The 71,553-nt window shown below is 46.2% G+C and overlaps 1 protein-coding gene across 1 annotated transcript; it reads left to right on the plus strand.

The window, feature by feature from the left end:
• The first annotated feature begins 1,167 nt into the window (after positions 1–1,167).
• On the plus strand, positions 1,168–30,119 carry ADAM28 (ADAM metallopeptidase domain 28). Its single transcript, XM_051811826.1, has 25 exons — positions 1,168–1,264; positions 6,664–7,011; positions 9,508–9,596; positions 10,334–10,410; positions 11,922–12,000; positions 13,756–13,832; positions 14,313–14,508; positions 14,886–14,948; positions 15,339–15,410; positions 16,252–16,421; positions 17,545–17,629; positions 17,875–18,005; positions 19,862–20,039; positions 20,881–20,970; positions 21,494–21,689; positions 23,343–23,445; positions 23,957–24,116; positions 24,684–24,764; positions 25,260–25,338; positions 26,383–26,473; positions 26,818–26,917; positions 27,187–27,252; positions 27,468–27,545; positions 27,991–28,047; positions 28,153–30,119. Exons 2-25 carry the CDS (start codon positions 6,963–6,965, stop codon positions 28,183–28,185), a joined length of 2,400 nt encoding a protein of 799 aa, XP_051667786.1. The 5' UTR covers positions 1,168–1,264; positions 6,664–6,962; the 3' UTR covers positions 28,186–30,119.
• The last annotated feature ends 41,434 nt before the right edge of the window (positions 30,120–71,553 follow it).

A 71,553-nucleotide genomic window follows, 5' to 3' on the forward strand; every position in this document is an offset into this window, starting at 1 on the left:
GCCTCATGTCCACCAGGATGGGTCCCCAGTAAACAGCCATTTGTAATTTATAATTAAAAGTGGTTCTTCCTTCTCAGAAGAAAGACCTATTAAAATCTGTCAGAGGGTTTCTGGCACTGTCCTCACCATTTGTGGTGTGTCCACAAGGAGTGAGGAGTTGTGTTCAAGTGCTGCAATCCCCTGCAGCTCAGGCAGCCACAGATGCTCCAGCTCATCAGGGGGTTGGGTTTATTCTGCTTTTTTTACTTTCTTATAGTTTCTCACATCAAACCAATGTGGAAAACCACCCAGCCAACATCTTGCCCTGAGTGCAAACACTGCCCATGATCCCTCTCAAGGTCCCACCTCCTTCATCACAGTAGTTTTGATGATGATGTTCATCACAGCAGATGAACTGTAGTTCATCACAGGCTCAGCTTAACCCAAACCCAGGAGGTTGCAGGTTTGCACACTGGATGGACATTGCAGCAAACCACCTAATTTGGACACCCCAGGTTTCCTCATCTCTCAGATGGGGAAATATGAACTTTATTGTTAAAGTGGTTTAAGTCCTACTCATATAAAGCTTTACACTGAAGGGAGGTGCTGTTAGGCTGAGGTCTGTGAAGGTCTGAGTCTTATTTATGCTGTTAGGCTGAAGTCTATGAAGGTCTGAGTCTTATTAATAAGGTGTAAGAGAGGCTTAACTGCATTTGTATCTGCTCAACATCCCTCTGATCTGAAAATCATGGAATGGTTTGGGTTGGAAGGGACCTTAAAGCCCATCCAGTCTCACCCCCTGCCGTGGGCAGGGACACCTTCCACCAGGCCAGGTTGCTCCAAGCTCCTTCCAACCTGGCCTTGGACACTTCCAGGGATCCCGGGGCAGCCACAGCTTCTCTGGGCAAGCTGTTCCAAAGATCCTAAAGGATAATGCCAAGGAATACTGGGGGCACTCCCAGCCAGGGTGTTGCTGATGCTGTGACATCCCGACGGACACTCCCGCACCCGGACCTGTAGGCCTGGCTTTACTCAGGCTTAACTCTGCTGGTCCAGAGCAGAGCTTGGCTGGTGGACAGCCCTTGGCCACGTTGGGGGCTCTTTGTCACCAAGTCCCTCAACCTTCCTAGGCCAGGAACAGCCCCCTGGCAGCAGAGGCAGCTTGGGGGGGGGACAGTTGCCCCTTCGTTCGCTCAGGGCAGGGGGGACTCAATAACTGTTCTCTGTTTGCTCCAATGGGCAGGGATTGGATCCATCAGGCTGGAGACTGAGGCAGATTGTCCAGGTAAAACAGCTCTGCTTCCCTTTCCTGTTTGCCAGGAATGAGAGCTGTGAGGGAAGGGAGCGGGGCCGGAGGGCCCGGCGGTGGCACCGGCACAGCAGGGAGGGCACAGCCTTCCCTGGGCAACGTGGGGGTGAAGGAGGGGCAGGGTGGGCACAATCCCAGCATGGTTTTGTTGGAAGGGACCTTAAACACCATATAATCCCACCCCCTGCCGTGGGCAGGGACACCTTCCACTAGCCCAGGTTGCTCCGAGTCCCGTCCAAGCTGGCCCGGGGCACAGAGACGAGGGGCATGGAGGCCCGAGGTTGGATCCACCCTCTGTCACAGCTCCGACACAACCATGCTCAAAGTTCTGGCCCCAGGGGCAGCAGGTGAAAGGGGGGATTGTGCCCCTCTGCCCCTCAGGTGAGACCCCCCGGCAGAGCCGCTCCAGCCCTGGGGAACAGCACAGGGAGGACGTGGAGCTCCTGGAGAGGGTCCAGAGGCACCAAGGGGATCAGAGGGATGGAGCAGCTCTGCTGGGAGGGAAGGCTGGAGAACTGGGATTGTTCAGCCTGGAGAACTGGGATTGTTAATCCTGGAGAACTGGGATTGTTCAGCCTGGAGAGGAGAAGCTTTGGGGTGACCTGATTGCAGCAGGACCTGAAGAGGCCTGCAAGGAAGATGGAGACAGACTGTTTCCAAGGGCCTGGAGTGCCAGGACAAGGGGGAATGGCTTCCCACTGCCTGAGGGCAGGGATGGATGGGACGTTGGGAAGGAATTCTTGGTTGGAGTTCTGGCACAGGTTGCCCAGAGAAGCTGTGGCTGCCCCTGGATCCCTGGAAGAGTCCAAGGCCAGGTTGGAGCAACCTGGGCTAGTGGGAGGTTTCCCTGCCCGTGGCAGGGGTGGAATGAGGTGACCTTTAGGGCCCTTCCAGCCCAGGCCATTCCATGATTGTGATGTACCCACACCCTTGAGTGGTGCCTCCCCCCTCCTTAAGCCCAGCTGTAAGAACTGAGCCCCTGTGCCCTCGTGCCTGGCAAGCAGAGCCCAGGTGGATGCCAGCCAGCAGAGGGTTGTGCTCAGGACCAGGTCGGAACACGCAGAATTCCCCTTCCCTCGGGAAAAAAGGAGCCAGGCCTCACGTAGTCCCGGGATAAACAATACCACAGGCAACACTTTAGAGGAAAAAAAAAGGCCCTGAGACCACAGTGCTGAATTCACAATGATCTGCTTTGTCCCCTTTTGGATGGAGAACATTAAACAGCTCTACGTGTGCACACAATTACACAACACATGGCACAGCCCGAAATGGGGCTGCAGGTGTTTTCTGAGGAGAATTAACCTTCAAAAAAGTCACTTTAATCAACTTAAGAACTCACAAGACGTTCATGGGTCTTGAGAAATCCATGGAAAGGTCCTGTACTTTCAATTAACTCCCTCCAGCCTGCCTAGATTGCTGCTGCATGTGCTCCATCACACTGGGGCATGTGGATGGGTTCATTAAGGACAATTAAGCAAAACGCAGCTAACTAAGAGGGAGAGAGGAGGGAGATGAAGTAATCAATTTTTGGTCCTCCATTTCAAAGAAAAAGGAAGGAAAGAAGGAAGCCACAGGCTTGTAACACCATATTTGTCCATGATCTCTGAGGCAAAAAGTGCTGCAGGGATGCAGAATGTTTGTAATGAGGTTTCATTAGTCAGACTCGGCTGACAGTCTGTAACCTGATTAAAGCCACACCAAAAATAACTCAGCTGCTGCTCACTGAGTGAGTTTCAATCACCTTTTGGGGGGAAAACATTATCCTTCATATTTACTTTCCATTAAACCCTGGCAGTACAAAGGTAGCCAAGTGCTGCAGATAAGCAGAGGAGCAGGTAACTCACAGCTAGAAGGGAAGGAACTTTTCCAAACATCCAGGTCTAAAGCAGCCATTGGATCATATCCTTCAACAGAAGGATAAAATGTAAAATATTGAAGGCTGCCAATTGAGGAAAAGAAGGATAATTCACTTTGGGAATGTGTGAGACAACAGAGGCAAGCACAAGGAAAAGCTTTATGTAAAGAGGAGGTTTTCAAAAGGCATTGAGATTATCCAAGAGCTGATCCAAAGGCCCTGGAAGGCAATGGAAAGTCTCCTGTTGACTCCAGTGGGTTTTGGAAGTGGAGGGGAAGGGATGGGGCTGGCAGGGAGAGGCAGGTTGTGGGAAGGCTGGAATGCAGCTGGGAATTAGGTGGAGGAAGCAAAGGGGAGCAAAGGAACACGGAGGCAAAGCTGTGTGGGTTGGTTTGGATTCCCAAGAAAAACAACCTGCAGGCTGGCTGGGGCTGGAGCCTGGGAAAGGCAAATGCAGGGGAGCAGAAGGCAGGTGACTGTGGAGTGAAGCAACAACCCCGTGGCTGGGCTGTGACACACCAGTCTGTCCCCAAACTTGCCCCCAGAGGAAGAGGATGTGGCCACGGGGCTGGGGCAGAGCTGCTGAGCTGTTTGCTGAGCCTGGCCTGGGCTCAGGAGGGGCAGCAGGAGGGAACAAACAGAGACACAGGGCAGAATAAAATCACCTCTCTGAACTGCCCAGTCCTGCAGGGCTCACAGGGGTGTCCTTTGGGTCATGGCTGAACATGGACCTACTGAAGTGCAGGGGAAAGGACACCCACCCTGGGAAACACTCCTGAAAATCCCTGTCAGGTGCTTTAGTGCCTTTGCAAACCTGGTTCAAAGTGAGCTTCAGGACAAGGCAGAAGCAGAGAAGGGATTTGAACCCTGATTTTTCCTGAGCTCTGTCCAGTGCTTCACATACAACCATGACTTGACTTCTGACACTCAGTTTAATCTCCCACAGGCAGGATTTGTGCAGACCCTCAGTGCAAGGAGGAATTTCACCCTTTTCTGCTTCCTTCTTTCGATTAAGCAGAGAGCACTCAGCTTAAAAACACCAATATTACGGTTATTAATTGTTGAGACAAACTTGTTGTCCAGTTTTACCCCCCATGAACGTGAAAACTGCTCCCTTGGACTCGGCGCAATCGTTTGGGGGTTTCAGAAAGTTCAAAGCAGCTTTGCTGCCATCTGAGGCCTCCCAGACTCTCTGACCACCTCCAGGGGAAGAAGCTGCAATCAGATTATTACAGAATCACTGAAGCAAGGGCAGGAACATCAAATGCTTCTCGAGTCACAAAAGGAAATTACATCCAATTCCCTTTCAAGTCTGCCCAAGACCACATCACATCACATTCCCTCCTTCCTGCCAGCTCTTTGTCGGGATGTTGTGTCTATTCACAGAGTGACTCTCCCTCCTCTCCTGCTCAAAAGGACAAGTTTCCTCAGAGCATTAGCTGAGGAGATTGGGGGGGGTCAGCTCATAATTTTCAAGTGCGTCATGCGGAGAGAACGAGCCGAGATAAATGCTTGGAGAGCGGCCACTCGTTTGGAAAACCAAGCTGCTCGTAGTTATTTTTCTTAATTAAGGCAAAGATGCGGTCCAAGAATGAGCCCAGCTCGTTTCCATTCATAGAACATTTCAAACACTGAATTGTCCACCTTTTGGACTGAGCTTTCTCCTGACACAGCTGAAAAGACACCGCCCCAAATTCAATGCCAGCGGCTCCTCTGGGATTCTGAGCAGCTCCAGGGAGCACCTTGGCAGGGGGATGTCCAAACCTTCCCCAGCTCTTTGCCTGGAGGCCTCTTTCATAACCTGGGCTGATGACACGGGCTGGGGGGAGGGATGGGACTGTCTCCAAGCCACCCTGTCCCAAAGAAGCTGCTCCCAACAAGGATTCCTGTCCCAGGAGTCTCGGGTTGCTCCCCAGGAGGAGACAGAAGGTCCTTCCAGAAGTCAGAGCAGGGATCACCAGAACTGGGGTTGTTCCAACAGCAGGTGGGAATCAGGGATGGGAGGGACAGGATGAGGGGGAAAGGCTGCAAACAGAGAGAGGAGGGTTAGATGGGACACAGGGAGGGGATTCTTCCCTGTGAGGGTGGGGAGGAGTTGGGATGGAATTCCCAGAGAAGCTGGGGCTGCCCCTGGATCCCTGGAAGTGTCCAAGGCCAGGTTGGAGAAACCTGGGCTGGTGGAAGGTGTCCCTGCCCACAGCAGGGGGTTGGGAATGGGATGAGCTTTAAGGTCCCTCCCAACCCAAACCATTCCAGGATTCCAAGCCTGTTTTTGCCCCAGGTTGTGACAGTGCTCCCTGAGCTCCTGGTTCCCTCCTGCAGCACAGAAGAGCTTTGAGGGCACTCTCAGGTGTCCTTTTCCTCTCCCTGCCACTAAATCCTCCTCCAGGGGCTCTCAGACACTTGCAGAGACTCTCCTGCCTCTGCTCACCAGCATTTTACACCCATTTGAAACCCACTGTAAATGTCTAAACAATATCCAGACACAGATTTAGAATCCAGTTTTACCCTTCCCATGCCAGTTCTACACCTAAGTTGGTTCCTGCAATCAGCACCAAACAGAAATTGTCATTAATTAGCACATTCTACCCTTAATAAAAGCTCAGAGCCCACCTGTTTGCAGCTCCCAGTCTGCCCCAGAATGTCTGGAGCTGCAGCAAAACCCAAGGGGAAAGTCTGAATTAAGAATGTCCCAAAAATCAGAGCTTTTCAACACATACCCGAGAGAGAAATAACTATTTAATAGCACTTATATTGGGAGTGTGAACTTATGTTAGTTATGGCAGGAAAATTCTCCTGTAGATATAGTTCTCCTGTAGATTTATATGGATATATTTACACATTTATAAATGAACGTAATAAATGAATATATATAAAATATACTGAATATATGAATATATATGAATATTTATATGTATATATAAATACATAAGATGAATAGATATAATATACTGGATATATGAATATATATATAAATATAAATTTGTATACAGCACAGTTTTAGTTCCATGTGCTCTGTAACACTTATTTGAACCTATAAAAATTTCAGCTTCTATAAAGCAGCTCTATATTGACACCTGTGGCCTTGAGCAGCTTTATTACCACTTTATTACAGCTGACTAAACCAACGTTCTCCTTTCTTAGCAGAGATTTTTTTTTTTAATATTATTTGCCAGCCCTCACCTGATTTCTCACTGCTCTGCCTCCTTTATTCAGCCCTTATCACATGAACCTCAAGCAAACATTACTAAGAGGGATAAAAGGGGCAGCAAAGGCTCTGCTCAGTGTTTGGACTGGGGAGATGAGTCACACATACAATAAATTGGGAATTACCAAGAGCTGAAACCAGGCCCTGTGTTCCTTTTTCACCCCAAACCTCCCCAAAACTGTCCCATTCCTCAAGCCACCGGTGGCACCCAGTGGTTTTATTTGAGTTCAGTTATAAACACATCAAATCAGGACCACCCCACCAAGCCCATAATTCACTGCCTGCTCCAATTCTGTATTTATTTGTGGATAGATTTGATTTCCTCTGAGGAAACCACGCTCTGAGGGACCTGAACCGGGAGCCATCGATCCATATCCCGACCCGTGGGCCACCAACCAACCAGCAGGAACTTCCACTCGCCGCAACCCTCCGTGACTGGGCTGTTGTGCAACACCCTCAGCAAACACTTCCTCATGTAGGAACAAGAATAAAGCCCAGGCAGTCGCTCCCTCTCATTCTCAGCCCAGCCTGGGAACACGACATTCCCGGGCCACGGCCACCTCGACATTCCCGGGCCACGGCCACCCCACCGGAGCAGCCCAGCTGGGAGCATGGAAATACTCCTCCTTCCTGCCCTTTTCCTGCTTTTCCTCCACCAAGGTACAGCGTTTTTTGGTTTAATCCTTTCTCTGGGCAGGACTCCGGATGGATTTTTAATTATTAACAGGGAGATAATAGGGAAGAACGGGAATCAAAGCCGTTGGAAAACGGCGGGGCTGGAGTTGGGGACGTTTGGGGTTTTCCTCTTTGTGTTCAAATTGATTATGTCAAATTCTTTAGTTAGACATTTATTTACCTGTTTGCAAACTGGCCAGAAATTGCCTAAAAGCCCAGAACTGGTCAGTTCTGTGAGCCACTTGCTAACTTGGTTAGTTGTGTGAGCCCTGAAAATAAAAGGACAATTTATCCACTTGCATCTCCAATTTTGGCCCTAAAAGATTTCTATTTGAACCCAAATAACAACATGACCCGAACTAAAACCTTTTACCCCCTTATTATTGTGTGGCACTTCAGGTTCTGACTATTCCTGTGCCTTCACCTGAGCAGACCCCACTTTTTTTCCTTTCAATTGTTCCTTTCAATTCATGTCAACAGGAAACAGATTTTTTTGCCAAGGCTTGGCAGGCACAGGCACGGACAGGTTTTAAATCCATAATTAACCATGTAATTTATACTCAGGCAGGTATCTAAATTTGGATTATTTGCACAGAATATCTGGAAATGTGCACGGTGTTTAAGGTGTTATATTTCTTTTTCTTCATTACCAGTGGATTCCTCACTAATGATTTTTAGTTTAGGCACTTGGAAAAGTATATAATTATTTCTCCATTATTATACAGTACCAGGCCCAAGGAATTTCTTACCTCCTGACTCCAGACAGTGCCTGAGGGCAGACAAAGACAATACACTGATTAAAAAACTCCCTCTAAGAAACCATTTGTTCCAGGCCAAAATTAACCAGTTTTCCTCGAAAAGCTGTTTGCAGCAGACTGCAGGAAAGGGATAAGTTTAGTCCTGAGTTTTCATTTAAATCCCACTTAAACTTGAACTGGCTGGGCTGGAGTTGGACAAAGGGTGTGAAACAGGGAGATAAAACTGGAGAATTCTGTAGCAAGAGGCTTAAAATATCACTGATCCTACTTTATGGTTGTGGAAAGACTTAAGTCTGAAAACCATGATTTTTAAAAAGAAATAAATGTAATTATCTGCTTAAAATAAAATACAAAAGATCCCTGGGAATTGCAGGAGTAAAGTTACACTTGGTATTTGCTCTGAGCACGTGCCCAGGGCTCTGTGTAAGAGCTCAGCTCGTGTAAGGTCACTTCTCCACCAGTTTTATCAAGACACAACCCAGTTTATTCTGCAATTACTTTTGGAAAGGGTTTAATCCAACAGATCAGGTGCAAAGATGGAATCTGTTTGTCTGACTGGGACAATTTGCACGGGGATGGGCTCTGTTGTTCCAGACAAATTACAGGCACTGGGTGCCCCACTCCTGGGAAAACCTGGGCCTGGGGCAGGGAATTAAATCCTCCCTTTGGGGTTTGTGGGGTTAGGTTTGTTTGGGGTTGGTTTTGTATTCAAATACAGGTTCCTGTGCTCTGAGCCCTCGAGAATTCACGTGAAATGTCCTTTAGTAGGAGATTAAAGAGTTCAGGGGCATCTAAAACCTGCTGTTGCCTTGTTGGAAACCAACACAACCGACCCTGTTTTCCCAAAAACCTGGACAGCAGCTGCTCTCATGAACTTCTGGGATGCCAGAATTAAATTCTCTGTGCTGCCCAGCCCTGCAAGTGGTGCCCCAAATTAACTTTGGTCGAGATTTATTTGGGTTCAGAGCAGAAAACAAAAAGAAACCCTTTTCCTCAAAGCTCTGGATTCCCTCCCAGAGTTCTTACAGCCACTGCAGACCCACAACATGCCTTAAAGACCATGGAAAAGGGTTATGGGAGTTAAAGAATTACCTGGATTCCTTCCCACCTTCAAAATTTTCCTACTTTTGTGCTATCTCCCATTATTTTACCTGGCTTTGCTCAAACACCTCCTTTAATCCTTCTGCTGTCACGACTTTGTACCTCCCTCCAGTTAAAGAGGTGAAAGTGTCTCTATTATCAAGTTCTGTCACAATTATTTATGGGGCAAAGCTTTCCAAGACAGAAATCCAGCCTCATTCCAAACCTCTGCATTGTTCTAAGTTTATTTGCTGATCTCCAGGCAGTCTGGACTTGCCCATCATGTGATAAAGTTTTGGAGATCCCCCTTTTCCCAGAGCTTTATAAATTAATCCCTGTCACCTGCAAAGTGCAGAGGCAAAAGGCTGGTCTGGCAGGTTGGGACTTGAAGTGCTCAGAGAAGCCCACAGGGAAATATTTGGACACCTGGAAGCAGCCAGGTGGGGCAGTTCATCCCAAATCCAGGTGGGAAAATTCATCCCAAAATCCAGGTTGGACCCTCTGGTGTCGGGTCACGACGGACCCCTGAGCATGAGGCACGAGGGGTGCAAGAGCCCCAAAAAATCAGCCTTGAGAGGCAGGAAATGAGGTGTTTGAGAAGCTAATGCTGTGTTTTCCTAAATATCCATCTGTTTGTCCCCAGGGAGCACGAGCAGGGAGTTACCTGGAGTGGAGAGCTATGAAATAGTTTATCCACGGAAGCTGCGCTCGGTGCAGAAAAGGAACACCCAGGTATCAAAAGGGAGATGTTTTATGTTCCTGGGAGATGGGGAAGGGATCCTGGAGTCACAATACCCACAGTTTTTAAGGGCAAGGGACTTTGGAGCCAGAGAGTTGATCTTCCAAAAGGAAATGAAAGAGAAAACCTGGAAAAGTGATGCCAGGAGCTGTGAGGGTGGGGTATGTGCAGTGACCAGCAGTGGGTCTTTTAGGACCTGAATCTCTGCAAAGGTGTTGCCTTTGACACTATTCAGATTTTTAATAACCTCCAGACAATTTATTTTGAAGCTTAAGAGCACTTAAAAGTCCTCAGCACTTCCAGAGGGTGTTATGGAAGTGTTTAAACCTCAGCATCCACCCCAGCAGTGACCAGCAGTGGGTGTTTTAGGACCTGAATCTCTGCAAAGATGTTGGCTTTGACACCACTCAAATCTTTAATAACCTCCAGACAATTTATTTTGAAGCTTAAGAGCACTTAAAAGCCTTCAGCACTTCCAGAGGGTGTTATGAAAATGTTTAAACCTCAGCATCCACCCCAGCACTTCCCCAAACATGCTTAGGATGGTAAAAATGAATTTGCAAAGTTAAATTTCTTCCTCTGAGTAAAAAAATACGAGACAGAAGTGACCTCCTGCTTATTGTGCTGCTGCCAGAGCACTTGTTTTTGGTGGGAAGAGGAGGAAAAGAGCACTGCTGGCAGGTCAATGAGTTGTAGCAGTGCACAGTTTAACACTTCAATCTGTTTGCAGACCAAATATGTTGACAAGGTGGAGTATGGAATCAAAGCCAACGGCCAGGAAGTCGTCCTGCAGCTACAAAAAAATAAGTAGGTTGGGTTCAGCTCTTTCCTCGGGTGTTTTTCCTGCCTCTGAATGGCTGTGGGGTGCTCAGGATACAAAAAAACCAGGATTTAGGCCCCTGTAAAACAGGGGTGTTGGGGTAAAAACAACTTTTCCAGAAGAAAAGGGGAGAGAAGAATCATGGCTCTGTTTTGGGAACATGAAATAAGGACTTGGCCACGAGGCATTGCTGTGGTGGAGTGACTTGCCTGTACCTCTGTTCTCCCAGTTGTTTCCTAAAGGGCCAAATCCCTGGAAGTTTAATGTTTTTATGGTATTCCACGAGTTTTCTGTGACCAGGAATATTCAGGGGGTTATAAACTCGCAGCATGTAGTGACAGGACAAGGGGGAGTGGTTTTAAACTGGGGCAGAGCAGGTTTAAATTTGATATTGGGAAGGAATTCCTGCCTGGGAGGGTGGGGAGGAGCTGGGATGGAATTCCCAGAGAAGCTGTGGCTGCCCCATCCCTGGAAGTGCCCAAGGCCAGGTTGGAGCAACCTGGGCTAGTGGGAGGTGTCCCTGCCCATGGCAGGGGTGGAATTAATTGGTCATTAAGGTCCCTTCCAACCCCAACCACTCTGGGATTCTGGGATAGATTTGTTGATGTTGGAGGTATTTTCCATCCTGTGCTTCCATATTTAAATATCTCTATATTAGAGAGATAGAGAGATATTTACCTCAACACTACTGCTGTTGGACCTGGAAAAATCTAATATATCCTGGCATTGATAAGGTGCTTCCTGGCAGTGGAAAATAGGGAAAATTCTCCTCCTTGGCTGCAGGAACAGGCATGGGAAGAGGCCATGCAGAGGGTACAGAAGGGCAGGGGGCTTTGTCACACAAGGAGAAGCCCAAAATTGCACAGAATAGCCCAGAATAAAGCTCAGCTGGGATTTTCTGGCTCCACCAGAATCCTGAACACGCAATCAGACAAGTCTGCATTAATAAGTACTTTTCAAAAGGCTGTGTAAATACAACAGCACCATAATCAATTCACCTTAAATATAGACTGTAATTAACTGCTTGCCCCTGTTTTAATCTAATCTAAATATTTGGAGTGGGGAGAGGGAAAATATACTGTAATCAATCCCTTTATTTGAAGAGAAGTGGGACTGTGGCAGTTTGGGGCAGTTGCCCAAACAGAAGTGAGGCAGATTTGCTTTGCTGCTGATTTTAGTCAGATGCATAAAAAAAAAAAGGATCAATATGTAATTATACATTTGCATTCGGATCTGCTGGGAGGTTAGTTCAGAGCAATGAAGTAAGTGGATTTTAATTGCCTTCTTCTCCTTGAGAAGTGTCCCTTTGTTTGAGGAAGGCCCAGGACCAGGCAGAATTCCCCCCCCCCCCGCAGCTCTGCTCGCCGAGTTTTTTCGGTACTAATAATAACCTGAGTAATTGTTTGAATTCCCCACGTGCTTGGTGTGTTGTGTAATCACCTCTTTCCTAAGTGGCTACAATTTCTTTGGAATAAGAGCTGCCCTTGGCTCTTTGCAGGGATCTTTTAGGTCGAGATTACACCGAAACTGTTTATTCAGATGACGGTCGACAAATAACAAGAACTCCTCGGATCAAGGTAAGAAAGGAAGGCTTTTTTCCCATATATTTACAGTCCTGAGGTCCATATGAGATTCCTGAGGCTGTGAAATAATAGGAGATATACGACAGAAAGGAAAGATTTTAAATCAAGCTCCCAAGCCTGTAATTTAGGATGTGTCTGAAGGCACAGGGAAGAGGCACAGATTTATCCTGTTCTTGGATTCAGGGAAGAGGGAGGAGATCATTAATACCCTGGTGGTGTTTTTCTGGGTGATTTGGGCCATTCACTGAAGAGTTGGGGTCCTTTCCAACTGGGAATATTCTGGGAAGAAGGGACTTGTGGCTTGGGCAGAGCTGAGCCCGGTTTGTTCCCATGGGGAATCAGCCCCACAGGAAGACACCACCTCTCCCCTGAGTGCTGCTGAACAGCCTGTGAGTCAAACCTCTCCCTCCTGGCAGGACAGGGAGTGGAGCCAAGGCCATCCCACTGCTCCCAACCTGCCTGTTTGCCCTCCTGACCCCCCTCCTGCTCACACCCCGCTCCCGGTGAGATCAGAGGTTGGGATAAACCCCATTTCCTCCGGGCTCTCCTTCCCACCCACGCTCAGCAGATGCACTCAGGTCACTCCAGGTGCTTTCTCTGATCTGTGACAAATCAGTTCTTCCACCCAGACACAAAGGGAGTCACCACAGAAAGGATTTTTTAATTAACTCTTCGCTCCTCGGGAATTAACTCTGCACTCCTCAGGAATTAACTCTTCACTCCTCAGGAATTAACTCTGCCCTCCTCGGGCTGATCTTCCACCTACAGCTCCTTTTCCCAGCTCATTCCATGTGTTTTAACACCCAGGATTTGGAATCCAAAGCCTCATTTTCTTTTTCAGCAGGAACAGGAGGATCTCGAGTGAAATAAATGAAAGAATTCTGGGTTGGGGTTTTTTTGGGGGGGAAAAAAAAACCCCATTTCTCATTGCTCCAATGATTTTTCCTAAATAGATCCTGGGAAAAGCAAACATCACCTAAATGTGGATAAAGACAAACTCAATCAGGCCTATCTGTGCTGAACAGGGAATTCCTATTTTTCTCTTAAATCCTCCAGTGATGGGGATAAATCCTCCCCTTTCCCCACTGATTTTCTCTTTATTCCTGTCAGAAAGCTGGCACCTTGTGGTGGAAGGAAGACAAATAAACGGTAAAAGTGAACCCAAAGATCCAGGAGCAAACAAAAGGCACGAGGCAGGAAGGTTTGGGGCCGTGTTCTTAAAGAATCCATTCAGGAAAATGTTATAGGTAACATTTTCCACAGTCCCTCGGTGGCTTTGAAGTCTCTTTGAACACAGAAATGTAAACCTGAGATCCTTAAGCCAATCAAGTCACAAAACTCTTTCCCCTAATCATATATTTAACATTTTAATCTCATTGAAGTTAATTGCTGGGTTATTAAACAGTGTTGCCCTGAAGTTTGGCTGCAATAAAACCATTTGGTGTGGACTTTAATTCAGCAGTTTGTGTTTAATTTGGAGCAGTCTGTGCCCATATCCTTATTTTTATGTGCTCTTGTGCACTGACCAGATCCCACCACGACTGGTTGGTCACAATTTGGGTCCCTCCGTGTTGAAGGATAAAAAGAATGGTTAGGGAATAAGTTTTTAATTCACTTTGAGACCCTCCTAATGGGAGATTTCAGCCAGGGCAGTCTATTGTAGTTTGTCTTTTGAAATCACTGGATCCAAGCCAGTTGGGTCAGTGGGACAAGGCCCAGTGTGACACTGGATTTTCCTTTTCCCCACAGGATCACTGTTTTTATGAAGGCCACGTTCAGGGTGATGCTGAGTCCACAGTGAGCATCAGCACCTGCCAAGGGCTCAGGTAAGGGCAGCTTTGCTTCCCAAAGGCACAAGAGGAACGTTCTGGGATAAATTTTCCATATAAAACAAATCAGGACAGAAATAAGTCATGTGATCTTTTATTCCTGCTGACAAGGAAACCACTTTACTAAAGAAGCAGGGGGGGGGAAGTTTCTCAGTTCCTTACAATGTTTCAGCTTTTCTTCTCACCTTTAAATTCCTCACTGAAGCAAAATTCACTTCTCAACCCCCTCTGTTAGCACAAACCCCAACAACTGAAATCAAATTAATTCCTACACCAGCTTCTTTTCACTGCCAGTCTCCTCCTCAGAGACTTCACCAACCACCCAAATCTTCCAACTGACTGAGCATCTTTAATTCCTGATTAAATCTGCATTGGCTGAAGGCTGCCAGAATATTCCATGCTTGGGATAAACGCTCTGGAGATGCTGTTGCTCTCTTGATTCCAAAAAAAAAATCACAGTCCAGCTCCTTTTTTCAGTGGCTACTTTGAGACCCGTGGCCAGAGGTACCTCATCGAGCCCCTGGGGGGCTGGGAGGGAGCAGAACACGCCGTTTATAAATACGAGGCACTGAAACAAGAGCCCATCAAAACCTGTGGCCTCGTCAACAACACCTGGGAACAGGATTCTGATGACCCCTTCAACGACATCTTCAAGTCCAGCAACAGCCCCGAGGTAAGGACAGGGTTAAACACACGGTGAAGGGGTTAAAAACTCGAATTTGAGGAGCCCAAACCCCACTTTGGCTGCTCGTTGCACCAGATTTTAAAAGAATCAGCACAAAAATCTTCCAGATCTGAGATTTCAGAGTCACCCCAAAAAACCCTCCTGCCTTTACCAGCAGGTGCACCTTTACACACCTAAACACTTATTTAATATCCAGCAGACCCTTCACAATCTTAATAATTTTAATATCTAACCTATCTTTTAAAAACGTGCCAGTCCCACTCTAAATGACTTGGCCAAAGAAACACCTCCAAGAATTAATAGATGGGTTTGAAGTTGCAAAGACTGAGGCTAAAGCAGGTCATTTAAATCTATTATTTCTTTAGATGAAAGAGTACCTGAAAGCCAAAAAATACCTGGAGCTCTACATAGTTGCAGACAACACTCTGGTGAGTATTGGAATTGTTCTTTTCCCAGGATAGGTATTGCTTGTATTCCTGGGCTCCTGCTTTTCCAGCTACTGAGCTTGGGTGGGAAAAGGGGTTCCTAAAATGGGTTTATTTTCAAAATGAAGATGAAGAGAATTCAGAAAACCCCTTAAAGTGCCTAAAAATCTTGAGCTGGAAGGGACCCACACAAGGATTGTGGAGTCCAAGCTCTTCTCTACATCCTGCACTTTAAAACACATCTTGAAACACATTGTTTGTTAAAATACTACATTAAAAAGAGAATTTCTCATCAAGCAGCCCGGGCATGGGGTGGTTTGCAGCACAACTGATTTTCTGATCAATCCCTTTTCCCCCCTCTCCTTTTCCTGACATTCTGTATTTCCATTTTAGTACCAGAACCACGACAAAGATGTCAAAGCCATCAGGCAGAGGGTGTTTGGAATCGTCAACTACGTCAACACGGTAGGAGCAAACCAATGACATGGAAATCCAAATTTTTTCTGTGGCAAACAACACAAATGTTCATTATTTTATATAGTAATGAATGAAAACTCAAGTGCATCGTAATTTAAGGAGGAAATTTAACACTTAACAGGAAATTATCCTGTTCTTTGCCTTTGGATATGAGATTTTTGTAAAGAAGGATTTATACTGAACTTTCTTATCGCTTGTTAAAATGAATGAGTGAAAAAAAAGAATCATGGAATCATGGAATCACAGAATCATGGAATCACAGAATCAGCTGGGTTGGAAGGGACCTCTGAGATCATCAAGTCCAACCCTTGATCCAACCCCACCGTGGTTCCTAGACCGTGGCACTAAGAATAAACTGATCCTTGATTTCTTTTGCAAGCCAGCCTTCTTCCAAAATCACTGGAATTTTCAAGTTCAGAGTAATTTTTAAAGTTGATTTGAATGTGATTTCCTGGTGGGTTGGTGGGGGTTTTGTGGGTGGAAAAGGTTCAGGGGGACGACGCTGCGAGCGAGGGAAGGGGAGAGGGTTTGGTTCTGAGTGAGGGTGAGGGTTTGGTTCTGAGTGAGGGAAGGGGAGAGGGTTTGGTTCCAAGTGAGGGTGAGGGTTTGGTTCTGAGTGAGGGTGAGGGTTTGGTTCTGAGTGAGGGTGAGGGTTTGGTTCTGAGTGAGGGAAGAGGTGAGGGTTTGGTTCTGAGTGAGGGAAGAGGTGAGGGTTTGGTTCTGAGTGAGGGAAGGGGCGAGGGTTTGGTTTGGGGTCTGCGTTGTTTTGAGCTGAGTATCCGTGCAGGTTTCCAAGACCCGAGTTTCTTTAAGCTGAGTCTCTGTGCAGGTTTACAAGGCCCTCCATATCCACGTGGCCCTGGTGGGGCTGGAGGTGTGGACGGACGGGGACAAGCAGCCCGTGAGCAGGAACGCCGGGATCACCCTGGACACCTTCTCCAAGTGGCGCCGCTCCGACCTGCTCAAGAGGAAGGGACACGACAACGCCCAGCTCATCACGTGGGTGCCTCTATCCCAAACCCCTTCACTCCCGAAAAATTAGCCTATAACCAGCCGTGGTTTTAGTTCATAAAAATTAAAACTAAAAAATGAAAAGATGAAAAATTTAAAAATAAAAAATTAAACGTGTTTTTATTGCTAAAAATTAAAAGATAAAAAAATGAAAAATAAAAATTAAAATGCGAGTTTTAATTGTTAAAAATAAAAATAAAAATTCAAAATTCAAAATATTATAAATAATAATGTATTATATAATATAGTATATATTGTATTATATATATTATATGTTATAATATAGTATATATTGTATTATATTCATTATACATTATTATATTTATTATATATTATAATATATATTATATATTATTTATTTTTTATTATTTTATTACTATTTTATTTTATTGTTTTATTATTCTATTTTATTATTATTTATTTTTTATTTCTAGATGTCTTTCTTAATTTTATTTTTTATTTTATCTTTTGTATTTTAAATTATATATATATTATATATATTGTAATATATAATATAATAGCGTACATATATATAATATAATATACATATTATATATTATATATAATAATGTTTAATATATTATATTATAATATATAATACAGTGTACATAATATACATATTATATATTATAAATAATAATGTATTATATATTATAATATAGTATATATTGTATTATATATATTATATTGTTATATATATTATATATTATTTATTTTTATTATTTTATTACTATTTTATTATTTATTATTTATTTTTTATTTCTAGATTTCTTTCTGAATTTTATTTTTACATTTTTTTTTTGTATTTTAAATTATATATATAATATATATATCATAATATATAATATAATAGTGTACATATATATAATATAATATACATATTATATATTATATATAATACAGAGTACATAATATACATATTATATATTATAAATAATAATGTATTTTATATTGTATTATCTATATTATATATTATAATATAGTATATATTGTATTATATATATTACCTATTGTTATATTTATATATTACATATTTCAGATTTTATTTATTTTATCTTTTCCTCCTTTTCTGTCCCATCCCTGCCCCCCTCTGGTTCCTTCTCCTTCGCAGGGGCCTCAAGTTCGAGGGGACCACGATTGGCTTGGCCTTCCTCAAGTCCATCTGCAGTAACTCCTATTCCGCAGGGGTCATTCAGGTCTGAGCTTGACTTTATTGCTTTCAAAGCCTTTCTTTGAACAAGGCCCATCCTTTTTCCCAAACCCTTCCACCAGCCTGTCCTTTTTCCCAAACCCTTCCACCAGCCTGTCCTTGTTCCCAAAAACTTCCACCAGCCTGTCCTTGTTCCCAAACCCTCCCACCAGCCTGTCCTTGTTCCCAAACCCTCCCACTGGCCCTTCCTTGTCCCCAAACCCTCCCACCAGCCCATCCTTGTCCCCGCAGGACCACAGCGGGAATGTCATCGCCGTGGGAGCCACCCTGGCCCACGAGCTGGGGCACAACCTGGGCATGAGCCACGACACCAGGGCCTGCTCGTGCGGGGACAGCGTCTGCATCATGACAGACACCGTCAGGTGAAGGGCCGGGGCACAAAGGGGCTTTGAAAGGGTGCCAGCTGCCAAAAATCAAAATATTTTTGGCCTCTGAGACGATGCCATTCAAAATATTTAAAAAAAAAAAAAGGAGAAAAATGAAGATATTTCAGGCCATTGTAAGATATTCCCAGATTATATTTATATTTATATTTATATTTATATTTATATTTATATTTATTTATATTTATATTTATATTTATATTTATATTTATATTTATATTTATATTTATATTTATATTTATATTTATATTTATTATTTATATTTATATATATTTATATTATATTTACTCTAGATATACCTATATAGATATATCTATATATATTCCATCTATATTGTATTTATTCCATATATATCTCTATAGATATATCTCTCTATATAATCTATATATTCTATTTATACCTCTATTCTATTTATATCTATATTCTATTTATATCTATATTCTATTTATTCTAGATATATCTATATAGACATCTCTATATATTCTATCTATATTCTATTTGTATCTCTATTCTATTTATTCCATATATATCCCTATAGATATATCTCTATATACTCTATTTATATCTATATCTATATAGATTCTATTTTTATCTATATTCTATTTATATTTATATTTATTCTATCTATATCTATTCTATTTATATCTCTATTCTTTCATATTTATATTTATTCTAGATATATCTATTCTATTTATTCTAGATAGATCTCTATAGATATATCTCTATATATTCTATTTATATCTATATGCTATTTATATTTATATCTATATGCTATTTATATTTATATTTATTCTATCTATATCTATTCTATCTATATTCTTTCATATTTATATTTATTCTGGATATATCTATTCTATTTATTCTAGATACATCTATATAGATATATCTCTACATATTCTTTTTATATATTTATTCTATTTAGATTTATTCTATTCACCAAAAAAAACCAACCAAGCGAAAAAACCCCAAACTTTAGTGACTTTTGGGTAACATTAGTGTTCCCTGCATGGTGGAAGCCTTTATATTAAAACATGATTTCATCCTTACAATGCTGACAATGCTGTGGGGTCTCAGTCAGAGCTCTATTTATTTATTCTTTCTTAATTTTATTTATAGGCTTTTATTTTTATTTGAATATTTGATTTTCACCTACTAAATTTTATTTCTAGATTTTTTATTATTTATTTTTTATTATTTTATTACTATTTTATCTTATTATTTTATTATTTTATTTTATTATTATTTATTTTTTATTATTTTTTACTAATTTTTATTATTTTATTATTTTATTATTTTATTTTATTATTATTTATTTTTATTATTTTATTACTATTTTATTTTATTTTATTATTTTATTATTTTATTTTATTATTATTTTTATTATTTTATTGCTATTTTATTTTATTTTATTATTTTATTTTATTATTTTTTATTTTTTATTATTTTATTATTATTTGATTTTATTTTATTATTTTATTATTTTATTTCATTATTATTTATTTTTTTATTTCTACATTTCTTTCTTAATTTTATTTTCACATTTTATTTTTCGTATCTTAAATTTCCTTTGTGCTTTTCCCCCCTATTAATTTTATTTACATATTTTTTCGTTTTATGATTCTTTTTTATTATTTTTCCTCTGCTCTCTCTATTTATCAGTAGAGATATTTGGAGAGATGGTTGCAGCTGATTTTTGGGGATGGTCACTTGGCTGATTTCTCTCACAAGGGAGAACTCCCAAGTGAGTTTCTCTCGCTGTATTTCTCTCACAAAGGGGATTTCTCCTCCTTCCCTATGCCCATCCTAACATAAACCCTCTGGATTTCCCCCGACAGTTCCTTCATTCCCAAGGAATTCAGCTCCTGCAGCCTCCAGAGCTTCGAGACGTTCATGCTGAACGACATGCCCGAGTGCCTGACCGACATTCCCGACGTGAGCAGCATCATCTCCCCCCCGGCCTGCGGGAACGGCTTCGTGGAGAGAGGAGAGGAATGCGACTGCGGCACTCCCGAGGTACCCGGGAATGAAAGAGCCCTTGGAAAAGGCAAAGGGGTTCGGTCAGGCTGGGTTCTGTCCCTCCCCGGGGCAGGGAGCTCAAATCAGGCTGAAGGATTTCTGTGGGATCTGTGGTCACCAACCCCAGTGTCCCGGGGGTGGGATGGAGGAGGGAAATCCTGGTTTGGGGGGCTCTGGGAACACGGGAACTGAGAGTCCCACAGAGCCACGTCACCAGCCCAGAGAGTTCCCTGCCCAACTTCCACCAGCACCAGTGCTGGGAGGAGAGGCTGAGGGAGCTGGGGCTGTTCAGCCTGGAGAAGAGGAGGCTCAGGGGAGACCTCCTCACTCTCTGCAACTCCCTGCCAGGAGGGGGGAGCCGGGGGGGGTTGGTCTCTTTTCCCAGGCAACCATCAGCAAGACAAGAGGGCTGGGTCTGCAGCTGTGCCAGGGGAGGGTTAGGTTGGAGATTAGGAAGAATTTCTTTGCAGAGAGGGTGCTCAGTCATTGGAATGGGCTGCCCAGGGAAGGGGTGGATTCTCCATCCCTGGAGGTTTTTAAGAAGAGACTGGATGTGGCATCAGTGCCATGGGCTGGGAACCACGGCGGGGTTGGATCAAGGGTTGGACCTGATGATCTGGGAGGTCCCTTCCAACCCAGCTGATTCTGGGATTCTCTGATTCTCTGATTCTCTGATCAGCAGCCCCGCTCTGTGCCCTCCCCACGCTCCCTCCCAGGGCTGGGATGGCTCCTTGGGAAGTGCTTTCCAAGGAGCCAAGTGCAGGTCCCAGCCCCCCGTGCCAGCCCGGGGCAGGGGGTGGTGGCAGGTCCCAGAGCTCTGGTTGTTGTTCTGTCCCAGGAGTGCACCAACGACTGCTGCGACCCCGAGAGCTGCAAGCTGACCTCGGGCTCTGCCTGTGCCCACGGGGAGTGCTGTGAGAACTGCCAGGTGAGACCCCTCCCCAGCCAGCCTTCCCTGGAGAGAGCAGGGACAGCTTTCCATGGGATCAATCCCCTTCACTTGGACTTACTGACACAGCACGTCATGGGGTCATGGGATATCCTGAGCTGGAAGGGGCTCACAAGGATCAGAGTCCAACTCCTGACCCTGCACAGACACTCCAACAATCCCACCCTGTCCCTGAGAGCATTGTCCAAACACTCCTGAGCTCTGGCAGCTTTGGGGGGCTGTGCCCACTGCCCTGGGGAGCCTGGGCAGTGCCCAACCAGCCTTTGGGAGAAGAACCTTCTCCTGGGATCCAACCTGAGCCTGCCCTGGCACAGCTCCAGCCATTCCCTGGGTGCTGTCCCTGCTCCAGTGCCCACCCACCCTGGGGGTGATGCTGCTCCTCACACAACCTGCCCAGCCAGGATGGGATTGTTCTGCCCTAATTCCGGCTCTGGCCGAGTGTGATTTCCAGCCCTGTGGAGGGGCCCTTTGCTAAGGCTGGCTTTGCTCTCCCCTCCCTCAGTTTAAGAAGTCAGGAGCAGTTTGCAGGGCAGTGAAGGACGACTGTGACCTGGCTGAGATGTGCTCTGGGAGCTCTGCCAGCTGCCCCACCGATCGATTCCGGGTCAACGGGCACCCCTGCAACTTGGGAGAGGGGTATTGTTACATGGGCAAGTGCCCCACCAGGGACAGCCAGTGCAAGGCTGCCTTTGGACCACGTGAGTAACACCAGAACTGCCGTCTGGGTGTCCTGGGCAAAGGAAGAGAGAGAGAGGGGGAAAGGGAGAAAGAGAAAGAGGAAAAGAGGGAAAGAGAAAGGGAGACAGAGGGAGAAAGGGAGAAGGAAAGAGGGAAAGAGAGGAAGAGAGAGAGAAAGGGAGAAGGAAAGAGGGAAAGAGAAAAGGAGACAGAGAGAGAAAGGGAGAAGGAAAGAGGGAAAGAGAAAGGGAGACAGAGAGAGAAAGGGAGAAGGAAAGAGGGAAAGAGAGGAAGAGAGGAAAAGAGAGAGAAAGAGAGAAAGAGAAAGGGAGAAAGAGAGAAAGAGAGAGAGAAAGAAAAAGAGAAAGAGAGAAAGGGAGAATCAAAGAGGGAAAGAGAGGAAGAGAGCAAAAGAGAGAGAAAGAGAAAGAGAGGAAGAATGAAGGAAAGGGAGAGAGAGATGGAAAGAGAAGGAAAGAAAGAGAAGGAAAAAAGAAAGAGAGAAGGAGAGAAAGAAATAGAGAAAAAGAAAGAAAGAGAAAAAGAGAAAGAGAGGGGGAAGCTGTGCCTACAAATCCTCAAGGACCTGTTGTAAATCAGGAATAGCACATCCATAAAAATAAACTCTAGTTTCTAGCCTGTAATTGTTATATTTCACATAACTGCTATTTTTCTATTTGATATAAATATTATTTCTATATTTCACATCATCACTGTTTCTCCGTCTCGCACTGCAAGCGATGGTGACTCATGAGCCAAAGCTCAGAGCACACAGTGCAGTGTTTCCAGAGAAATGGGAAGTGGGGAAGGGATTCCTCTTTCACACAGTGATTTTGAGAGAACTGGAATGGAGCTGGGGAAGTATTTTTGGCTATACAGGAAGAGGAAATGTCTGTCTGTCAAATTAACAGCCAAATTTGGTGTCTTTAGGCTGCTGACAGCGGGAATTCGTAGAACCACAGAATGGTTTGGGTTGGAAAGGATCTTAAAGATCATCTCATTCCCTCCCCTGCCATGGGCAGACACCTTCCACTAGCTGAGGCTGGAACAGCCTGGCCTTGGACACTTCCAGGGATCCAGGGGCAGCCACAGCTCCTCTGGGAATTCCATCCCAGTCCCTCCCCACCCTCACAGGGAAGAGTTTCTTCCCAATAACTAATCCCAACTGCTCTCTCTCAGTTTAAAACCATTCCCCCTTTTCCTGTCCCTCCATTCCTTGTCCCCAGTCCCTCTCCAGCTCTCCTAGAGCCCCTTTAGGCACTGGAAGGGTCTCTCAGGAAGAGAGGAAGAGAGGGAAAGAGAGAGAAAGAGAGAAAGAGGGAAAGAGGGAAAGAGGGAAAGAGAAAGGGAGAAAGAGAGAGAGGGAGAGAAAGAGGGAAAGAGAAAGGGAGAAAGAGAGAGAGGCAGAGAAAGGGAGATGGAAAGAGGGAAAGAGAGGAAGAGAGGAAAAGAGAGAGAAAAAGAAAGAGAGAGAGAAAGAGAAGGAAAGAGAGAAAGAAAGAGAGACCCTTCTCTTTCTCTGGAGCCTTCCCTTCTCCAGGCTGAAGTGACAGACTCGTTCAGCAAACTAAGCGGGCAAGGCCATTTCCTGAGCAGGTGGAGGAGGTGGAGCATCCTCAGTTCTGCCAGGCAGAGCTCCCAGACTCATTCCAGGGCCTTTTCCTGTCTCGCAGAGGCGACGGACGGTCCCTCCTCCTGTTACCGCCTGAACGAGCGGGGCGCGTACTACGGGTACTGCAGGAAGGAGCAGGGCACCCACCTCCCCTGCAAGGCAAAGTAAGCACCGAGCTCCACAGCTTGGGATTCGGGAAGAAAAACAATTCCTACCTCAATTAAGAGGCAGAATCCAGGCCCACCTTGTTTTAGGTGTCCCCCCCCTGTTCAGTCTGGGTGTTGTGGGAAAGCCAGTTCTGAGAGAATTGGTTGGAGATCACGATCAAATGTGGGCAGAGGTGTGGGCAGACCTGCTGGAGAGGATGTTTGTGTGTGTGTGTGCACAAAACTGCAGGGAAGGGATTTTGGGATAGGGAAGGGAAGGGATTTTCTGATCTGACCCTCAGAATATTGAGGAATATCAGCTAAACACTCAGTTCTGCACATCACCCCCCGATAAGCTGCAGAGGAATCAAAAACCCATCACCTGCTCAAAGCACCAACCACCACAAACCCAAGTTCCCTCCTGCAGCTGTTTCCTTGGAATTCAAGCTGGAGGAGGGACCAGCTCAGGGGGTGGAGGGGGGTTTGCTGTGCCATGGCCTTGTTTTAACAGCTCTTGTTCTCCTTGCAGAGACAAACTGTGTGGGAAGCTGTTCTGCTCCGGAGGGAGGGAGATGCCCCGGGAGGGGAGCCTGGTGACTGTTAATTCCTGCAAAGCAAGTTTTCCTAAAAATGGAGATGATGAGGACCTGGGCATGATTCTGGATGGAACCAAGTGCGGGAATGGGATGGTTAGTAGGGAATCATTTTTCTCCACGTTTTTTCCTCCTCTTTCAGTCTTAGCTCATTCTCAAGGATAATTTTAAACAGGCAAGGCTGAGCTGACACCAGACTTCTGCTGGTTTTCCCTACATCTACCCCAAACCAGCAGCAAAGCAAACAGGAACTTCCATGATTCCAAATTCCTGTGCCTTGGCTGCTGTCCCTTTATTTTTTTCCTGCCACAAACATACGTGGCAACAGAAATACCCTTTTGTACAAAGGTTTTATATAGAAGATCATAAATATTATTACTACATTTAGTGATTCCCACCATGGATGTGCCAGGAATCTCTAAGTGCTATTCCCAATTTTCTTCTTGGAAGGGGAGGGATGTCTGTACATCTTTGTCACTCCCCTTTGCTGTAAAACACCCAAAAAATGAAAAATGATCCCCAAATATCAACCCCTAAGGTGGGTTTAAGTGATTTGCAGAACTGTTCCCACGTCTCCTCGTGCCCTTCATCCCTTCACATGATCATATTCCAGCTCTGCACCTTCTGGAAGCTCTGAATCCCTCTGGGAACCTTTCATTTCAGGTGTGCAGCAACGGAGAGTGTGTCTATACTGAGGAGGTCTTTAGATCAACCAACTGCTCTGCCAAGTGTTCTGGACACGCTGTAAGATCTGAGATTTGATGCTATTCACTTTAAAATGGTGCATATCAGCTGCAGACCTTATTGCTGAGGGTATTTAAGTCACTGGGATGGGAGCTGGTAAAAACTGGGGAGGCAGAAGCTTCTTATGTTTTTATGAAAGCAAATCTAAACTGAGACAAAATCAATATTTTTACCAAGGAGACCACAAGAGGTGGACACAGACTCTGTGTCTGGCCCTGCCCCTGAGCCACAGCACCACAGCTCTTCTCTTTTAGGTCATCTTGGGGTTGGGAAGACAATGTGTGACCATTCAGAGACCTAGAGATGTGTGGGTTAACCCTGCCTTGTACTGCAGCTCTCACCTGCACACCAGCAGAGCCCCAGGGCTCTTTAACCCCCAAAACTGCTCCTCTCCGAGCCAAATTTTAAACTGAGAGCTTCAATAACTCACCAGAGCCACCCAGTGACATCCCAATTCACTCCCACTCCCAAGCTGAAGGTCTTTGTGCTCCCCAGGTGTGTGACCACGAGCTGCAGTGCCAGTGTGAGGAAGGATGGGGACCACCCACCTGTGACAGCTCCTCAGCCTTCACCAGTAAGTGCTGCACAGCCACACCTTGGGAGCTGCCAGTGAACTGCAGGGAGACAGCCCAGCACTGGGGGCCAGGCTGGTTCATGGAATTGTGGAGGTTGGAAAAGCCCTCTAAGGTCGTGGAGTGCAACCATCCCCCAGCAGCACCCCCCTGGTCACCACTAATGGTGAACACCCACAGGTTTTTTGAACACTTCCAAGGGTGGGGACTCCACTATTCCCCTGGGCAGCCTTAACACCCCTTTCACTGGAGAAATTTCCCCTGATATCCAACCTAATTTTCATTTCTTTGCAAATATTGAATATCAGGGTAGGTGATTCCTGAGTATCTTGAAGCCCCTGCTGCTTGTAGGAATGAGCAGAGCAAGGACTTTTCTTTCTGAGCTGACAAGTAATTCACCCAGGAGATGGAGCAGCTTCTCCCCTCTCCATGCTGGGATAAGGAGCTCACTGTCACCTCAGAGGGGAGCCAAGATCCCACAGGCTTTGCTGTGAGGGAGGTGGACAAGTTCCTTTCTCATCTGCAGGCAGCTGGTCTTTAACTGATCTACCTCTGAAGGAAAAGACTTTGTGGATAGATTTCCATCTGTCTGGGAACAAAACCAACCAGCCTCTATTTTATTTATGATATAAATGTGTTTGTCCTCTCCCCACACTCCCCAGAGCACCATCAGCTCTGAACATCAGGGTTTGGTTGAAGGGCAGTTGTGAAGAAAACCTCACTTTAATGCAATTTTGGGTAACACCTTTTGGAGGCAGAGTAGAGGAATGACAGCCAAGGGATCTTTGAGGCTGGATGGAAAGGACAGGGACTGTTCAGGGTTTGCTTAGCCCTGCACAGGCTTCAAATCTGGCAAAACCATCTCCATCTGTGTCAGGAGAAGAAGCCACAAAGGGAGGACAAACAGGGTCCAGACCTTGGGAAAAAAATTCCTTTGCCAGTGGTGGGGATGGGAGACTTCCCAAGAACAGTGGATCTCTTGGATCTCTGCCCAAGCTCGAGGATTCTGGGATGTTTCAGGAGTGTCTCTTGTCTCTCCCTGGCAGGCATTGCCATCGTGGTTGGGGTGCTGGCTGTCCTGGCTGTCACAGCCACTGCAGCAGTGCTGCTCATCCGCTTCCGAGTGGCCAAGGAGAGGTAAATCCTTCCCCACTGACTGAAAAAAAACCCCAAACCAAAGCCATGGAATACCTGGATGGGTTTAACTTCCAGTTTTCAAAGGGGGTGGGGGAAATCAGAAACCAAAAAGCCAAGGAACTCCTTGAGCTTTGCTGAGCTGCTTCAGAATTCTCATATTTGGGAGAGGAGTGAAGATTTGAAATGTGAGATTAATCAAATTAATCAAGATTAATCCTTAATAAATACAATAAAAAAGCAGGGCCATGGCTATAAAACACCACTGGGAATAAGGCAGGCATTCAACTGCAAGTTTATTTACTTCAGTCAAGGTAAGATTTACCACGATATGAAATATTTTACAGCCACCAGAACAGGAGTGGACCTGGAGCCACCAACCAAGTGTTTGTGGATCAAGAGGAGAGGTGCAGAGAACCCCCAGGCCTGGCAGTGCCTGCCCAGAAGGTGAGGGCAGGGGGGTGCTGGGCCAGCTGGCTCTGTCTGGGACTGTCCCAGCCACCAAAACCCACCAGCCAAAGTGGGCTCCTCTTCCTCCAGGGTCCCAAAATGCTTCTCCAGGGCTGGGAGGGCAGTGCTGGGAATGCCAGCGTGGGTTGGGAGTGGGGAAAGCACGTGGGGCTGAGTCCTGAGTGACCTGGGTGACAGGAAAGGGACACAGGGAGACAACACACGACCCAAGGGCTCCATCCCATGGGACTGTTCCCTGTTTGCAGGTGGATGGGAAGAAACTCCTGCTCCCTGTGCCTCCACCTCAGGAGAACAAACCCCAGCTCCAGAGTGTAAGTCCTGCCAGGGAATGTCCCTGCTTCCCTGCTGCCTCTGGGGGAGACATCCCATCCCAAACCAGCTCCCAAAGGCTGGGCAACCCCTGAGCTCCAGCCCAGGGATTTCTCAGGGCCAGGCAGCACTTCCTGCACAACCACATTCCCGTGGGCCCACGGGCATGCACAGTGTGTGTAGAGAGCCAATATGTTTTCTGTTCTGTTTTTTCCAGCCTGCCTTGAGGCCTAAAGGTCCCCCACCTCCTGTTCCTTCCACCAAACCAGCCTCATGTCACCCAGAGGAGAAGTTTGTAAGTACAGCCCTCCAATTCTCCCACATTTCCTCTGAGGAGCAAAAGATTATCAGGTGCCAAACAGTATTTTTCAGTTTCTGACCGTGATTTAATATAAAAATTAAAACTCACAGCCATTCAAACCACAGATTCTTTAAGTAAAGAGTCACCTTTTTTGCCACATAATCCTAAACTGCACAAGATACTCTTGGATACTCAAGGAATCCTCTCAGCCCTCACATGTCCCCCTCAGCAGCAAAAGCACAGCCCAGTGGCTTCTGAAAGGGATCTGCTCCCCTTGTCTGGTGGTAATTTGGCACATGGAGAGATTAAACCACTTCCCCTGCAGCATTTCCACTGGGAAATGTTGTGGTAAATCCATGAGAACACCCGGGGTCTGGGGAGGTTCTGCAGCTACTCAGGCAGGAAAACCCAGTGACATTTAAACTGCATTTTGTTCCAGGCACCAGAGAGGAAACCTCCTCATCTCCCAGTCCCCAAAGGCAAACCTCCAGCACAGGTAACCCGAGTTCCAGTGGGAACAGCAGTTCCTTTGGGATGTAATTCCTTGAAACAGCCCCGGGCACCCTCTGACGTGTGATTTAACTCCTTCTTTTCCACCCAGGCTTTAAAACCCCCAATGAATCCCCGAGTCTGAAGTTTCTGACCCAGGGCTGGATGGAGATGTTTTCAGGGACAATTTGCTTGCCCCTCCATTCCTCCCCTTTTGGCAAAGGCATCCAGGATCATCTCCCTCTTCTCCTTCCAACAAGAACAACGGACTGGCGGCTGCTTGGGAAGAAAAGGGTTGGGCTCTGAGCAGGGAGGAACATTTTGGTGATGACACAGAGCTTCTGCCCAAGAGGAAACGAAGCAGAGTCACTCTTTGCACTGAGGTGTAGACTGGGAGTAAGTTCCCAAAGCTGCTGAACACATCCCAGCTCCTGGGCCAGCACCCAAGGAGTGGCTGCACCCACACTGCTCCTCTGGGCACAGAGCCCAGGGGGTGAGGGAATGTGAACTCTTACCTTGGTTTGGCTCCATTTTGGGATTTCTGCCAGCCCCTCTCCCTCCTCCACAAGGCACCAGACCTTCTTCACACGTCATCCTAAACTGCACAAGATACTCTCCATCTGTGCCAAGGAATCCTCTCAGCCCTCACATGTCCCTGTCAGCAGCAAAAGCACCTGGAGTTCAAAGCAACAGGGATTTGGGGAGTAAATCAGTGCAAAGGAAGAACAAATCTGAAGAACAAATTTGCTCCTCCAAGGGTCTGGGATGGTCCCTGCATTGCAGAAGTGTGAGTTCTGGAGAAAGACAAACCCTCCCTGCCCTTTGGGGAGGAGTTGGTGTCCTCGAGGTCTGAACTAGGCATGACCTGAGTGAGGTGACACACTGGAAACGGGTCTGGAATGATCCTTTGGGATGGGATTCTCTCAGTAACCCTGTTAAACAAGATCCCTGTGGTGAGTAGGGAGAGCTGGAGGGACTCAGGAGCTCCAAGTGCTGCTCCAAGTGCTCCAGAGCTCTGGCTGTGCCACTCCACAGAGCTCCAGCTGCTCCCCTGCCCTGGGACAGGGAAACCCAGCAAAGCAGCCCCACCAAACCCCTCCTCAGTCCTTCCCCTGGCCCTCAGCTCCACCAACATCCAAGGATTCCTCCCTTCCAGGACACCCCCACCCTCCCTTTGGTGCTCCTGTCTCCCCCCAGGGGGTTGTTGTGGGGTCACTCCTGGGAACCAGGGCTTGTTTTTGGGGGATGAGTTTTCCCACTCTGCTTCATTCCCGAGGGTCCCTCATCCCCCCTGCCCTGCTGGCATCACTCTGGGCACGTTGCCCAGCTGGGATGGCTCTGTTGGCACTGGTGTTACTGGTGCTGGGAGCTGCTGTTGCCACTGGCACTGGGAGCATCCCCGTGCTCGGCATCCAGGGTTGGAAGGTCAAGCTCCCAGAAATGTTTTTTCAAGAGCAAAAATTCTACCAGGGGAGAAGAAGAAAAAAAAATAAGAGAGAGAGAAAAAAAATAAGGGAAAATAAAAGAGGGAGAAGGGAACTTGCCCTGGATTCAAAGTACTCAGGATTTTATGGAGTTTCCAGTGAGAAGTGGGTTTAGGTTTGGAGCAGGATCAGATCAGAACACGGATCCAGCTGATCACACTGTGACTCAGGAAGGCTGTTTCCAGCCCTTGGGCACAGTGGCTTCGCTGGAGAAGCCAAATTCCCAAATTTCTGCTGTTTCCAGTGACCCTCCCTGAGCTCTCACACTTCAGACCCACCCTCTCTGATCCAGAATTCCAGATAAAACTCCAATTTCTCCTCTTGGGCTGGGCTTTGTCTGAGGTTCCCAACCCCTGCAAAACACGAGTGTGCTGGAATTCCAGTCTGGTTGGAGGAGGGAGGTGGGATTTTGGATTGGGATAAACGTTACTGGAAGAGCAGAGCTTTCTTCTGCTTTGGATTATTGCTGCTTTATTTGAGTCAGGGAGGGATTTGAACCCATATCTGTGTTTGACTGCGGTGTAAAGACTCAGAACTTATTTTTTATGAGCTGTAATTAATGTATATACAAAGATTTCTGTATTAAAGTGTTCTCTCTAAATGGGAGTCTCTAAAAAGTCGCTGTGTTTTTTAAAAACCATCATTTGCACATGAGAAATCATGTAAAGTGGGACCATTTATAACAATGCCAAATCCCTAAAATTCCCAGTTTTAACCAAAAAGGAGTATTCACAGGTGTAGTCAAAACTGCCAAGTTAGCCAGTTAATTTAAATTATAATTTAATTAAATTATATAAATTTAAATTATAAGTTAATTAAATTGTAATTTAAATTAGAATGAGCTTATATTTAAAATTATAAAGAGAATTTAAACGATAAGATATTCCATCCCAACTTTTCTGCCACCTTAAAATCTACTTCTTCCCCTTTTCCAAACTTTGTGAGCACTCCAGAATTTTCCAAGGACGGAGAGACTTGCAGCAATAGAGAATTGCTGTTTCTCCAATATCTTCCTAAGATTCATCTCCCAAACCAGGGAGCTTGGGCTGCCTTTTCTCCTGCAGAAACCCAAATACCTGAACCCTTCCAGTGCCTCCCACAGACCAAAAATCCACTTTCAGCAGAAAACTGAAGCAGAAACTTGAGAAAAATGTATCTATTTTATATATAAAATTTATTATTCCTCAATACTTTATTATTATATATAATTTCTTGTTACCCCCGGGTAGTAATAAATTATATCTGGAATATAATTTAGCTTTCCTTGGCCCCAAGAGCCCAGGACAGGTGCCAGCCCCTCCTGCCTTGAAGAACACGTTTTGTTCTTCAATTCCCCGGGTTTGTCCAGTCTCTTGTTCTGTTATACAAACGTGACATCTGCTGTTAAAAACCCTCCACTGCAAGAGGGAAAGGCTTTAAAAATCCGTAATATATCGGTAACATCCTGTGCAGGACCCACAAGGCCCTTCCCTCGCTCCCAGCCCTAGAGAAAAGCAGTTTATTGCTGGTTTGGGGGCTCTATTTTTTTGCTGTGAGTGAACACTCCACCCCAATTCCACGGGGAAACAAAAATGGCTTTTTTCAACCTCTGAATTCGTAGAATCAGAGAATTATGGAATGGTTTGGGTTGGGAAAGCTCACTCAGTGCCACCCCCTGGCACGGGCAGGGACATCTTCCACTATCCCAGGCTGCTCCAACCTGGCCTTGGACACTCCCAGGGATGGACAATCCACAATTTTGTTCCAATTTCCCACCCTCTTTCCTCCCTCTTTCCCCTCCCCAACCCAACCTTCACCGGGAACATTTTTGGGGGGCTTCCCGAAAACCAGCCATCCCAAGAGCCCGAATTCCTTGGCGGTTCCTCTCCCTGGCGCTGGGAATTGTCCCCCTTCGCCCTGCAAAACTCCGCGTTGGCCATTAGAGGGCAATGGGACACGGACCACGAGAGTCTTGTGGGATCTCCAACGAGTCCATCCTGCATTTCCAGCCCCCTCCGACCTTGGGCTGCACATCCAGGAGACACCGCCAAGGACGGGGAGCTGGAGCCCGGGCAGGGTTTCAGACACAGAGGCACCAGACGGCTCAGAAACAGGCTGGACCCAACCCTCCAAACGTGACACCACAGACGGGACCTGCTCTGGGGCTCCTCACGGGCAAGAGGCAGCTTTTTCATCGATCCGGGTTTCGCTGCCCAGAAAACCGAGTGTTGTCCTCCCAACCCTCACCGACATGAATCACAAAAACCCCCCCGGGATTTGGAATTAAGCATTTTTTTTTTCTGCTTTTGCTTCCCCCTGCATAAACTGTCGCCTTCTTGACAAAGGAGTGAATAAAAGGCTTCAGGCCGGACCCTGTGATGTGCAAATCAGTGGGAATTCCTGGAAATATTGAAGATTCCCCTGCTGAGAGTCCCTGAGAACTCAGACCTTTGGTGGTTGTCCACCACCAAACTGAGCTTGGTGGTCTCCAGGGCTACAAAAGCAAGTGGTTCTTACTATGGCAGCCTTTGGCACTGGCTGATAATTCAGGAATTATAGGATATGGAATATCCTTAGTTGGAAGGGAATCATCCAGTCCTAGTCCTGGCGCTGAGGAGGGGAATAATCCCACCCTGTGCTGAAGTGTGAACCTCAGCCCTCAGCCACCTCTGGCTGAGAAATGCCACTAATCATCAGATTATGGATTAATTAATTAATGTGGCATTGCTGGATGCTTCTAATCCTCCTCTGGTGCTGAGGAAACGGGAGGCCCTGGGAAAAGAGGAGGGTGGTGCCTGCATTTCTCCTGGTCCCTCATCACTTCAAAATCACCCAGAAAAGTGGCAGAGAGATTAACAGGCTGTTACTGACATTAGAGCCATAAATAATTCCACCAAAGACGTGGCCCTGGCCTTTAGAAGGTCTCAGGGAAAAACAGCAGAGGCTGAAATATTGATAGATGTGTCTGCAAGAGCTGTTAGGAAAGGGAAAGTGCTTTCCATGGGATTGGGGTGAGCACCAGGACAAGGGGGGGAACCTCAATCACATCCTGACAAAACAGCAGTGCACAGCACCAGGAGAGAGGATGAATGATAAAAACAACCCCAGTTCAGGAGAAATGGAGGCAAAAATCCTCCTTAAACAGGCAAAAACAGTGGTGAAAGAGTGAAGAACATCTCCAGCAGGAGTGAGAACAGGTGAGGGCAGAGCTCAGGTGTGCTCCCCCCGGGCTGCAGAGACAGAAAACATCTTTCTTCCACCTGTTAGTACACGGAGGGAGAGATGAGCCTCTCTCCCTGCCATGCCCTGGATCTATTTTGGCGTGTCCTGGAGTGCACTGGAGAAATGTGTTTTCCATGTTCCACCTCCCCGGGTCCCAGCGGCGCCCGCGTCACGGCAAAGTGCTGCAGGGACGCTCCTACATCCACCATCCTCCCAAATCAGGTCACCCCAAAACGCCTCCTGCCCAGCCCCACAACGGGACAAGGCTTCAGGAAAGGCTCCAGGGGAGAAAAAACCCACGGGATGACTTGGATGGAGCCTCCCTGTTAAGGTGCTGGAGCAGAACGTGGTTCACTCCCTGCAGAGACACCTTCACTCCCAGCACACAGCTGGGAACAGCAAGGGAATTCCCACATCTGAGCCCCATTCCAAGGAAACAGCCCCTTTTCCACTCCCCAGGGCTGACTCCCACACCAGATTCCTTGGCAGCAGCAACCAAGGTCTGGCTTTCCAGAGGAGTTTTAGCACTTTCCACACGCCCAGCAGGCTCAGCTCGCTCACCTGGAAACCCAATTCCAGCCCCCAGCTCCCTGGGATCCAGCTTTTCATGTTCACAACGAGGACACTGCTTCCTCCTTCCTCTCCCTGTCTTTCATCCCCCAAAATTCAAAGCCCCCACTGGCTGCAGCCCCTTTTTTGGGGTGAGTTATGGAACCCCCTCGTGCTGGAGGCACCTCTCTGGGTCCCCACTCCCTTTTTTGTGCCCCCACAAAGCTCTGGGGGTCAGGATATAGTTCAGCTGACAAGGTGGGATTTGCTCAAAGGCTGGGCTTGATGATCTTGGAGGTCTTTTCCAACCTTAATAATTCTGTGATCCTACAAAAGGGGCCTGGCTTTGTGGGGTTTTAGGCTCTAATGGCAAGAATGACTTGCAGTAGCAACACTAAAGCACACACATAAAAAAAAACCTGATGCTGCCACCTCTCAACACCCAGGAAGGGAAGCTTTGCTGGGATTGATCTTTGTTGGACAATCCCTAAACTGAGACCCTGCAAAGGAAAACAAAGAACAGCTCCAAGTCCTTAAAAAAAAAGGGGGGAGGGAGGGAAAGAGAGAATTATTGTAACATTTGGGTTGGAAAAGCCCTCTGAGGCCATCAAGTCCAACCATCCCCCAGCACTGACCCGTGTCCCCAGGTGCCATATCTTTTAAATCCCCCCAGGAATGGGGGCTCCATCGCTTCCCTGGGCAGGACAACCCTTTCCACCATGAATTTTCCCCCTGATATCCAACTTAAACCTCCCCTGGCACAACTTGAGGCCGTTTGCTCTTTGTCCCGTGGCTCGTTCCTGGGGAGAAGAGAAGCCCCAGTGGGTCCCTAATTGACCCCCCCCCATCACCAGAGCTCTGGATTTGCCGTGAATTTTTCATGCTGGAATCAGCTGAGTGCTGCAGGCACGTACTGCATGGAAAATCAGCCTGAAATATTGATGACCCACTGCAGAGGATCAGCAGGGAAAGATCTCCAAACAAGGACAGGGGACCTCAGGCAGCCCTGCTGGAACCACTCCCTTCCTGCCCCAAAATCCAGGGCAGTGAAACAGGGATGAGCTGCCTCAGAGGTGCTGGGAAGGAGAACCACTGGATTGCAGGGTTGGGGGCTGTGGGACACATCAGGAGCCTGGGTTAGTTAAACCTTCCAGAACTTCTCAGCCACGATTTGTCCTGTTTAAACCCCCCCCTGTGCCAAAAGGAGCCTCATTCCTGAACCTGATTCCTGCAGGTCTGAGCAGGACAAAGCCCACAGGAAAAGGGGAGGGGAGGGGGGGCTAATGGTGCACTTATCAATATATCTGAGCATCTGTCTAGACACCATAAACCACAAACTTCCCCTTCTCCCTGATCAAACCTGACCCAAAACTCGACCAATTTAACCCGAGTGGAAACACGAACCCTGAGCCAGAGAGGAGCAGAGCTCGGATTCATGGCTTTAGTTCCCCTGGAATGCTCATGTTACTAATTCCACACCCACTCCTTATTCCTGTCACCATTTCCCTTGCCTTAAAAGCCACCCTGACATGGCTCTGGAGCCGTTTTTACTTCATCACTGCCATCGTTAGAAACTCTGCAATCAGAAGATTGGTGCCTTCTCATCACTTATTTAAGCTGTGCCAGGCAGCACAGACACTTTATGAAATACATCCCAAATTATGCCCAGTGGAAAAAAGAGAGGGGGGGGGGGGGGAGGAAATAAAAAAGCAGGAATTACATATGTACATCTCCTGCCCACCTGCAGAGCATCCTCCTGCACACAGGGGAGTAGCAGGGAAGCTTCAATATTAGTTTAAAAAATTCATGGGCCGCCAGTGGCAGGAATAAAACCTGTCAGCAAGGGTTGCTCCCGCTGAGGAGAGGTGGCAACGTTGGGTCTGCTGGGTTTGGGCACCGTGTCTCCTTAGGAAAGTGCTGCTGGGATTTTTTTGGGAGGGAGGGAACCAGTCTGGGAGCTGCAGAGGATTCTTTATCCAAAGCACGGCTGGGGAGCTGCAGGGAAGGCACAGGGTGGGAGGCTGAGCAAAAAAACTGGGGGTTTGGGCCACTTTGGGCTCCCAAAAAGTGAGAGCTGCTGGTGCCTGACCCTGCTGGCACCTGGGGGTGGTGCCTGGGGGTGCCAGCTGGGAATGTGGGAGGAAAGCAGAGCCCAGCTGGCAGTGCCAGCACTGCTCATTTCCCAGGGATCCAGGGCTGAGGGCACATCCCACCTCCTCCAGCCAGGCTTGGCTTTGCAAAGCCACCCAGTTCTGGAGCAGGTTTAATCTAAGCCTGGCTTGACCCACGTTCCTGCCTGGAAGGGCTGGAGCCCCTCTGGAGCCAGGCTGGGAGAGCTGGGGGGGTTCCCTGGAGAAGGGAAGGATCCAGGGAGACCTTGGAACCCCTTCCAGGGCCTGAAGGGGCTCCAGGAGAGCTGGAGAGGGATTTGGGGTAAGGGATGGAGTGATAGGACATGGGAGTGGCTTCCCACTGCCAGAGGGAGGGTTAGATGGGATATTGGGAAGGAATTCTTGGCTGGGAGGGTGGGGAGGGGCTGGGATGGAATTCCCAGAGAAGCTGTGGCTGCCCCTGGATCCCTGGAAGTGTCCAAGGCCAGGTTGGAGCAACCTGAGACAGTGGAAGGTGTCCCTGCCCATGGCAGGGGTGGAATGGGATGAGCTTTAGGGTCCCTCCCATCCCAAACCATTCCAGGATTCCATGACCTGGAGCTGGCAGCCACAAAAGGGAAAGGAACACCCAGGACACCCTTCCTGCTGTCTCTGCTCATGGAACAAACCCAGGAGCTCTGCTCCCATTATTTAGAAGTATTATATATTATATGTATGTTATTACATATAAGTATTATATATTATATGTATTACTACATATAAGTATTGTATATTATATATTATCATAACTCACATATTATATATATTATTATACATATATATTATATATTACATTATTATATATTCTATATTATATATATATTATTTATTATACATTATATATTATATATTACATTATTATATATTCTATATCATATATATTATTTATTATACATTATATATCTTATTATAAATAAGATATATTACCTATATTATTATACATAAGTATAATATATTATATATATTTATAAGCACTGCTCTCTGCCCCCCTCCTCCCAGGATTTAAAGATTCCAAGGTGCTTTCTGTATTCCCATGGAGTTTCATCCCTCTTTATGCCCCCATGAGTGTGGGGCTTGGACAGAATTCCCTTCTGGAATACTTGGGTGCAGGGAGATAAAGAAAGCACAAGGCTCTGGTTCCACACCAACCCTCCAACTCCAAGCAGGAGCAGAAATATTTGCAGTGTTTTCTTGTTCCTTCCCACCCCCACAGCCCAGTTCCATCCCTGTCCCTGTTCCCATGGATTTAACCTTCCCAACCCCTGTCTGTCCCCCAACCAAACCCTGTTTGCTGGTTTTACTGTACCACTAAAACTCCATTTTCTGCCTGAGTTTGTGCTGAGCTGCCTGCTGGGCCAATAAATATAATCACACTTAACTTAATGGGCAGGACACCAAAGCCCAAAGCTTTTATTTTCATTACCCATCATTACAAGTGGCATGTCTTTTATCAAATCTGTCTCCAATATTCACTTTATTAAAAAGTCCATCAGTCCCAGACTGCTTAATGCAATCTGCAAGGACAGGCAGGGAATTGATATTAAACCCTTTAGCAGGTGGGGACAGAACCTCCTGAAAAAAAAGAAATATATTCAAGCCCTTCTTTGGAAAGGATCTTGAAAGGACACGAAGAGAACAATTAATAATTCAAAGTGTGTGTGTGTGTGTGGGGGGGGATTATTTTGCAAACAGGAGGAAGAAATGACCTATTTTGGCTGAAAACTGAAATACTAAAGGCTTACAAAACCCAAATCAAAGGTATTTAGATGAAGCAGAAGTATTTATGGTGGTAATTAAATATTTAGGTGGTTTTGAATACCTGACCACAGTGCTGAGGGTACAAACAAAGTACAACCAATCCAGAGGGCACATCCCAGGAGTCCTCAGGAAAGCTCCATAAGTTATGGAATATAAAAATATAGAAAATAATACAGAAAATGATATAGAGAAATATAGAAATATAACAAATAAAAGGTTTTTTTTTTTTACCTCAGACTAAACTCACAGTCTGAGGTTTTCATCTGTTAAATATTCAGTGTTTTGAAGGTTTCATTTCAGGCACAGATCTTCAAGGCTGCAGAGCTGCTGCTGATCCCTGAGCTGGGGGTTAAGGGTGCAAACTCCTCCTGAATCACACAGTTCATTTTCCCACATCCCTCTGACAGCTCCAGAAGTAAAAACCTGGAATGTCACAGCTCGTTTCCCACAGCCCTTTGTGCCTCCAAAAACCCAAAGCTGAGCCTTTTCAGCCTCAACCTGCACGACAGAGAGTTACCCCCCAAATCTTCACTTTGTCCCTAATAAATTACCTATATTTTAGCACCAAAAACCCCCCTGATTACCTTATCTTACGCCCAAAATATTCATTCTGTCCCCTAGGACCATCACAATTTTTCCCCCCCATATTTTCCCTTTCAATGCTGATCCAACCTGTGCTCCTCTCCTCTCTCACATCCAATCCCAAATCCACACACAATCCCAAATTTACACACAATCCCAAATTCTTATACAACCCCAAATTCATCTACAATCCCAAATTCATCTACAATCCCAAATTCACACACAATCCCAAATTCTTGATCCTTTTGCCTGTAGGAACTGAGCCTATTCATATACATGTGAATATAATTCATGTACAATCCCAAATTCCTGTACAATCCCAAATTAATATACAATCCCAAATTCATCTACAATCCCAAATTTATACACAATCCCAAATTCATATACAAATACATATAATTCATATACAACCCCAAATTCTTGATCCTTCTGCCTGCAGGAACTGAGCCTATTTATACACATATACATATAATTCATACACAATCCCAAATTCATCTACAACCCCAAATTCATCTACTATCCCAAATTCATACACATGTGCATATAATTCATATGCAATCCCAAATTCTTGATCCTTCTGCCTGCAGGAACCAAGACTATTCATAGAAATATACATATAATTCACATACAGTCCCAAATTCTTGATCCTTCTGCCTGCAGGAACCAAGACTATTCATATACATATACATATAATTCATATACAATCCCAAATTCATGCACAATCTCAAATTCTTCATCCCTCTGCCTGCAGGAACCGAGCCTGTTTCCAAACCCCCCCATGTGGGAAGAGCAGATTCACTCGCTGGGAGTTTGATTTTTGAGAAAAAAAAAAACCCTTTACTGGGGGAGAAAGAACTGCCAAGCTGGGGGATTGTGTTCACCTGCCAGCCCCGGGCCAAAGGATGTTTTTCCAGGGGCTCAGCTCTTTGGGAATTGCTGAGCTGCACCCTGGAATTCTTTGGGAATTGCTGAGCTGCACCGAGGCAGTGCCGTGACCTTTGGAGCCGCCCCTTAAACGAGCTGCCCGGGCTGGCAATAAAAGGGGTGATTTTCTGTGCCATCAGCTCTTGCCCGAGATTTCAGCAGCGTTTTTGGCCGGAAAAAGAAGGATTTTTGTGCCTTGAATGGGTAGAAAAGGCTGCAGGGAGGTTTTGGATGGAGCCAGGGAGAAAAGGAAATGAGCATCAGCACCGGGATTGTTTTCTACTCAGTCACCCCAGGGAGCTGTAAATATTCATTTATTTGGTGTGATATTAGTAAGATATTAGTAAGTGATCTTATCTGCAGGCCTTGGTAAATATTATGAGTTAATAATGATGTATTGAAATTAAAAACAGGCCACAGCAAGTCCTTTTGATCTGCAGCACGTTCCTGCAAGGGGAGGGGAATCCTGGAGAGCTGGAGCTGTGAGTGGCACCAGATGGCCAAGCTGGACCCTGGGGAACTCTCCCCAGCTGAGAGGGTTTCTGCAGGGAGGCAGCCCTGGGGGCTTCAGGAATAAGTGCAGAATCACCCCTTTGGTGACCTCTGCTTGTCAGGACGGGCTCAGGTCACAGAGATAAATCCCAGCTCAAGTGTTCTGCTGAGGCAGAGAGATGCCCAAGCACGAGAGCAGCTTTATCTGCTGTTCCTTGAGCATTCCAGCCTTTATCCAGCCTGGGAATCACCCCCAGGAACAGCCTGACAGGCAAAGGTTTTCCAGTGTCAAACCACCAGCATTTCCAGTCACCTCTGGAATGCCACAGCTCGTTTCCCACAGCTCTTTGTGACTCCAAAACCCAAAGCTGAGCCCTTTCAGCCTCAACCTGCACGACAGAGTCACTCCCCAAATCTTCACTTTGTCCCTAATAAATTACCTATATTTTACCACCAAAAAACCCCTGATTACCTTTATCTTACACCCAAAATGTTCATTCTGTCCCTTAAGAATTTCAGCTTTTCCCCCATATTTTCCCTTTCAATGCTGATCCAACCTGTGCTCCTCTCCTCTCTCACATCCAATCCCAAATTCTTATACAATCCCAAATTCATCTACAATCCCAAATTCATACACAGTCCCAAATTCATACACAGTCCCAAATTCATACACAGTCCCAAATTCTCGATCCTTTTGCCTGCAGGAACAGAACCTCTGACCCAACAACCCCCCTTTTGTTTTATCTATTTATTTAATTATCCAAAGCCAGGGCTGCACACACCGACTCCATTTGGAATAACAAGTCTCACTGAACCCCAGAATGGATTTCCCAGAACTCCCCTCCACCTTCTCCCTGATTATTCTGTCAGAACAAGGAGCAGGAGCAGCTGAACATTCCTGGGATTTGGGGAGGGGGGGGTTGTTCCAGCAAAAAGCACTTAGGTCAGGGACACCTGGAAGCAGAGTTTTCCCAGGCAGCCTCACACCTCTCTGCTGGCAGATGTTTGGGCTCTGACAGGGATCACACCTCGGGCACAGCAGGAAGGGGAGGGCTTTGAGCAGATGGGGTGGAAATCCTGGGTTTGTCAGCATTGAACAAGCACCATACTCAGAGGAGGTTGGAGCCAAAAATCACAGAATCCCAGAATCAGCTGGGTTGGAAGGGACCTCTGAGATCATCAATCCAAGCCTTGATCCAACCCCGCCGTGGTTCCCAGCCCATGGCACTGATGCCACATCCAGTCTCTGCTTAAAAACCTCCAGGGATGGAGAATCCCCCCCTTCCCTGGGCAGCCCATTCCAATGGCTGAGCACCCTCTCTGCAAAGAAATTCTTCCTGATCTCCAACCTAACCCTCCCCTGGCACAGCTGCAGACCCAGCCCTCTTGTCTTGCTGATGGTTGCCTGGGAAAAGAGACCAACCCCCCCTGGCTCCCCCCTCCTGGCAGGGAGTTGCAGAGAGTGAGGAGGTCTCCCCTGAGCCTCCTCTTCTCCAGGCTGAGCCCCCCCAGCTCCCTCAGCCTCTCCTCCCAGCACTTGTGCTCCAGTCCCTTCCCCAGCCTTGTTGCCCTTCCCTGGACCTGCTCCAGCCCCTCCATGTCCTTCCTGAGCTGAGGGCCCAGAACTGGACACAGCACTCCAGGTAATACCCCAAAGATCAGGTGGTTCCGAGAGAAATCTTCCAAGTGGTGGTTCTAAAGCTGTGCAGAGAGAGAGAATGTCACTGCAAGGAATTGTTCACCCCCCTGAAGCATTCCATTATCACCTGTAGCCAGGAAAACAAGTGGGGTTTATTCCCACGGGGCTGAATGCCACAGCTTTTCCTCCAGGGAATGTCTGGCACCACGTCCCAGCCACCATCCCTGGGACACATCCCGTGTCACTGCCAGGGTGAGGGGAGGGTGGGAGCCACCACCTGGAAGGGAGGATCCAGCCATGAGCCATAGAAATATCTGAGCTGCAGAGATCAGAGAAACAGGGAATGGTTCGGGGTGGAAAGGACCTGAAAAATGATTTAATTCCAGCCCCCTGCCACGGGCAGGGACACCTCCCACTAGCCCAGGTTGCTCCAAGCTGGCCTTGGACACTTCCAGGGATAAATATTCTGGGAATTCCATCCCAGCCTTTCACCCCCATCCCAGGGAAGGATTCCTCCCCAGCATCCCATCTAGCCCTGCCCTCTGGCAGTTTGAAGCCAGTGCCCCTTGTCCTGTCCCTCCAGGCCCTTGGAAATAGTCTCTCTCCATCTTTCCTGCTGGCCCTTACAGGTCCTGGAAGGGCACAATTAGCTCACCCCCATTAAACCACGTCCATGATCTGACACAAATGTCCATCCCACAGCAGCACTTGGTACCTTGTGGCAAATCTTCTGCTGAGACCTTGTGGCAAATCTCAGCAGAAGGAAAACTGGTGCCCAATAAATCCTCCCCATCAAGAATTCTGATGTGTCTGGCTTTGCCAAAGCAGAAGTGGTGACTGGAGACAACTCCCAGTACTCTGGTGGAAGAGCTGGAATGATTTCCACCCTCTTCCAAGCACATCTGTAACAAATAGGCTGAGTGTGTGTCCTATAAATCTTGGCAGGGAGATTTGTCTTCAACAAAGGGCCCTGCCCACTCCTTGTGCTGCTGCAGGGCTGGGATGAAACACCCCCCCCGTTTAAATCTCTTTATTAATGTCTCAAAGTGCCTGAGTGATGAGAGCCCTGACACAGCACGGGCTGAAGGCACTGAGAACAGCAGCTGCTTCATCTGAGAGAATTAATCTTTATAAAATTCATCATGTTTTGTGTCAGGGCTGGAGACATTTGTGCTCACCCTCTTTTCCCTCTCAAAAACACTTTCACCTTTCAAACAGGATTTTTTTTGAACAAGAAAGAGTGATATAATATATCCCAACACAATAAAAATACGTCTTGTCACATAATCCAGGACTTGGGGGTGAAACCTTTGATTATTTCACAAGGTTACATCACTATTACAACTCAAGAAACACAAAGAGGGTTCCAAATAACCAAGCAATTCTTTAACACTACCCACGATGGTTTTCTTTTCAAGGCAGCCAGGGAGAGACAGGATTTCAGGGCAGAATTGTCCTTCCTAAATGTGGGGAAAGAGAGATAAAAAAAAAAATGACAATGTGACCTCCAGGCCTGCTCCTCTTATGTTAACCTCGGGAGCTGCTTTATTTTCAGAAAGGCTGACTCTGCAGAAAGCTTTGTTGGAACATTCCCAGAGGGAATTGGAGATTACACCGGGACAGCTGAAATGTCCCTGCTGCCAAGACAGGCAATTAAGAAAAACTAACAGAAAAAAAAAAAAAAAAAAAAAGAAAGAGGAAGGGGAAAAAAAGCATCGTGGAGAAACTCGGTGTCAAGGTTAAAAATAACGGATGGATTAAATGGAACCACACTCCAATTACCTCCTTTGGAAAAAAAATTTATGGCTCTCGATTCCAGAGGGGGGAGAGGGATGAAAAACGACCCAGACAGACACAGCCGGGCTCGTTTCCCCGCAGTGTTTGTTTTGTGTCCCGCATTAATCAAGAGCGTGTGGGCACCCAGCAGACAAATGGAAACGTTTCCCAGCCCCCCCGTTTAAAAGGTTTAATTGGCAGCGATTTGACTGCAAAGCTCTTCCAGCCCAGTCACAGCTAAAAAGCCACTTTGCTCACGGTGTGGAGGCAACCTGGGCTGGGGGGATGCTCTGGGGTGGGTCCCCTCACCCTGGAATTGTTCTTATCAGAGGGTGGGAGCTCCTTTTGTCCCCAAACGGGCACCTGAGCCCTGCCAGAGGTGCCTCCGAGCAGGAATCCCCCCTCTGAGCCCCCAGGGAATGCAGGAATCCCCCCTGAGCCCCCAGGAATGCAGGAATCACCCCTGAACCCCCAGGAATGCAGGAATCACCCCTGAGGCCCCAGGGAATGCAGGAATCCCCCTGATCCCCCGGGAATGCAGGAATCCCCCCTGAACCCCAGGGAATGCAGGAATCCCCCCGAGCCCCCAGGGAATACAGGAATCCCCCCTGATCCCCAGGAATGCAGGAATCCCCCCTGAGCCCCCAGGAATGCAGGAATCCCCCCTGAGCCCCTGGGAATGCAGGAATCCCTCCTGAGCCCCAGGGAATGCAGGAATCCCCTCTGATCCCCTGGGAATGCAGGAATCCCCTCTGAGCCCCCAGGAATGCAGGAATCCCCTCTGATCCCCTGGGAATGCAGGAATCCCCTCTGAGCCCCCAGGGAATGCAGGAATCCCCCCTGAGCCCCAGGGAATGCAGGAATCCCCCCTGAGCCCCCAGGAATGCAGGAATCCAGTAAGTGCAGGAGCCCAGAGGCAGGAATTCCCATGTCTCTGCAGCACTGGGGGTGTGTCTGCCTGGAAATCAGCCCCTTTCTGAGTCCCAGGCACTTTTCCCTGCCTGTGAAATGATAAATATCCCATCTCACATCATCCCTGACAGAGCTGACAAAGGTTCCACTTTGTGCTGGGCTCCTAAATGCCAAAAGCCACGGGTTGCAAAGTGTTCCAGGTCCCTGACACTGCCTGGGTTTAGTCTGGGGGTTGGTTGGTTTGGTTTTAATTTGAGGGTTGCAACCAAGTGATCTTTAAGGTTCCCTTCCAACCCAAAACCTTCTGGGATTGTGGGATTCTAATCCCAGGGCTCGCTGGTTCTCTCTTCTCAACCACATCCCAACCTTGAGGTTTGGTTGGAAATCGAAATTTCTCAGTCAGGGCAGTGCCTTGGGGTGGATTCAGGTTTAATTCCCCACAATCTTGTCTCCCCCCCACTCAGATCCTCCTGATCCCACTGCATTCCCCCCCCCAGCCCTGCAGACACAGCCAAGCCCTGGCTCAGCATCTCTCTGTCCCCCTAAAAGGACAAACGACGTCACATTCCCACAGCCTGACCTTCTAAACCCCTTCTCACCCTCAAACACCCAGCACAGCACTTCCTCCTCTCAGAACAGGGGCAAAAAGAAACCTGCTGATGCCAGGAATTAATGCAAAATCCTCCACGGACAGAGGAAGGTACAGATGTAAATTAATTCTGAATAATGTATCATAAATCATGGATTACCCCCTGAATTTTCTGCATTGCAGCTGAATCCCTGCTACAACTCATTACACTGCTGCCTGCAACTCCAGCTGTTCATTTAATTATTAATATTCTTAATGGGCTTTAAAAACAACATTTTAATTAGAAGTTAACTACAATCAGCCAAATCTTAAGTCCGAAAAATACATTTCCAGGCTCCCGAATCAGCCGTGGGATGTATCCCAGAAAGGTGAAGAACTGCGAGGTCTGCAGGACAAAAATCAACATTTACCTCCTAAATGCTCTTCTCTCAGTAAGGACTGACCATCATTAACTCAGGGCAGGGTGGGGTCCTACCAAATAAACCTGCTCTGCACCAGCTGCACAGTCAAACTTCCAAAATGAGTTCCAAAATGAGCCTCTCTCTGTGTGTGTTCATTAAATCTTTACTCACCAAGGCTCTACCCAAATATTTCCTCCCAGATCAGGCTCCTTTCCTGCCCCAGTTTTGGTGTGCACCTCGTATTTACATCAATATTTACCCTCCTGCAAAGAAACCCTCCTGAGGAGGTGAGATTAAAATCACTGAGGACGTGGAAAGGTGAGGGGGAAAAACCAACCGTGGTGGAAATAGTTGGGATGGGACTGATTGTACCAGATGTGGAAAGGGAGGGAAAGGCTCCTGAAGGGCAACTCAATTTGCTCCACATCAGGAATCTTGGGAAATCTTCCCCCTTTCCCAAATAAGAGTCTCCAAATCAGGGGGAGTCCAGAGTAATAAACTTCACTTATTGAGCTGCCTGAAGTTGTTAAACTTCAGTTGTTTTCCCTTTCTTAATTTTATTTTTACATTTTGTTTTTAGATTTTCAAATTTCCTTCTTATGTTCCCCCCATTAATATTATTCATAGATTTTATCATTTTATTATTATTTTTTATTATTTTTCCTCTGCTCTCTGTATTTATTTCTCCTTTCTTAATTTCATTTATAGGTCTTGATTTTTTATTTTTATTTGACTATTTCCTTTTCACCCGCGAAATTTTATGTCCAGATTTTTCCCTTTCTAAATTTTATTTTTATATTTTATTTTTATGCTTTAAATTTCCTTTGTACGTTCCCCCTCAATTATTTCATTCATAGATTTTTATCATTTTATTATTAAACATCTCACTCCAGGACTGACGAGCCAGCAAGGTCAAAGCCACATGACCCTCCTGAGAGAGATCTCCTCTCTCTCACCCACAAGAATTTCTAGTTTCAGACCACAAATAACATGAGAAACAACCCAGCAACGACTTTTCCTCCAAAGTTTCTTGCATTAACCCTTGAATTTTCATGGAGTTAAAGGCTGACACTCCCCTGCTCCCACTGCAGGGATGTTGATCCATTGAACCACAGCTCAGACTGGCAGAAAACCCACCCCAAATGTTCCCCCCCATTAGTAGGACAGCACAGCTCTGTCCCACATGAAGGAATTTCTAGTTTCAGACCACAAATAATGTGAGATACAACCCAGCAATGACTTTTCCTCCAAAGTTTTTGCATTAACCCCTGGATTTTCATGGAGTTAAAGGCTGACACCCCACTGCTCCCACTGCAGGGACGTTGATCCCACTGACTGGCAGGAAACCCACCCCAAATGCTCCACCACATTAGTAGGACAGCACAGCTCTGTCCCACATCCCCACACTCTTGACAAGCTCGTGAAGGTTGAAGGGATTTGTGTGAGACAGAAGGTCCAGCCAGCGAGGTCAAAGCCACCAAGACCCCCCTGAGAGACAACTCCCCTCTCTCACATAGGAATTTCTAGTTTCAAACCACAAATAATGTGAGATACAACCCAGCAACAACTTTTCCTCCAAAGTTTCTTGCATTAACCCTTGAATTTCCACGGATTTAAAGGCTGACACTCCCCTGCTCCCACTGCAGGGATGTTGATCTGTCTGACTGGCAGGGAACCCACCCCAAATGTTCCCCCCCATCAGCAGGACAGCACAGCTCTGTCCCACATCCCCACACTCTTGACAAGCTCGTGGAGGTTGAGGAGGTCAGTGTGAGACAGAAGGTCCAGCCTTCTGCCCAAGGAGAGCTGCCTAATGAGAGCTGGCAGCGTGGCAGAGCCACAGGGAGAAGGTGGTTGTGTCACAGTGTTGTCAAATACTCCCAGTTACTCTCCAAGAGTTCTCTCCCTTGCAAGCAATCTGGCAGCTTGTTAAAATTCCCAGGCAAAGCTGACCTAACACATGTTCAGGCTGTGAAATCACATATACTTCTCTCCCCCCCCCTCTTTTAAAGTGAATTCTTATACTCTGTTATTGCTATAAATCCAATTAAACTTATCGACTAAACATCAACCTGTGAGTGCCCGTCACGAACACGGGAGGGTTTCACCAGGCAAGGGCAGTGCTGGCTCTGAGAAATCTTAATTACAGCCCAGGGCACAAACAATCCATTCTTCCCCAAGTTGTGGTGGGTGTCAGGGAAGGTGACAGCCTGCACAAGGCACGTGCAGCCAATAATTTAGTTTTTCAGCGCTGGCTCAGCTCGCCCTGCTCGACACTCTGCTGCACAAACAGAGTCTGCAGGAAATAGGGGAAAACAAAAATCATTCCTGCTTGGCAGGGGAACGGAGGCTGAGCCTGGGGGATGAGCTGAGCCACTGGGGGGGATTGATGCAGCTCCTGGAGAGGAGGGCAGTGGCCCCACAAAGATCAGGGGCAAATGTATCACTTTGGTGGCTTTTTTTCCCCCCCTTATTTTATTTTTTTATTAAAGAGATTGAGTGCTTTCTCCAGCAAAGGCAAAAGTACAAAGGCTTTTCTTTGCAAAAAAAAGGGAACAGCACAACTGGGAGATGTGGACAAATCAGATAATTTTCCAAAGGATTTTTCCCTCTGAAGGAACCTGAAAAAGAGCAGAAATCCTCCCCAGTGGAGAACATTTAACCCAAGTGGGATATGAGGCAGCTCAGTCCCTGCTCCAGCTGAACTCACCCAAACTGGGCAGCTGAAATATCACTTTAATTCAGGGGTTTGGCTGCAGTTTTTTCCTCCCAGCTCTGCCTGTTTGTGAGCCAAATGTCAGCTCTGCATCCCCATTGATTAATGCTCTGCTCCCACAGCTAATTTTAGCCCGTGGTAAACGCCGGTAAAACACAGCAGGGATATTTATAAAACAACAACCTCACAAACAGAGGCTTTGTGTATTTACACAGCAAAGGACAGGCGGGGCGGGGAAAACAGGGGATCCAACAGGGGTTTGAACACACCAGTTGCTCCAGGGGAACGATGGAAAATCAAATTACAGCCAGGAATTAAAGCAAATTTATATTCCCAGCCCAAACTGCAGCACTGATGCACTTCAGCATCCAGGCCTGGGGTTTATTTTCTTCAGTTGTCACCCTGGGGTGTCTTTGGGCTCCCCAGTTGTCACCTGGGCCAGCTCCCCCTCTCGTGAAAACCCAAACAGTTTGGGGTTTGTTCCATTATTAGAAATCCTCCTCTTGCATTCCAACTTTTCCCAGTGTGTTCCCAAATTTCACACAGTCACTGAGGCTGGAAAAGCCCTCCAAGACCAAATCCCACCTTCCCAACTAGCCCAGAGCACCAAGAGCCACGTCCAGTCTTTCCTTGGACAAATAAATCCATTGGGGAAAAAAAAACCCAACAAAACAAACCAAACCAAACCTCCACTGCAAATATTGATGTCAAACAATGATCCTAAATCACCTTTTGTATTTCCCAGCAGTTCTGGGACAAAACCAACCCTCAGACAAGATCATTTTTCCCCCTCTGCTCCTGCTGGATTTTCAATTTGCACACGTTTAATAACAGGACAAGGATCCATCGGGGCCGGAGTTAAATCAGCTGCCATTAGTTAGTTATTGATTTACTGGAGGGAGCAGCAGGGCATGAGGAATAGACTTTTTCCTTCCCACTGGCCCATAAAATTGCAGCAATAATCTAAAGCCACGTTGCTTGAGCTGTTCTGGAGACTCTCCCCCACCTCCTCCTGTCGATGAGCAATTTAAAAGATAACAAATCCCTATTAATTCCCCAGTTTAAAAGATAAGAAATACCCATTTATTGCCCACTTAGCAGCTGCCAATGCCACAGGAGCACATACATGTGTGTATGAGCAGAGGAATCACCCCTGCTATCAAAGGGGGGGCCCAAATGAAAATGAACTCAGACAAGCTGCTCCCCCTGAATTAGATTTTTCATCACTCACCACGAGAGCTCTTCATTTTTTCCTATCAAAGGAAACCCCAGCGCTGCATAAATTTGGATGCTGGTTCCAATCTGTGCCCCTGACACAGTAAATTAAAGCTCCTTTACCCTTTATTATTTCAAGATCCTTCCCTCAAACAACAACCAGCTGTTTCCCCCCCACCTCCTCCTGTCAAATAAAGTTTTTTCATTGCTTATTTTCCATCTTTTTTTGTCCTAAGGGATAAAAACATCCTTATCAAACATCCCCCAGCCCCTAACACAGGTTTTATGGGGCATGAAAGTTGCACAAAGCGAGTACAAGGCAAATGAGTGTTGAACACGCTGATAACTTGGCTGGGAAGAACATCAGCCACTTAATCAGGCGATTCATAATTACTCCAAGCTGGGAATATCTCCCTGCACTGACTCCAGAGCTCCCCTGGGCTCACTCCTTTATTTTAGGGGGAAATTCCTTTCCCTTGCAGAGGTTTGGGCAGTGCTATTTTGAGAGCTATTTTAATAATAAAAAGAATAAAAATAATAATAGATAAGAATTAATGATAAAAATTATAGATAATGGAAAAAATAATATATAAGGGAAATAATAATAATAATAGATAATTAATAATAAGAATTATATATGATGGAAATAATAATATATAAGGGAAATAATAATAATAATAGATAATTATTAATAAGAATTATATAGAATGGAAATAATAGTAATAATAGATAATAATTAATGATAAGAATGATAGAGAATGGAAATAATAATATAGAATGGAAATAATAGTAATAATAGATAATAATTAATGATAAGAATGATAGAGAATGGAAATAAAAATATAAAAGGGAAATAATAACAATAATAGATAATTAATAATAAGAATTATATATAATGGAAATAATAGTAATAATAGATAATAATTAATGATATAGAATGATATAGAATGGAAATAATAATATAGAATGGAAATAATAATAATAGATATAATTAATGATAAGAATGATAGAGAATGGAAATAATAATGAGTGCCAGTGCTGTTGGCAGATGATGTGACCCTGTCCTTGAATCCAAGCTTTCCACCCCCTGTTCCATTGGAACATCCTCTTCCAGACGCTGCAGTGATGAAATCACAGTGTGATGTAACCCCAGATTAATGTCACCTTCTCCTTCCTGGGCTCTTGCTGCTGGGATTGGTTCTGGCCCTGATTTTAGAAGCACTTTTACAACTCCAGCTCTCCCACAATTAACAGAGCTCTCTGCTCAGGGAATGAGTCCAGCCAGGAAAAAAAATTCCTTCCAAATTGAATTATTTGCAGCTCTAAAAATGCAAATAATTCACATGCTCAAAGTCTTCTTGGTTGAAATAAAAAAATAAAAGCCTCAAGCTCTTCTGGGGAGTGACTGAAGCAGGAGTAGCCCCAGCTGGGTGCTGGTGTTCCTCTTTGGAATTTGTCCATCAGGAATGAACCTGTTGGGAACAGATTCCCTGGTGGGCTGCCACTCCACACCCCTTCCAGATCCACAACCAGTGCTGGGGTCTGGGGCTCCTCCTCGTCCTTCAGAGCACGTCCCAGCTCCCTGGGGGGGTTTCACTGCATTCCAGGACCTCCGAGCCCAAACCAGGACAAATCCCATGGATTCCAGGCTCCTTCTCTAATGGAAAACCCTGCCTGTTAAAGGGTTTTTAACCCAAGTGGGATTCACTTATCCCAGAGCTGGGAGGTGGAGCAGGGCACTGAAGGGCAGCTGGAAGAACCCCAAACAGGAGCTGGGATTCCTGGGCCAGAATTCCCAGTTCCAAGCCCTGGGGTTGGAACAGGGCTGGAAATCAGCCCCTCTGGGCAGGAACTGCTGCTGTTTTCTCCTCTCACTCAGCTCTAGATTCACTTTGAATTCCAAATGTGGACTTCAGAGGGAGGCTGAGCACATCAAACCCCTCCAGATCCCGGGATGAGCCCGTTGCCTGATTCCCCTCCGTGTCCTGTGTGTGTGCTCAGGGCACAAACTGCTTCCAAAGGACTTGGGAATGTCCAACCTGCAGCTCCTGCTGCACCTTGGCTTTGCCAAACCCAACTCAGAGGGGCAAAAGAGCCTGAACTGCTGTTCCATTATTGTCAGGGAAGGACTGACCAACCTGCCAGAGCTTGGGAACAGTCCTGGAGCCCCTCAGTGGAGGGTTTAATTACAGTTGAAACACTAATTGGCAGAAAATTACTCATTACTAGTTAATAACCTAATCAGGTCCTTAATGTTGGATCTATCAGCAACATCTTTGGGCATGTTCAGCCCAATTTCAGCCCAGGTTCAGTCCTTTAACAGCACAAACTGCTTTGCATTCGTTACAGAGAAGTGTTTAATTAATGAAGACTGGGGATGTGAGATGGAAAAGGAATTAAGAGCCACCCAGCAGTAAAAGCAAACACAAAGACTCCAGGTGAGCCCAGGCCCTGGGTTCTAATTGCAACCATTAACCAGCTGCTGCCAAATGAAATAATCCATATTTATTGCAGGTCAAACTCCCTCCAGGGATCTTATTGAAGTCACTGTGTGATGATGCCTTGAAGGGGAAAACTCAAGGTGTGGGGGTTGTTGCCAGGATTGCCAGTTTTCCTGCATTTTCAGCCCAGCCCCTTCCCCTGGATCAGGAGCAGCAGCACAGGAATTCCATCCCAGCCCTTCACCTCCCTCCCAGGGAGGAATTTCTCCCCCATATCCCATCTAACCCTGCCCTGGTGCAGCTTAAATCCCTTCCCTTTGTCCTGTCACATTCCTGCAGATGCCCCCACTCTTGTCCAAGCTTTTCTGGACCCATTACTTCCCTAAAATTCCATATCCAACCCTTACATTTAAGGTGGAGGAACCTCAGCTTCTTGCTCAAGGACTCCAAGTCATAAAAGGCACTTTCCCTGTTTGATCTGGGCCTACAGAAGCCACATCAAGGGACCAACTTTTGCCCTCCTGCATTTCCAGCCCTGCCATTGGAAAGTGCAATAAAAAATAAATATGTTAATAAAAATCTTTTATGATCAGATTCAATGCTTTTATCCCCTCCCCCAAAAAACCATAATCAGGAGAAAAAAAAGTGGTTGGAAGCATTAGCATAATTTTCTGCCTGATCTTTAGCTGCCATCTTTTTCATGTCATGCTGCAATTTCCAGAAGAGGGGAAAAAAAGAAAAAAAGAAGAGAATAAAACGAATTTATTGCATTTAGAAACGCAGAGAAACTTCAAAATATTTGTCTTCTCGTGGCACAGAAAAGGTTATGCCTTTTTAGAAAGATGTTTAATAATTTTTTACCCTGTCCTTCCACAGAACTCTCCATTCCAACAGACTCGGGAGTTATGTCCCAATTTGCTTTCTAAATGTCATTTTTTATTTTTTTTTTTTTTTTTTTTGCTGCATTCAAGCGCTGGAAAACGTTCAAATCAGGAAAAATAATAACCCAAAGTACTTCTTATAGGAGCTGCCTCCCTCAGAGACAGAATGTTTTGCCCACAGGGAACTAATGGGACTCTGCAGGGAACAAAGGTCCCTCGGGACACTGTTCCAAGCGTGTCACCCTTCAAGTGACACCTTTGATTAAGGAACAGCCACCCCCTCTGGCTTTGATCTGTTGTTTATCCTGCTCTCAGCAGCTCCCCAGTTAAGCCTGGCTCTGCTAAGCCCAGCCCAGCAGCAGGAAAAGGGGCCAGAGCACCTCAGGGGCTCAGCAGCACCGAGGGAATAAAAACACATGGAGTGAGAATCGGTCCATGGATCGACACAAAGTCACCCAGGTCTTCCTCAGCTCCAGCTTTAAGTCCATCTAAGCCCAGATTTAGGCAGCCCAGGGCTGATTTCTTGGCCTGTCAGTGGGATTTCAGGGCACCAGAAATGCAGAGTTTGTCAGAACCACGGAATGGTTTGGGTTGGAAAAGCCCATCCCATTCCACCCCCTGCCACGGGCAGGGACACCTTCCACTGCTCCAAACAAATCCTGACTCCTTCCTGCCCCAGCTCCCTCCTTCCCCAGCTTCTGCTCCACCTAAACCAGCAGCTCTCAGGTTTAACAGCTCCACCTAAACCAGCATCTCTCAGGTTTAACATCTCCACCTAAACCAGCAGCTCTCAGGTTTAACATCTCCACCTAAACCAGCAGCTCTCAGGTTTAACATCTCCACCTAAACCAGCAGCTCTCAGGTTTAACATCTCCACCTAAACCAGCAGCTCTCAGGTTTAAGAGCTCCACCTCACCCCATTTTTGGGTGGGTGTGCAACACAAGTTCCCATTCCACAGGGAACACACAAATCTTGGAGGTTCCCACCTCCTTCCAAAGCTGTGGGACACGACTATTCCCACACAACTATCCTGAGGGATAAAATTTCATGCCAAGGTGGTAAATTCAGGTTAATTCCAGCGGGTTACACCAGTGGATGAGAGTTGGGGAGCTCAGGTTGAGTTTTACCCAAGGATACATCAGGCAGAATTCCAGGGAGAGCAGAATAATTAGAGTGGTATAAAAATAGCACAGGGAGGGGGGAGAGAGAGCCCTGAGGTCGGGAAAAGCACAGGAAATTGGAGAATTTGGAACTATATCTTAATATACAAGAAAATTAAAGTGTAGGCAGGGCCTGCTGGGGTTGGGGGGGGGGGCGGCAGAAACGAGAAGGATTTTGGTGGAGATTTATCTATTCAGGGCAATTTTTGTTTTTCTAGGAATGGTTTGGATTGGAAGGGACCTCAAAGGTTATTTAATGGGCAGGGACACCTCCCACTAGCCCAGGTTTTGAGTTTGGGAGGTTATTGTGTCACCTTAAAATGGCATTTTTACTCGATTATCTTGATTTTCCCTCTATATTTTGCCCTGTGGACCTGTTTCTTTGCTGGCATTTTGTTTTCCAAGCCCCCAAAATGCAGCATTTTGATGTGCTGAACCCCAAAATGTGGGTAGGATTGAACTGGAACACGAAGGCAGAGAAAGGTGGCAGCCCATTAGTCGGTCTAATTACCACTGCACACTTATTACCAGTGCCAGGAAATCCTGCTGGATCGATCCCTGTTTATCTGGGAAAAAAGAGGAGCTGCTGGAGAATCTCAGGCAGCAAAGGCACCAAACTCTGAGCCTGGGCAGACAAAAAACCAGCTCTGCTTCTCAGCTTTATTCTGCATCTCACCAGCTCTCAGCCTGCTTTGTGAAGCCCAGCATCAGCAAATCTTCATTATCCCAGCGAATATTCATTATCCCAGCAAATCTTCATTATCCCAGCAAATCTTCATTATCCCAGCCCCTCCACACCAGGCAGGGGAGGTTTCCTGCTGCACTTGGCCAAGCCTGTCTTGTCAAGGCATTTTAGCAGTTCTTAGAATTGCCAGGGGAGAGTCGTTTCTGTTCCTGGTACAAAAAAAGAGGAGGGGAGGGGAGGAAGGAAAGAAAAACAACTGCAGCACCGTCGGCCGTGGGCATGATCTGCAGGCTGATGTCAGATCTGCTCATGCTGACCTAGATGTCCCCACGGGCTCTCTAATTCCTGCTGCAGAGACTGCAGAGAGATGGGTGGGGTTTTCTGGATGGGGAGAGCAAAAAAAAAAAACAACAACCAACAAACCATCACCAAACTCCAGGGGAGAATAAAGAGATTTAAAGATATAATCACAGGGAGATGCTGTGCCTTGGAAAAAAAGGCGCTGAAATTAAACTTACGAGATGAAGGTTAATTTTAAAAGTCATTCTGGAGACAGTTTGTTGGTTTTGGTTTGTTGTTTTTGGTTGTTTTTTTTTTTACTTCTGTTTCACACAATTCAAAATTAATCGCTGCAATTTAGCAAACAAAAGGCACAACAGAGCAGCAGAAGGGGGTTTAGCAACCCCAAACATTCGCCTGCTGGAAAACTCGCTTGGAGTTCGAACCCAAACTTGCTTTTGCTGCATTTTTAGGAGGTTTCTGTTTCTTTGTTTGTTTGTTTTAAAACAAATGACGAGTAAATTTTCCCATTGCTTACTTATTACACAAACGAGGCTCCTTGCTTGGGCAATGGCAAGTTCCCACTTCTCATTCCCTGCTTTGGTGCTGCCTTTGGGATTTTTAGTCTCTTTTTACATTTCCAACCCCCCAGAACCACAGAATTTGCCCCAATTTAAAGCAGAAACCCACTTGGCCAGGAGAAATGATTATTTTTTTTATTATTATTATTATTTTTTAATTTTTTAATCTTTTTTTTTATTTAAGTGCAACATCCCAACCATCCCCACGTTCTAATCCAGCGTGTGAACTGCCACCAAAAACATATGGAGGGAACAGATGGGAAGGGAACTTCCTGTAAACCAGAGGAGAGAGGGGAGAAAAAAAAAACAAGCCACTACAGATTAAAAAAAAAAGGGTTAAAAAAAATTTAAGATAAAAAAATTTAAAAGATAAAAAAATTAAAGATAAAAAAATTAAAGAAAAAAGTAAAGATAAAAAATTTTAAAAAATTAAAGATAAAAAATCAAAGATAAAAAATTAAAGATAAAACAATTAAAGATAACACAATTAAAGAAAAAAGTAAAGATAAAAATTAAAGAAAAGAAAATTAAAGATAAAAAATTAAAGAAAAGAAAATTAAAGATAAAACAATTAAAGATAAAAAATAAAGATAAAAAATTAAAGAAAAAATTAAAGATAAAAAATTAAAGATAAAAAATTAAAGATAAAAAATTTAAAGATAAAATATGAAAGATAAAAAATATTAAAGGTAAAAAAAATTAAAGGTAAAAAATTAAAGATAAAAAAATATTAAAGGTAAAAAAAATTAATGATAAGAAATTAAAGATAAAAAATTAAAGATAAAAAATTAAAGATAAAAAATTTAAAGGTAAAAAAATTTAAAGATTAAAAGTTACAGATAAAAAATTAAAGATTAAAAAAATTAAAGATAAAAAATATTAAAAACACTTCTTGAAAATTTACACTTACAAACCAGACAGGAAAAAAAATTAAAATATAAAAAAAGTAGGAGCAGGCAAGAAGAAATGGATTTTCACCCTGATGGGAGCAGCTGCCTTTGTGTCTCCCACCTTCTCCTGCTCTCCCTGCTTCTAAACTTCAGTTGCCCAAAAAATTCAGGTTCTTATGGCAAGTTTCTCATCCCTTCTCTTGGCTGATCCCACAAAATATCTCTAAGGCACGAGGCTGCAGATCTGGGTGTCCAAAACTGGTCCCAAAACATTCCCAGTTCTCCAGGAGCTCGGGCAAAGCTCTCCATGCTCCGGGCAGGACAAGGGCCAGGGCTCAGGGACACACTTTAGGACCATTCCTGGCTCTCCAGGGGGTTTTATTTTGTCTCAGGGCCAGAGCAAAAAGTGATGTCATCAGGAAGGTGACTCACCAGGCACCAGAATTGGGAATGAACATAAAATTCCTTTAAACACCAAGTCACTGCTCTAATCATTGATTAATTTATTTCTGAGAGGTGGCAAATCTCCCTGCAAACCACTCCTCTGCACAAAACCTTTCCTTGTATCCTTGGACCTATTTCTCTATGAATTAACAAGCAAAGACACCTGGAGAGCAAAGGAAAAATAAAAAAAAAGAGGATAAAGGGGACAGACAGAGCCAGTTGTCTTCCCCAGTTGTGATGATGCACGTGCAGATACTGAATTATTCTCTGGATCAAACGAATTGCTGGAGTGAAAAGATGATGATGATAATAATCCTGCAGCAGCCTGTGAGGTTGTTTGCTGACATACTGGGCATTTTTTCACTTTGCCAGTGCTTTAATCCCTGTTTGACTGATGAAACCCAGCCCAGAGCTCTTCCCCAGTTGTGATGGTGCACGTGCAGATATTGAATTATTCCCTGGATCAGACTAATTAGCACGCCCAAATTAGCAAACCACCTTTGGATCCAAGCACTGACAGATCCCCTCCCAATAACTGCACCTTATAAATAGGTTTTCTGAAGCTCCACACACGTGACAGGGCCCTTCCATCACCCTGACCACAAACTCAGCTTTCAGACCCACTCTGGATTCTTTCTGTGCCTCTTCCTTTTGGCAGCTCCTGTCCAAGGGAGCATTACATCACCTGTCTGGATCCTTTTAGCCATCCCACGGATCCCAAAGCCTGCAGTGCCTCCTAAAAGTGCCTCTGAATATGCCTCCTGTTCCCTGAGCCCGAGATTAATCCCCTTTATTGGCAGGATGACTCAGGCAGTGGAGTCAGCCTCGTCTGGTCTCCCTGCATTGGCAATGAGATTCCCCTGATTTATTTTATCTGCAGTAATTAAGGCACTTCTCCCTCGCTGCCACCACGCAGGGAAGGTTTAAAAATAACCCCAGGAACAGCAGTAGGCTCGACAGAGGGATCAGCAAGAAAACTGCTCTGGTGGGGGGGGGTTAAAATCTCATTTTCACACAGAGAGAACAGTTTGTGCTGCTCAGGAGCCCCCCTGGCCTGGGAGGGCAGGGCAGGGCTGGGCTGAGGGGGTGCAGAGCCCACCCTGAGGGGGTGCAGAGCCCACCCTGCCCATGGAACCTGCTTTATTTTGGGGTGCTGACCCCCAGCATCCTCCCAGACAGGCCCAGGCAGCGCCAGGACCCCTTCGTGCAACACCTGCAGCATCAACGAGAACCTTCAAGGCGTCCCCTGAAAAGAGATCTTGCTCCTGCACTGGGATTCCTGCAGCATTCCAGGGGTTTTATCCCTGTGCAGAGGGAGCAGAATTGCTCCCCGAGGCAGCTGCCAAAGCAGAGCTGCTGCTGCTGCAGCTGCTTTGCTCTTTTCCTCTGGGGAAAAGCTTTTCCTCAGCCTGGTAGCCCTGGCTGGAATAGCAACCCCAGCCTGGCCAGGCTGCAGGAGGAGGGTGGGATGAGGGTGCTCAGGGCTGGGCAGGATCCTGGTGAATAATCACCAAATTAATTTATTTTTTTTATTTAAATGCCTCATCTGAGAGCAGAAAGTGCAGAGGCTGGAGATGCAGCCTGGTTTATCCTGTACCTGCTGCATCACTCCAGCAGCATCTCTGCTCTGCACAGGAACAGAAAAAACCTCTGGTACAGCAACCACACCAACCACTGATTACATTCTGCATTATCTTATATTCTATATGATATCTTATATATATAGATATATCTCAAGGTTATTCTGTCACTGTAATGTTCTCACTTGATGATTCTAATGGCATTTTTCCTCTGTATTTTTTCCCCTCCTCACACAGGGCTGGATCCCAGCAGTTCACACCTCTCCCTCCCTGCAGACGAGGATTTGTCCCTCTCAGCCTTTTTTCCCCTCCAGTCCCCGCTTTCTGCGACTTTCTTCACTCTGCAAACTATTTCAGGCACTTAACAACCGAGCTAATTAAGGCAAGGATCCACACTGCAACCTCTCGTGCTAATGAAGGGCTGGGTAATTTGCCGGAGCTCTGCTGTGAGTGTTGCAGTTTCTGCTCCCTGGCTACGGCGAAATAATCCCATTTTCCTGGGAGGGAAGCACAGCCTGGCTGTTTGCTGCCAGCCAAGGTCAGGCAGGGCTGCCATAAAAATATAATCAGCAGGAACTGAACAATAAGTACAGCCCAGAGCTGCAGGCTCACAGATAACAGGGGCTCCCACACTCTGGTGCTCCCCAGCCCAGAACATTTGCAGAGAACTTCCCAGCTACACCCAAAGTGTGCCCAGGGATCAAGTGATTTATAAGGTGAGCTCGTTACAAACTCCTCCAGGCTGTGGGGCTGATCCCACCCCAGGAATGTGCCATCCTGCTGAGTTTTACTTCCAGTAAACTGATTTTTACTTCCAGTAAACTGATTTTTTACTCCCAGTTTCCTCCCTGCAGAGCAGCAGTGGTGCCTCCAGGCTCCAGCAGCTGCCCCTGAGCAGAGCAGGGTTCTTATATTCTGATTTTTAGCAGCCTTTTGACTGATCCCACTCCCTCAGAAGATGCACATCCCATTACTGTGACAGAAAGCCTGAACGCAGCAAAAAAAAAAAAAAAAGAGACAAATTCCCACAGTTTCAGCCGGTCCTGACTCAGCAGCAGCACTTTGTGCTCCATTTACTGTGCACTGGGCACCCAAGTGCAAATGTAAGCCCTGTATTAGCTCCAGGGGCCATCAGTCCTCGTGCTGGGAGGCAGAACAGACGGGAAGGAAATGCCCACTTAAATGGGATCACATCCCAAATTACCCCCGGGTGCCTGAGGGGCTGTTTGGATCCAATTTGGGTGGAGTTTGACCCCGGCTGGATCATCCTCTGTGGCCAGAAGGGTGGTTTCAATCTGCTCATGGAGCCAGGGCAGAACTGAAACCCCACTTTTCACTCTGAACTCCCAGCCAGCAAATGGGAACTGAAACAGGAGCTGGGGAATAAATGATTATCCGAGTGAAATTATTCAATAAAAGGGCTCGTAACAAAGAGCTCTGGGCTGGGTTTCATCAGTCAAGCAGGGATTAAAGCACTGGCAAAGTGAAAAAATGCCCAGTATGTCAGCAAACAACCTCACAGACTGCTGCAGGATTATTATTATTATCATCTTTTCATTCCAGCAATTCGTTTGATACAGAGAATAATTCAATACCTGCACATGCATCACAACTTTCCCCTTCCTCCTCTTTTTTTTTTATTTTTCCTTTGCTCTCCAGGTGTCTTTGCTTGTTAATTTGTAGAGTAATAAGTCCAAAATTACCATGATAGAAGGAGACATTTTGGGCAGAGGAGTGGTTTGCAGGGAGATTTTTCCACCTCTCAGGAGCAGGTTCAGCCACAACATTTCCCAGCCACTAAAAGTGGTGCCTCTGGCAGGTTCCACATCCCTCCAACAGCAGCAGAGCCCAGACAACAGCAAGAATTTGGCCAGCAGAGTATCCAGAAGCGTGGGAATTAAGGGCAGAAGATGTCATGGAATCATGGAATGGTTTGGGTTGGAAGGGACCTTAAAGGTTATTTAATTCCAGCCCTGCCATGGGCAGGGACACCTCTCACTGTCTCAGATTGCTCCAACCTGGCCTTGGACACTTCCAGGGCTGGGGCAGCCACAGCTTCTCTGGGAATTCCAGCCCAGCCCCTCACCACACTTTTTTGGGGGGGGGTTTTATCCCCTCCAAACCCCTTTTTTGTCAGTTTAAATCCCCCCTGCCCCCAGGAGGAGAGGGGGAGCTCCCAGCCCAGCCTGTGAACGACACGAAAATCACTTTGTCTACACGAAAATCGCTTTGTCACTTCTGGTTTATCCCATCCCAAAAAACAAGCTCTGCTGGAACGAGTCCCCGGTGCCCAGTGGAGCTGTTCAGCTGCTGCCAGTCACAAAAAAAAACCCCACTTGTCTATATTTAGCCCCTGCAGGATGCAGGTGAGGCAGCTCCCAGATTTCTTCCCTGCAAAAGCATCATGCAATTTTGATGGCATCGATCCGAGGCTCCGAGTTGCCTTTAGTGCTCCTTCCCCGGCTCCCTGAACCCTTCAGGGCTTTGCAAGTGGTTTTATTTTGTACACTGCCACCACCACAAGTGCTTTCCATGAAAGTTGTGTTGCCTGGATTAACATTCCCTGAGATGGTGAAGGGGAAGCACGGCCTGGAACTCCAGGGAGGGACAGAGCCTCCGGGCTTTTATTTCCAATTCCTCATTATAAACCTTCAATTAGTTTTTCCTGGAGTGGTTTTTCCTCCCTCCCCAAGCCTGAGGAATAGCAGGAATTATCCCACTTGCCGGAAAATATGTCCCTGTGGCTCGTGGAGCTGTGAAATCCCTGATTTCCAGGCTTTGTGTGCAGAGATCTGACAGTGAATTAATCCGTTTAAAAACCAATCAGAGACACTGTGCTGTGAAAGGTATCCCTTAAATCAGAGGAATTCTGAGCCCAGATCTTGAGATCCTTTGAAATCCCATTGATTTTAAGAGGCATTTGAAGGAATTCTGCATTTTCAAGAGCAGTTTTTGAAAGGCTGGGGGGGAACAAACACGCTGCTGGTGTGGAGGTCACAGGCAAGGCTTTCTTTAAATAAGAATTCAGCAGAGTTAAGATTTGATATGCAGAGTTTCAGCCCTTGCCTGCATTATTTTAGTCAAATTCAATGATGGTGTTAATTGGCACAGCTAGGCTGGCTTTAATTGCACAGTGCCAATTAACTCTGTGAGCTGGCACCCCCATGCTGGGATTCAAAAACAAGAGAGAAAAGAGAATTAGGGTTGTCTGATCTGCACATTGGAAGATGTAAGACTTTGGACATGTCAAACAGTTGTTTTGTGGGACACAGTGACATTGAAGCCCTTAAAAGGCAGGATTTGTGTCTCCAACTCAGATTGCCTGCATTTGGAAAATGATTGTTTCTGTTTGAGGCCAAAGCAAACCAAAGACATCCCTGGCATTTCTCTGCTTTTCTCTGCCCAGCCAAAATGAAATTACACCTAAAAGTCATATTTATTTGCAGGATCTGCTTATCTACAATAGCTATTTATTATCATAATTACAGCAGGGCTTCCAGAGCAACAAATCTAGTGCATTATTAAAGCCTGGAGCGTTGCAATTGCCACCAGCAAACACCAGCCCAGCACAACTTTGGGGTGTCACCAGATTTGAAGCCCAAATCCTGCAAAATCTGATGAGAGAAGCAGCCTGAAGAAGCAGAAATCTCTCCAGCAGTGCTAAGATGCAGCATCATGGCTCCCATTAAGAAATATCTTGGGTTTGGGGGGGTTTTATTTGTCTAAAAAATATAAAATACACCTACCAAGAAATGCCCTTGGAGCATTCAGGCCACGCTCTGTCTGCCTGGGGATGCTGCTAATGGGTTTTGGAGAGGGGTCAGGCTGCTGAAAGGCTGTTAAGGACATATGGGAACTATGAAAACCTCACCCAAACCCAGCAGGCAGGGAGTAAAATCCCATTTTTCAGGAGGATGGACATTCCCAGGGAGAGGGGCAAGGGCTGGGTCAGGTGTTTGTGTTCTGGAGGAGAAAGGATTGTTGGGCTCAGGCTGCAGAAAAGGGATGGAGCAGGAGGTGCAAGAACAAAGGATTTTTAAATACTAAAAGCCCAATTAATTTCCTGTAGGTTACTTTGAAAAAGTCTGGGCTAATGATCTGCAGCCAAGGCTGAACAAAATATCCAGTATCCAACATTTTCCTGCCTTCCACAGGAGAATTCAGCGTGATCCTGGGCAACATTTTCCTCTGCCTCCCATGGCAGAATTCCACATGACCCTGGGGGATCCCTGAGCCACCTGAAACGTGGCTGATCCCAAATATTCAAGTATTTCTCAGCCCTTTGAACCAGAGCCGTGTTCCACAGCCCTGCCAAACAGCACCACTAAAAAAAAAAAAACCCAAGGAGAACAGAAAAAACAACCCAAAAAGCAGGTTATGCCTTGATTTTGGTGGGTTTTTTTCCCCTTTTTTTCCCCTTTAAAAATACAGTAGGCAAAGAGATTCCTTATTCCTGGGTGAAAATATCAGCAATTAAATTAAGGATTAAACATTGGGCCTTGGGGCAGATCTCTACAGCAGCACTTAGAAAGGAAGAAATGCCAAATAAATCCATTAATTTATGGCAGCATCCACAACTTTCCCCTCTCGATGTTAATTTAATCAATAAAGAAAGAGTTGAGCTTTTTGGTTTTTCTTTTAATGATCAGATCATCAGCAGAACAGCCATGGGTGGCCCCCTGACACTGGACCCCAGCAAACTGGACCTACAGGAGAGCTGGAGAGGGGCTTTTCCAGAGGGCACAAAGGGACAGGACAAGGAGGGAGGGTTTTAAACTCAAATTGAGGGGATTCTTCCCAATATCCCTGAGTTCCTGCATCCACCTCATCCCAAAGCACGTGGGAATTTGCCCCATTTCCTCTTTATCATCACAAAATGTGGGCCCTGGCACAGACACAGCTGCTCAGGGGGGTGTGTTATGTCTGAAAACCCTCTCACACTGAAAAAAAAATTGTGTGAGGGGGGGGGCTTGGAAATGAGAAATTGGATTTTTGGGGCTCTCAAACCGCGACAGGGGGGAAACCAGAAGCGGCTCTTCGGAGAAACACGGAATGATTGGGGTTGGAAAGGAACCCAGAGATCATCCATGGGCAGGGACATGGGCAGGGACACCTCCCACCATCCCAGGCTGCTCCTGGCCCCAATCTTGGGGACACCAACCACGCCCTCGGCGAGTAAAAGAGATTTTACTACACGGCAGAAGGCAAAAAAAAAGCTCCCTGCCGTGCTGTGCAGGAGGAGCCCGTGCCCAGAAGAGCTGACAGAGCAGGTTTACCCCACATAACCTGCCCAGGCACATCCCCTGAGGGCTGGGGAGTGGGGCAGCAGTGCCCCCAGCCCCTCCCCATCAATAAAACATCCCGGCACGGAGCTCCCCCAGGTGCCCCCCAGGAGCATCCAGGCACGGATCTGCTGCCCCCAGGGGCACAGAAGCCCCCAGCAGCTTTTTCTGCCCCAGCAGTTTGACTCCAGCTCTGCAGAGCAGCCCTGCTGCTGGAGAGCATGAATGATTTAGAGGTTCCAGGAGGGCCGGGCAGTCACGCAATGTGTCAGAGCCACTTAGCCCAGACCCGCTGCCTTCACCCCAGGAGACCCCTCCTGCTTCTGGGAGAGGCCAGGTTTGGGGTTTAAATGGGTTTAGATGGGTTTGCACGTTTGCTCTGAGCTCTTAATTCAAGCAAAGCTCGAGGGACAGACCCTGCCAGGGTGGATCTGGCTGCACGTGCAGCAACTGGGGCACCTGACAGGACCTGAGGGGTTGGGAAGGCAGGGAACGGCTGTTTTACAGCAAACAGGACCTGCAAGAGGGCTGGAGAGGGACTTCTCACAAGGGCACACAGGGACAGGCCAAGGGGAAATGGTTTTAAAGTGAAAGAGGGGAGGTTATGCTGGGTATTGGGAAGAAATTCTTCCCTGGGCGGGTAGTGAGGGGCTGGGATGGAATTCCCAGAGAAGCTGTGGCTGCCCCTGGATCCCTGGAAGTGTCCAAGGGCAGGTTGGAGCAGCCTGGGCTGGTGGAAGGTGTCCCTGCCCGTGGCAGGGGAGTGGAACTACATGATCTTTAAAGTCCCTTCCCACCCAAAGCATTCCATGGTTCCGGGATGGTGGCTTCAGGGAAGAGCCACTTGCATTCCACAGAGGAGGAACTGGCACAAGACAATGATGTGGGGAAAAGCAGAGCCCAGAACAAGCCAAAGTCATCAGCAATTCAGCTGCAGAGCCAAGAACACAGACTTGGCAGGAAGAGCCAGATCCATCCGAGGAGGAGACCCTTCCAAGCCCAGTTTCCATTTGCCTTATTAATAAAAAACCTCTTAGCAAACAACCAGGAGACAAATTGATTCCATCCTCTAAGAGAGTGGAATCTAATCAGGTTACACAAGGTGACATCTCCAGCAGCCAGGGGTTTGATCAGGAGGATGGGGGCTTAATTAAAGGCCTGGGGGCTTAATTAAAGGCCTGGGCACTGCAGCTCGAGGATCTAATCAAGATCAAAATAACCTTGGGGGACATTTCATCCAAACTGGCCCATCATGGAAACCATGGGAAAGGACAGGGAGTCCAGGAAACCTCTGACTTCCTTTCCACTTGTAAAGCCTTGGAGCTCTCTGCTCATCATCCAAGTGCACTGTTTAATTCTCATCACTTGGATGATGAGAATTAAACAAACTCTGGGTTTGTTTAATTCATAACAACACAGGGAACTCCAGCACCCAGGTGTGCAGGAGGGAAGATGAGCATCTTCCAGTGCTCCTTCCCCAAAAAAACCCACCCAGTCTCACAGGACAACACCGTGGAGGGAGGCAAAGATTAGCCTAAAAATCAGCAGGCAGTGAAGCTGTGAGAAAACACCAGTTTGATGCTGTTATTTCTCCCAAGGAACAAGTTAATGTGGCTTTATAAGACCAGGAGTGATTCTGGCAAACACATCTTGCCATTTCCAGCTCAGAAGAAGGAGAATATAGACCTTATAAACTATAAATTGGGGTATTTTATACCATAAAGCCTGTTTTATGGTGGTTCCCAGACAGTGTCTGAGCAGGAGAGGAGGAGAAGCCCCCCAGGATGGGGAGTTTGCCCTCACTGTGCACTGGAAAAGAACCTTTTCCAAGGCCCCTCTAAAGGGTGACAGAGAAGGGGACAAAGCAAAGGATGGGAAACATCAGGACAAGGTTTTTCCCTGCTGGAAATGGGCAGCAGATCCTTTGGGATAAGAAATCAAAGGCTGCACCAGCCCTGGCCCCAGGAGCTGTGAAAAGCCTCGTGCTTTAATCAGCCTTCCCAAAAGATTCCCTTTTCCATTGGAAAACTCCACATCTTTTGATCCAGAAAAAAAAAACCAAACCAACCCCAAACCAGTGAGAGTCCTGAGGAAAAAGCTTGGGGCTGCCTCAGCTCTGCAGCAGCTCTGACACCTTGACCCAAATAATGAGGATAGAATTTAATCATGTGCAGAGGCACCGAAATGAAGCTTTTGGAAGTGACTGGCCCCAGGCTGGTGCTGGTGCAGGGAACATCCCTCAGAGGCTGGATTAGCAGAGATAACCCCCAGTTTCTCTAATGATTCCACCCCAGAGGTGGAGACTGAAAGCCACGTTTCCTCTGGAACTGAAGCAGCAGAAGGGTTTTTCAATTAGAAATGAGCATTTACAGGGTCAGAGAGGGATTTGGGTTAAAAGGGAGCTTCAGATCATCCAGTGCCACCCCTGCCATGGGCAGGGACACCTCCCACTAGCCCAGGGACACCTCCCACTAGCCCAGGGTGCTCCAGCCTGGCCTTGGACACTTCCAGGGATGGGGCAGCCACGGATCCTCTGGAAGAACTCATTAATTAGTGTATTAATCAGGATTGCAAAATGCAGCCCTCACCCTTATCCCCAGGGCAGGAGGATCCTGTAGGGAGGGACAAACCCAGCAGTTCTGGCTGCCCCAAAAAGCCCTGTTTTAGTGCCCCTGAGTTGACACCTGAGGTGGAGAGGACACAGCAACTCCCAGCTTAAATCCCACCCCCCTGTGATCCCAAACAACCCCCAGCCCTATGAAATGGAAATAATAATCCTGCCTGGGTGAGCAATTTAGGACCTTTCTGATCTTGGCTGAGGCAGCAGAGCCTCAAAACCACTTTCTTCTTGTGTTTCTATATCAAATCACTAGAAAAAAATCCTTTCTTCAAGAAAAAAACCCTCCTTCCTTCTCGTGTTTCCACTTTAAATTCCAAAGGAAATTCTCTCTTTGAAGCATCCCCCTTCTAAAATATCCATTTTCTTACACCAGGATACTCTTTGGTGTTGTAAAAGTCAAATTTCCATGAGTGGCACATTTGGAGACACAAAGAGATGGAAAGAGGCTTTTGATAAAAAAAAAAAAACACTTTGAAATGAAATTTCTATTCAAGTGCAGCTGAAGCTTCCTAAAATCTGAAGGTATTGAAGCAACAAACCCCAAAATAACAGATGGAAAACGGGGGAAGCAGCTCCCAGGATTTGGGAGCCCCAGAGGACTTTCCCATCAATATTTCCCAGGATTAAATGCTGAGATTAATGGGCACATCTGTGACCAGGAAAAGGTAACTGAAACAAGCAATAACAGCATTTTTGCAACCACCCAGAGTCGATGAAATTAGAAATTAATTGGCTGGAAGTGGAAATTAATAACTGTTTGAACGTAATTTAAATGCAGTGTACAATCAAACCCATTATTTAGCATGAAATGCAGCTACAGAAACATCTTTTAAAGCATTAATCTCTCCCAGCCTGACTCAGACTGGGAAGTTAATCTTTCTGAATTTCATTTCTTTTTTAACCCAAGAAGGGGGGTGTTTGTGGAGAGTGTGTTTGAGGTTTTGTTTTACTCTAACGAGCTGGAATTGCTCAGGGCTCAGCATTTGTGTTTATCCAAGTTGGAAAGTGGATAAATTTTGAAAACAACCATTTTTTTGCCCTTTCACTGGAGCTCCTGATTATCCCAGCAGCTGGAAGGAAGGCAAAGGAGAAGGGGCCAAGGGAAAGAAAATGAGGAAAAGGGGTCCAAGAGAAAGAAAATGAGGAAAAGGGGTCCAAGGGAAAGGGAACCAGGAGGGGTTTGGGTTTGTTCTCACTCCCTTTTCTCCTCCTTGCCCACATTTCAGACATTTATTACAACACCACAGGGATTTGTCCTAAATTAGGAATTTTGGGGGACTCAAACCCAGAGCTCAGCTGACGCTCCCCACCCCCCTCAAACACTAAATGCCACATCTCTGCCTAAAACCCCAAAAATTAACCCCTTAATGCCCCTTTCCTCCGGGTTAACAATGCCAGGGCTCCTCCTGGAAAGGGATTATTGCCCTAACTCCATGTTAAAAAGAGCAAAGTGCCTTGTCTTTGCTTTTTGGTCACACAGAGAAAGGGGAAATTGGGGCATAAACCTGATGAATCCTCTGTGTTCATAAACTCTGCACTCCAGGACCCCCATTGCTGCTCCACCCTCTCCCCCAAATCTCTCTCCAGAGACATCAAACCCCATCAGCCCAAAGCTCAGCGAATTTTGATCATCCCTCCTCCATGAAGATGCTGCAGAGTCTAATTATTATTTGGAGAGAGGGATATTTTTCCTTTTTCAGGTAGTGCAAGGAGATTAATGGGTGCAGCGTGTCCCCAGAGTGAAAAATCCTGTAATTCAGCTGCTTTTTGCAGATCCTGCTTTAATTCTCTGAAGTGACTCATCCCAAGTGGGAGCATCTGGGGGTCTCAGCTCACAAAATCCCTCTGGGGTTTTCAGAAATCCTCAAAAAAAAGGGAAAGTCTCTTGTCTAAATCCATCTCCAAGCACGGGAGGGACGTCTCCATCCCAGGACTTTGATGTTCTGCATCCCACATTTCCAAAGGATCTGTCCTTGCCCTACAAAAGGCTTCCCAACAGGAACCTGCCCTGCTGCCCCAGCAGGAGGAAATTGTGTTTTAACCTTCTAATTGCCAGGGATGGAGAAATCATCCAATTAATTGAAAGGGGGGGGAAGGCAAAGCAGATTTACAGCAGGATGTCCTCCCCAGCCATCAGCAGCCCAGAACAACATTTAAAGGAGTTTAACGAGGCTAATGAATGATTAATGGGCTTGTATCCTGCCTGGCAGAGAAAAACAGCCATAGATCATGGAACAAATCATGGCTGAGGCCACAGCAGCACATCCCAGAGCACCCAGGGGTGACTCTGCTTTCCCTCCCCATCAGCAGATCTGCTCCTGCAGCTTTGGCTCCTCATGCATTTTTTACAAGCTTCTGTCTTTCTCCTTCTGTGCTCCACATGGCTCCAAAATCACTTTCCAAACGCAATTAGCACGTGAATTTTATTATTATTATTATTATTATTATTATTATTATAATTATGACTTCAGATTTTTGGTGGGGTTTTTGTTGTTAGTTCTTGCTCAGGTCTGTGAAAGCAGCAGGTTTTTTGTGGCCCCTGAACTGCCCAGCTCTGGTCTCTGCTCTCCCCTCCCCAGGAGGGAGACAACAACCTCCAGCTCTTTATTCCGAGCCAGCATCACTCCACGTCTGAGAAACTTGTTTCATCTTTCTGTGAGATCATTCACAGCCCTGAAGGTCTTTAATTTCTCCTCCTAATTTATGGTGCTGGCTGCAGAAACAGAAAGATGTTCAAATTCTACAACAGTTCCTCCTACACTGACTTTGCAGGGTCCATTTTCCTGCCCCATCCCCCTGGGGATAAAAGGGATTTTTTCCTTTCAGGGCCTGAAGGTGGGAAAATTTTTTGTTGAGACAACCCAGGCCCTGAAGTGCAGCAACAGCAGACACTAAAAATGATCCCTTGCTTGGAAACAGCTCCATTTCCAACACCTCAGCTGAGTTATTTTCATTTAATGCTTTGTAAAGGCAAATCCAGCCTGCTTGACTCGGGCACAGCCTCCAGTTCTTGGGGTCTCAGTGGGACACAAACTTGAGCTCAGCCTTGTTTGCTGGAGGCTCCTCTCAAAGCTGCAGCTCTTCCCTCGGGGGGCAGAGTGAGTCAGGCAAGAAAAGAACTCATTTCCCCACGTCCTCCCTGCTTGGAGTGTGATGGGAAAGGTTTCTCTTTTTAATTAAAGAGAAAAAAAAAAGAAAAAAAGAGCAGTTTGCAGCTGTCTTGCAAGATCACACAGCTCTGATGGCTCACCTTTGATTTCTCCTTTTTGTCTTTGCCAGCCAGGAGAATATTCAGGATTAAGTTACATCCCTTGTTGCTGACACACACACTGGAGCCTTAAAAAAACCACAGAATTGATCTCCAGCCACGCTTAACCTTCCTCTGCAAAGAGCTGGACAAGTATTAATGAATTCTGCTCTCTGGTAGGCTTGGATTAGCCCGGGAAGAGGGGGAAAAACCAAAAACAATTAAAAAACCAGCACCTTATTGAAGAGCATGGGGGCATGTCAGGATATTTGATTTTTATCAAGGATTCCCTTCCCTGCTGCTCATGGATCAGATCTTTCTGGTGCTCCACACAGAACTGGGGGGGGGGAAATAATCCAAATTTCAGCTGCATGTGCCCATCAAGGGCAGGCATCCTGAAAACCCAGGGATAATCCACCTTCCCCTTTCCCCTGGATCAGTGGGGAGAGTCAGTGGGGTGTGAGTGGTTAATTGATTTTTGGGCAGCCCTGAGCCAGCTGTGAGCCAGCTGTGCTCTGCTCCCCCCCCTGTGCTGGGCAAGCCTTTGTGGGAGTCAATTAAAGAGGAACACACTGAGCTCCACAGCCCTTCACTCCTCCTGGCTGATACCCAACAGCTTGGCTGGCTGGGGAGAAATGCAAACAGCAGCAGCTGAACAGCCCAGAGGCAAAAAATCAAGGCAAGAAAAATGGGTTTAAATCCACCTTCAGCAGCTCTTGTCACACATCTGTTCTTAGCCAGGCTCTTGTCCTCCACAAATCACAGCAATAAAGCCTCAGACAGCTCCAGGGGCTGAAAGGAGGATGCTGAGCTCGTGCTCATCTTTGGGCAAATGGAGTCACTTAAATAAATGACTCCCAAAACAATGATCTGCCCTTGATTATTAAATAAGTGACTCCCAAAACAATGATCTGCCCTTGATTATTAAATAAGTGACTCCCAAAACAATGATCTGCCCTTGATTATTAAATAAGTGACTCCCAAAACAATGATCTGCCCTTGATTATTATCATTTGTCGTTGTAAGGAATGGGGGTAAAACCCAAACAAACCATGAGCTTCATCAGCATCATCACCAGAGAGGCCGTGGCTGCTTCATCCCTGGATCTTTTACGAAGATTAGAGAAGTAAATTTGCATTTCTCAAGGTGAAACTCCCCCCTCCTGGGCAGTTCCTGAGTTCCAGGTGGGCTCTGTGTGACTGCAAAGTTGGATAAAAGGACCTGGAAGGATCTGCAGAGCTCAAGTCTCGCTGGCTGCCACCAAAACTTTGAAGAGGAAGGTGTTCAAAGATGCACAGAGAGTTTAAATGTTCTCTACTCGAAGCAAATGAAGTCAAAGAGAGAGGAAACAAAAAAGGAAATTAAGTTCTTTTCATGTGTGAAGCCTTAACTTGGCCGTGGGGATGCTCATCCCAGGGCAAGGAGCCCCCACACACGGCCTAGGATGCTGGAAAATCACACCAGACCCCCAAAAATGGGCTCAAATCAAAGGAAATCTGATTTAATTTGAAGAAATTTCACTGCACCGAGGTTGGTTGGTGGTTTTTTCAGCAGGGTAGCATTAAATAGGGTGACAGGACAAGGGGGAATGGCTTTAAACTGAAACAGGGTTAGGTGGGATGTTGGGAAGGAACTTCCCCTGGGAGGGTGGGGAGGGGCTGGGATGGAATTCCCAGAAAACCTTCCTCTCCATCTCAGGTGGCACTAAAACAGGGCTTTTTGGGGCAGCCAGAACTGCTGGGTTTGTCCATCCCTACAGGATCCTCCTGCCCTGGGGATAGGGGTGAGAGCTGCATTTTGCAATCCTGATTAATACACTAATTAATGAGTTTTCCCAGAGGATCCGTGGCTGCCCCACCCCTGGAAGTGTCCAAGGCCAGGCTGGAGCACCCTGGGCTAGTGGGAGGTGTCCCTGGGCTAGTGGGAGGTGTCCCTGGGCTAGTGGGAGGTGTCCCTGCCCATGGCAGGGGGTGGATTAGGTGACATTTAAAATCCCCTCCAACCCAAACCATTCCAGGATAAAACAAAAAAAACTCTCCTTGCCCATTTGAACCTGGAAAAATGTGGGATTTTACCCACCCTCCACCTACCCAGGACATTTTATTCCCTGTTTTTCCCAGAATCCCTGTTATTTCCCAGCAAACAAGATATTGTGCTGGTTCCCAGGCCCTGTTCTGTCAGCTCTCAGACACCCCTGACATTCCAGGTGGGCAAAATTCCAAGTGCTGACGATTCCAGGCAGAGCCAGAATTTAACACAGCGCTGAAAAACTCCCTGATTCTCCTGAGCTTTGCTCTTTTCTCCCTAAATTCTTCTATTTGTGGGCTTTTTTTGTTCCCCAGTCTGTGTTCTGCCTCCCAGTCAGAGTGAACTGGGCTCACTGTGTGAAACTGGGAGTGACAAATTTGGGAGCAGAACTGGGGAATTGCCACTGGAAGCTGTAAAGTCACATTTATTTTCAGCTGACTCCAACCTTTCTTGCAGTTAAATCTTCCTCCTTCTGCTTTCAATGCTCAGTTGCTGGGCTTTTATTATCAATAATGCAGAAGAAGAGGGGAGGGAAAGCAGATTTCCTGCACCTCTGACACTCACATGTGAACCTTTTACAACCATTCCGTGGCAGTGGGTCGAAAATTATATATAAATAATATAAAAATATATAATAGAAATATTAAAAATTATATAATAGAAATATTAAAAATATATAATAGAAATATTAAAAATATATAATAGAATTAATAATAATATATAATAGAAATATTAAAAATTGTATAATAGAAATATTAAAATATATAATAGAAATAATGAAAATATATAATAGAAATATTAAAAATTATATAATAGAAATATTAAAAATTATATAATAGAAATGTTAAAAATATATAATAGAAATGTTAAAAATATATAATAGAAATATTAAAAATATATGATGGAAATGTTAAAAATTAAATTAATTAAATTTTTTTTTTCCAATAGATGGGTTGAAAGAGAACAAGGCAAGCCCTAAACTGAGAATAATTAAAATAACAACGTG

This window comes from Manacus candei, unplaced genomic scaffold (assembly GCF_025592945.1).
Source record: "Manacus candei isolate 608988 ecotype Guabito, Panama unplaced genomic scaffold, ASM2559294v1 h1tg000084l, whole genome shotgun sequence".
Classification (NCBI taxonomy): Eukaryota; Metazoa; Chordata; class Aves; order Passeriformes; family Pipridae; genus Manacus; species Manacus candei.

What these genes read in the sequence shown, in the direction of transcription:
- ADAM28 (XM_051811826.1), top strand. Translation starts at nt 6,963, where the DNA reads ATGGAAATACTCCTCCTTCCTGCCCTTTTCCTGCTTTTCCTCCACCAA. An exon ending in CCTGCTTTTCCTCCACCAAG is followed by an intron (nt 7,012 to 9,507) that starts GTACAGCGTTTT and finishes GTTTGTCCCCAG; the next exon opens with GGAGCACGAGCAGGGAGTTA. An exon ending in CCAAGTGCGGGAATGGGATG is followed by an intron (nt 24,117 to 24,683) that starts GTTAGTAGGGAA and finishes CTTTCATTTCAG; the next exon opens with GTGTGCAGCAACGGAGAGTG.